This window comes from Meles meles, chromosome 11 (assembly GCF_922984935.1).
Source record: "Meles meles chromosome 11, mMelMel3.1 paternal haplotype, whole genome shotgun sequence".
In the NCBI taxonomy this organism is placed as follows: Eukaryota; Metazoa; Chordata; class Mammalia; order Carnivora; family Mustelidae; genus Meles; species Meles meles.
Window position 1 is genome coordinate 1,875,984 of NC_060076.1, and position 67,707 is coordinate 1,943,690.

General features: G+C 62.3%; 3 protein-coding genes across 4 annotated transcripts; 1 reads left to right on the top strand and 2 right to left on the bottom strand.

The window, feature by feature from the left end:
* Nucleotides 1-11,920: 11,920 nt before the first annotated feature.
* Nucleotides 11,921-14,706, bottom strand: MRPS2 (mitochondrial ribosomal protein S2). The gene is made up of 4 exons (XM_046023849.1): nucleotides 14,559-14,706; nucleotides 14,295-14,420; nucleotides 13,620-13,749; nucleotides 11,921-12,954 (listed from the first exon to the last, which is right to left on the bottom strand). The coding sequence occupies exons 1-4, from the start codon at nucleotides 14,590-14,592 to the stop codon at nucleotides 12,369-12,371; spliced, it is 876 nt and encodes a 291-aa protein (XP_045879805.1). The 5' UTR covers nucleotides 14,593-14,706; the 3' UTR covers nucleotides 11,921-12,368.
* A 249-nt stretch (nucleotides 14,707-14,955) lies between these two features.
* On the top strand, nucleotides 14,956-17,740 carry PIERCE1 (piercer of microtubule wall 1). Of its 2 annotated transcripts, none has more exons than XM_046023850.1 (3): nucleotides 14,956-15,330; nucleotides 16,098-16,176; nucleotides 17,332-17,740. In XM_046023850.1, exons 1-3 carry the CDS (start codon nucleotides 15,089-15,091, stop codon nucleotides 17,530-17,532), a joined length of 522 nt encoding a protein of 173 aa, XP_045879806.1. In that variant the 5' UTR covers nucleotides 14,956-15,088; the 3' UTR covers nucleotides 17,533-17,740. The 2 variants fall into 2 exon arrangements, with proteins under 2 accessions (XP_045879806.1, XP_045879807.1); XM_046023851.1 differs by having other exon boundaries at nucleotides 14,956-15,297.
* A 2,150-nt stretch (nucleotides 17,741-19,890) lies between these two features.
* PPP1R26 (protein phosphatase 1 regulatory subunit 26) lies at nucleotides 19,891-25,074 on the bottom strand. The gene has a single exon (XM_046023561.1). It carries the CDS (start codon nucleotides 24,952-24,954, stop codon nucleotides 21,436-21,438), a length of 3,519 nt encoding a protein of 1,172 aa, XP_045879517.1. The 5' UTR covers nucleotides 24,955-25,074; the 3' UTR covers nucleotides 19,891-21,435.
* Between the last annotated feature and the right edge of the window lie 42,633 nt (nucleotides 25,075-67,707).

The following is a 67,707-nucleotide window of genomic DNA, read 5'->3' on the forward strand; positions in this document are numbered from 1 at the left end:
ACAACACTGCTCGGAGCATCACTGGGAAGGACTCGGCATGCTCATCCATCCTCGGTTCTCCTGTGGTCGTGCCGAGTGAGGAACGGGCTCTTGGGTCCTCCAGTGACTCTTCAATTATTGGGAAAACTTCCGGGGTGTTTCTGTGGCGCCCGTACTGTTTCACATTCCTGCTCACAACATACGGTGGTCTCGCTTCCCCCCCTCCTTGATAACACCTGTTAGTGCCCAGTCTCTGACTGGTGCCATCCTGTAGGTGTGAGGAGGGTCTCACCGTGATTTGGATTTGTTTCCCTGATGACTAATGATGTCAAGTCATTTTTCAGGTGCTTTCGGCCACTCATGGATCTTCCTGGATGAAATGCGCATCACATCTTTTACCCATTTTTGGGGGTGAGTTGTTCATTTTTATGGCTTCTCCTTCTTCATTATTATTATTGTTATTACTCAAGAGTTTTTTTATTTTTTAATAGTTCAACCTTTTTAGAAAGTTTCTTAGGTATTGTGGATACAATGGTGTTTTTTGAAACACAAAAGTTTTTAACTTTGATCGTCCAATTTGTCGTATTTTAAATGGATCATGCTTTTGGTGTATATCTAAGAAATCTGGTCAACCGAAGATCATGAAGAATTTCTCCTGTGGTTTTTTTTTTTTTTTTTTTTCTCCAGGTTTTATAGCTTTAACTCTCGCCTTCAGCTTTAGGCTCTATCTTGGGTTACTTTTTCATATGCTGTGAGGTGCAGACCTAAATTAATCTTTTTGCCGGTGGTTACGCAACTATCCCAGGAGAATTAGTAGGAAATGTTCCTCTTTCACTGTTGAATTGTCTTGGCACCTTGTCAAAATCAATGAGCCGTAAATACCTGGACTTCTTACTGGGAGCTCCAACTTACTCCATGGACCTACATGCCAATCCTTATGGCAGTGTCCCATCGCCCCTGATTGCTGTGGTTTCAAAGAAGGCTCTAAAATGAGAAGTATGGGATCTCCAACACTGTTCTTTTTCAAGAATGTTTTGCCTACTCAGGTCCCTTGCAATCCCATGTATATTTCAAGATCAGTTTGTATACTAAAGGAAAGAAAACACACAAGAACCCCCAAACCCCACTTGGATTTTCTCAGTGATTGAATTGAATCCATCTGTTGGTTTTGGGAGGTTGGCCATCCTGACAGTCCTGAGTCTTCTGATCCACGAGCCCAGAACATCTCCCCATCTTCTTATACCATTTGAGCTCTTGGCACTGTTTTATAGGTCAGTGCACAAGTCTTGGGCTTCTTTTGTTGAAGTTACTTCTAAGCATGTTATTCTTTTGGGGGATGTTGCAATTGGAATTGTCGTCTTGCTTTCATTTGCAGATTGTTGATTACTGGTCAGTGCAAACACAACGGAAGCCTGCGTGTTGATCTTGTATCCCAAGACCGTGCAAACTCCTTCATTGATTTGTACAGGTTCTTGTTGATTCCCGGGAATCCTCTACCCAGAATCATGCTGTATATGAGAAAACTGTTTCACTCCTTCCTTTCCAAATGGGAACTTTGATCTCTTTCTTTTCTCATTTTGGTTTTGGCTTTGCAGCTTGTTTTTTGTAGTTTTCTTTTGTTTTTGTTTTTGTTTTTTATCATAGTGTACTGGCTAGAACCTTCATGAATTTGGAAGACCCTGTTGTTGAAGGCATGGACATCTATAATTATTTTATCTTCCTGAAGACTCATGATTCATTTGTGATGGAATATCTCTCTTTGTCTCCAGTAAAATTTCTGTTCTCTTAAAGTCTATTTTTCTGATTTTAATATAACTTCTTCAGCTCTCATGTTCACTCTTTGCATGGTGTCTCTTTTCCCATCATGTTGTTTTAACCTCCTTGTGACTTGAATCTGTAGCATTTCTCTTGTAGATCATGGAGCTGGATGGTAGTTTCCATCCAGTCTAACAGCATCTGCCTTTTGATTGAAGCATTTAACCTGTTTACATTTAGTGGAATGAATTAAAATTTTTTTTTGTTTTTGCTGCTAAAATAACTGGCAGTTTTATTTTATTTGAATTCAATTAATTAACTGATAGCGTGTTATTAGTTTCAGAGATAGAGTTCAGTGATTCATCAGTGGCGTGTAACACCCAGTGGCTGGGATTGTGTCTGCCCTCCCGCTATCTGTTTACTGTGTGTCTCCTGTCTTTTTAGTCTTCCATTCCTCTCTACTGTCTTCTTTTGTGTTAAATAGAGAGTTGGCTCGGTAATTTCTGCTTCCTCTCGACCCCCTCTGCTCTCGGACTGGGAGTGTTGCTATGCCGGAGGGTATTCTGCAGCCTGGATGCTCTGCTCTTTTCATTTTGTTCTGCTTTTCAGATCAGAGGGTTTCTCTATCGGTTTGCTCTGAATTTGCAGATTCCTTTCTCGGCCTCTCAGACGTCCTCTTGCTCTCTCCCAGTAAATCTTCCAAAGATGCTACAGTACATTTCAATGTCAAACTTCCCATTAGGTTCTTTTTGATAATTCCTGGGCCTTTATTTTCTTAATACATGAGTCCTTATCAACTTACTTTCCTTTAGTTCTTTAAACATGGTTTACATTAATTCTGTTTTTGTTTTGGATTCTGGCTTCCTGGTGATCAGAGAGAGCTTATGTAGATGTTGGGCTCAAACACCTTCAGGCAGGAAGGCATCTGTTACTCGCCAATGGATCTGGGTGTAGGTATGGGAGCACGTTCAAAGTGGTCACCATTTACCAAGCTGCGCTGGATGGACCTCTTTCCCAACCTTCCCGTGTCTCCTCTGCATGTGTGTGAGGCCTCACACTGAGCCAGGAGTATGCAGAGAGCTGGGGCCCTCTCTGGTCTTCCGTGAGGACGTGGCTCTGGGGCTCTGTCCGCCCTCAGGCAGCTGGAATATGGACCTCCCAGGAGAGCTGCCACTGAGATGCCTCCTGTTTCCAGGAATTCTTCACGATGTGGCCCAGGTCTCTGCAGCTGTGCAGATCGGGTTGGCGATCTCTGACAGTAGAGCCACGGTTGTTCAGGCCTGTCCCCCGGCCTAGTAGAGACATTAGACTGAGGGTTCAGGGGGACAGGAGCTGCCCCAGGCAAAAACACAGGATGGTCTCACTGACCCTCCAAGACCTGCAGATCCACTTCACTGACTGGTGGCACTCCGGTCTCTTCCTGAGACCTGGATGAAGAAGGGATGTGGGTAATTGGCCACGGGGCACGGGGAGGCCTGGTGAGGGCGGCCTTGGCGGGGGAGGGCCCTGAAGTGTCCCAGAAGAGGCAGGAGACAAGGAAGACGACGGGACAGAGCTTCCCAAGGGGGATGACGTAAGGCTCAGAGGACCTCCGAGGCCCTTGGGAAAACTCGGAGGCCCTGGGGACGGTGGCTGCGATGCTGTCCCTGGGGCTGCACAGTTGTGTCCCCAACCCCCAGCCAACACTGCCCGAGGCACTCTTTGTTGCATCGAGGAATTCAGGGCCGGTGGGCCAGGAGGACTCCCAGGGCGTCAAGTCGAGGATATCCTGACTCTGCCTCCCTTTTCAGGACTCGCTGTGTCTCGAGGCGGTGTGAAGCATCATTCGGTCCTTTCTTGGTGCAGCCGCCCCCCCCCTCCCCCGTGTTCCGGAGCAGATTGCTGGTGCCCATCCCACTGCTCAGCCTGAGGACTGTCCCCCGTCAGCTCCCACAGTGACCGGGAGTGCCATGGGGACAGGGACCACGTGGGTGGGGGTGCTCCCGGATGAAGCTCCAGTGCTCGGTTCCCATCTGGGGGCCCAGATCCTCTGCTGGATGAGGGAGGAGGGGAAGGAGTCAGGCTGGGGGAGAGGGAGGAAAGGAGGGAGGGAAAGAAAGAAGAGGAAGGTGCAGAGGGAGGGAAGGACGGAGGGAGGGAAGGACGGAGGGAGGGACGGAAGGCATGAGGGAGGGAGGCCGTGAAAGCACAGGAGTGCGGCCCATCCATCAGGAGTCCTTGGGTGGAGGGAGGTCCGAGGGCGTCCCAGCCCAGACCCTGGATGGTGGCTCAGGGCACATGCAACCAGCCTCCCCGTCCTGCCCTTCCTTCTCCTGGGCCCTGTGTCATCCTGGATCCCGTCCACCTCCTCCTCCAACCATTCTGAATGTTCCCAGGAGGAGGGGGACAGGGGGGCGTCTCAGGAGGGGCTTCCCGCATCCCGTGCCCCGGACGACACTGGGACAGGAGCCCCAGGACACTGTCTCCTGAGGACTGGGACCGAGCATGGCGTCCATCTCCTTGGGCACGAGCACTGTTCCATTCCCAGCTGTCCCCGCTGTCTCTCCCTGCTCTCTCCCTTCTGGCGAGAAAAACGGCGCCAGAGTTTCCGGGCTGAGTCCCAGGACGAGCACTGCTAGGTGCTGGGTGCCCCTGCGGCCTGGGATGGGCGCTGCCCACTGTTGTCCCAGACAGGGGTGCCCGTCCCCCTGCTCTCTGGGGGACCTTCACTGGACCTCCGTGTCCGCGCATTCTCCCTGGGGCTGCTGGTCCCCAGGCTAGACACCTGCCGGTCTAAGGGGGACCCGCGCTGCCTCCCCAGGGTTTGCTTGGCCAGAGGCCTTTCCCGGGAGCTCCCGCATTGCTGACGCAGGCTCCCCGCGTGCCTATCCGCCGCCCCCCCGACTTGCATGCTTTCGGTCTGTGTCGTTGGGGGCCCCGGTGACTTGAAGCCTGGTTGGGACCCGAGGTCGGGGAAAGCTTTCTCTGGCCTTGCATTGTGAGCGATGCGTTGGCCGTGTGTGGTGTGTCTCCCAGCTTCTGCCTCGCCCTGGTGTGTGTGCGGGCCCCGGGAGGAAGCAGCCGTGTGGTGTCGGGGGTCAGGCTGTGGCGTCCCAGCGGGAACAGGGGTCTCGGCCCCGACGTCGGGCCCCTTATCCACTCAAGGGGCCTCCATGATCCCGTCTCCTCTGGAGTCCATCCGGGGTTTCGGTATGGCAGAAGGGAAGTTCTATGTCCCGGACACCCAGGACAAAACCCAGTCCCCTTTGGAAAGAGGTGGGCAGACTCTAGGGCACCTCCGGGGTGATTCCCCTCCCAGAAGCATCCCGAAGTGGTGAAGGAAGGGAGAGAGAAAGCAGCTGAGGCGTGGCGAGGGGCCGGGCTGGGGGAGCCATGGGCAGGGAGGGCTTGGACTCAGGATCCCCTTTGGGGAAGGAGACGTTCCCCAGCGATGTTCTGGGCGGTGGGGGGAGGGCGCCGGGGATGGACTGAGTGCTCGGCACGAGATCCACGGAACACGATTCATTTTATGTACAAGAGGTCGTAGAGAGCGTAGAGGACGTGGACAGCGACGAGGACAGTGACACTGTAGCAGAGGGAAAGGACACAGGGGCAGGGGATGAAACACGGTGCCGGGGCGTCAGGGTCGGGGCATGGACCTGAGGGGAACCGTCCGGGGAGCTCTCCCCGCAGAGCGGGGGGCTGTCTAGGGGGCTCTGGGAGCCCCGCAGGGGCAGGTGAAGGGGCTGGGGTTGGGACAGGGGCCGGGCCAGGAGCACGGCCAGATGCAAGAGCGGGGACAGGGGCAGGAGCGGGAGCAAGGGGAGGGACAGGGGCAGCAGGAGCGGCCGGTGCAGGACACAGGGCTGGAGCTGGGTCAGGGCTGGGAACAGGAGTGCAGGCGGGGGCAGGGGAAGGGGCAGTGGCCCTGCGAGGGGCAAGGGAAGGGGCAGCGGTCCTTGATGGGGCGGGGGGAGGGGCAGGGGGAGGGGCTGGGGGAGGGGCTGGGGCTGGGGCAGGAACAGGGACCCAGGGAGCAACATGGGAAGGGGCGGTGGTCCTGGCAGGGGAAGGGGCAGGACATGGGTGTGGGGCAGGAATAGGGGCAGAGGCAGGCGAAGGGGTAGGGGTCCTGGTAGGAGCAAGGGAAGGGGCAGGAGGTGGGGCAGGGCAAGGGGCAAGGGCCGTGGCAGGCTCAGGGGAAGGTGCAGTGGTCCTGGACAGTGCAAGGGGAAGGGAAGGGACAGGATCCAGGGTAGGGACTGGGTCTGGGGCAGGAACAAGAGCACAGGCAGGGGCAGGGGCAGGGGCAATGGAAGGGGAAGGGACAGGATCAGGGACAGGAGCTGGGTCTGGGGCAAGAACAGGGGCACAGGCATGGGCAGGGGAAGGGGCAGTGGCCCTCGCAGGGGCAGGGGCAGTGGTAGGGGCTGGAGCTGGGTCAGGTGCCCTGGCGCTGGCTGGGGCAGGACCCAGGGCAGGAGCTGGGCCTGTGGCGGGAGGAGGGGCCCAGGCAGGGGCCGGGGAAGGGGCAGGATCTGGAGAGGAGCTGGAGCTGGAGCAGGAGCAGGGCCTGGGGCAGGAGCAGGCACCAGCTCTTCCTGGGCAGCGTCGGGCTCTCCGGGGCCCGGTTCCTGGTCACCTGCCGGCGGCTGGTCCCCGGCTGAGGTGGCGGCAGGCACCGTCCCCCAATGCCCAGCTCCTGCTGACGTCAGGGCCGGCCCGGACTCCTGGGATGGAGCAGCTGTGAGGAGAGAAGGTCACCCACGTGCCTGCCTCTGCGTGTGCCTTGGCGCAGATGGGACCCAGGCGGGGCCTCCCAGAGAAGCCGCAGCCGGGAAGGAAGCCTCAGCGGGACGGCTCCCCGGGAGCGGTGCAGCCGCGGGTGCTCTGAGCCCAGTCCTTGCTCCTGGCCCTGCAGCAGCCCTTGGGCTCGTCCCTGTGGGCCCAGCACCGACCCATCCCCACACTCCCCCAGGCACCCAGCCCGGCCTTCTCACCCTTGGGCTCGGCTTCCGCAGGTGGCCTGGGAGGTTCGGAAGCCTTTCCTGGGACTGCGGACTCCTGGGTCAGAGAGGAGGTTGTGTCCGCCTGCCTCATCTCCTCATCCGTGGCCTTCTGCAAAGACAGGGACCAGTCGCCGGCCTGGACGCATCCCAGTCCCGCCCGGCCGACCTCACTGTCCTCTTGCCCAGGCCCCCTGCTGCTCCCACATCAGACACGGACCTGTGTGTGCACGGCCCTGCCCCCGGCACCGGGCCCCACACCTGCAGGGCTCTCGGGATCCACCCTGGCCGGGAGCTCGCATCCCCCACGCCCCGTCCCACCCAGCTAGCCTTGACCTTGAACGGGACCTGCCCACTGGGCATCTGACCCCTCATCCACCTGCCGCTGCTCAGGAAGGCCCCAGCCCATGTGAGCCCTCCTTCCCTCCACGTGCGTGCACACTCACGCTCCCACGCACACGCACACTGGCACACAGTCGCACGTGCACATACACACACACGCAAACGCAGGGGTTGGGGGACCCGGGGCTGCGCCCGTCGATCAGAGTGTGTGGGGTTGGGTGGCCGGCTCTGGCCTCCCGGGGTCACCTTTCTCTGCTTTCGGCCGAATGGCCAGAGGCGTCGGGCAGCCCCGCCACGATATCCCGAGCGAGGGGAAGGGTCTGGCGGGCGCGCTGTCCTCTGCCTCCAGCGTCCCGCGTTGGGGAGGCAACACGCGAACATGGTGCTGGTTGGACGACGTCCGAAGCAACGAGCTGCGCAGGGCGGCGTCCCTGGAATGTGGGTGCCTGGCAACGCGGGTTCCAATTCCGTTGGGCTCTGGGGTCAGGGAAGTGAGGTCACCACTTCCTGGGGACCCCTTCCCCGACTTCCTCCTCCCAGCAGAGCCCCCGAGGGCCCCCTACCCCAGCTGCTCGGTGCTCACCCTCCACCCCATGCCCCATCCACACCGCGGCACCCACACAGCCCACCCACAGCCCCGCAAGGCCTGGTGCAACCATTGTCCTCGCTTTGAGGACAGAGTGCTGGCTTCGGTCCGGGTTCCTGCTTCTGCCCGGGACTGTGACCCCGGACAGACCCTGTATCTCCCAGGGCCTCCCCAGGCTCTCAATCTGTGCAGTGGGGTCTTCTGGTTTCTACTTCTCGGGACGCCATCCGGGGAAGGACTGTGCAGACGTTCCGTCCCTGCTGTCACAGGAGGCTGGTGCACACACTTGGCAATGCGAGGGGTGGCGGGGGCTGGGCGGGGCACGCAACACAGCTCAGAGGGGCCCGGGTCTGCTCTGGGGTCCAGGCAAAGCCACTCCCCTGCTGCCCGTGTCCCGGACCCTGTAGGAAGGCTGCCATTTACTTTCTGACCTTGTCCCCTGGTGTGTCTCTGTGTCTTTCCCGGGAGCAGAATTGGGAGCTCTTGGGGTGATGTGGCAAACCTGAGGCCTGCCTTGTCCCCGTTTCCCTCTCCTGTCCTGGTTGGCTCCCGGCTTGGCTCCCTCCTAAGGCCTCCTCACCCTGAGCAGAGCACAGAGTCTGGAACCCCTTCCAAATGGGGCCTCTGAGGCTGTAACTTCGAGGGCTGACCTTGGTTCCCAGACCAGTGGGCTAAGTGCTTTGCTATTTTCTAGAAGCCCACGTCCTCAGCCCCCCAAGCCCCCTGGCCGCCCTCTGGTCAGAAGCACGTTGAGGGAGTACCAAGCATTTTCCCAGGCCCGGCAGCGCGGTGGGTCCGGGAGTACCAAGCATTTTCCCAGGCCCGGCAGCGCGGTGGGTCCGGGAGTACCAAGCATTTTCCCAGGCCCGGCAGCCTGGTGGGTCCGGGAGTACCAAGCATTTTCCCAGGCCCGGCAGCGCGGTGGGTCCGGGAGTACCAAGCATTTTCCCAGGTCCGGCAGCGCGGTGGGTCCGGGAGTACCAAGCATTTTCCCAGGCCCGGGAGCGCGGTGGGTCCGGGAGTACCAAGCATTTTCCCAGGCCCGGCAGCGCGGTGGGTCCGGGATGAAGATCCAAAGCCAACAGGCTCTTCCACAAGCCCGTGGGTCCCGAGGGACACCCCGTCTCCTCAGCCCACTTGACAGATGAGCGAGCTGAATCCCTTTGGGGCTCGCCCCATCCGGACTGGGGGTGCCTCTTCCTACTTCCAGGTGCCCAGAATGGACACCAGGCCCCAGACCCTGTTCCCCCACCCCAGTGCCCTGGCAAAGACCCTGGGCCCCTGGGGAGCCCCTGACCATCAGCCTGGCCTGACTCTGCTCCCCATGCTATGGATCCAGGTTCTTGCAGGGGTTCTGATGCCCCTGCCCCCATGGCCCAGCTGTCTCTGACCTCTTCCTTCTTTCCCCCTCGTCACCCACCCCCCTCCAGGGTGTCCTCTACTTTTGACCCCCAGCTGGGCAGTCAGAGTGGGGTGTGTGTGTGTGTGTGTGTGTGTGTGTGTGTGTGTGTGTTTGCGCGTGCACAGGTGAACATGTCAGGGGATGCCCAAGGTCATGTCCCCACATGGGACAGGGTGGGGAGCTACCCCGAGGATCTGAGGGGCTCTCACCTCCAAAGGGACCCTCATGGGAGGGTTGGGGCTGGCCTAGGACTGGAGAGCTTCCCCACTCCTTGGACCCTGTACCCCTCATTTGTCCTGGGCCAGCCCCTGCCTCTCTAGACCCCAGGTTCCCAACTGTCCCTGAGGTTTTTGCATGGGAATGCTTGAACTTGGCCGCTCCTCCGGGGGTAGGTGGAGGACAGGTGCACCAGGCACACAGGCCTCCCTCCCGAGAGGGCCCGGTGTGCACAGGGGACCTGCCCACTGCACCTGTCCCATGACCCAGCCCCAGTTCCGCACCCGACCTGTCCTCCATGTTCCCTCCCCACCTGGGAGACAGGGGCTCTCCTCCGTCCCAGGGTCCTTCATCCTTCAGACAATGAGAGCACAGAGACCCCTATCCAGAGAAGGCCAGCTGTGCGTCCCACGGAGTGTCCTGTCCCCACCGCTGCTCTTTAGTCTAGGGTTCCCGGTGGACCCCCACCTGGAACCGAGGCCCGCGGGGCAGGGAGACTAGTCCGCCCTCTTCCCTGACTTAGGCAGGCTGTCTAGACGGGGCTTCCTGTCCATGTGCGGAGCGAACGAAGCCCCACAGCATCTACAGGTCTCTGAGTGGGTCCGGGGCCCCTCTGCCAGCCCCCAGGGACCCCTGCTCTGGCTACAGCCAGGATGGGACCCCCAGATGGAATGTGAAACCCCCTCACAGCGGGGAAAGCGGCTTTCGCCGAGACACAGGATACCGAGGCTTGGGGCAGAGAGCTTGTTCATGGTGGAGAGAAGCCCTCTCCACGGGCTGGCCACGGGGTCGGGAACCTGTCCCAGCAGGCCCGACAGCAACCCCATGTGTGGGGTCGGTCCTCGGGGCACACGGGGTCCACACGGGACACCCGAGGCTCAGAGAGGGGAAGTGCCCCGCCCGAGACACACAGCCTGCAGGTGAGGGGGAGCCGCTGTGCGGGGCGGGAGGCCCTGCTCACCTTTTGGGAGTAGCAGGTGCGGGAGCGGCGGCGGGGGTCGCTCCGGTGGGAGGTGCAGGTGCACCGGGAGAGGGCACAAGGACAGGGCGCCGCCCTGGCTCCACCGGCTTCCTCGGGGTGTCAGCACGGGCCGTCCGCATCTCCGGCTCCCGTCCATAGTCAGGACACACTCATTTTCACAACGGGGCTAAGCTTTGGACAAAGGCGGGACGGTCCCACGACAGAAATTGCACACATGTTCCCGTCCCATCCCGAGGGGCAACAGAGTACGAACGATGGCCGTGTCGTTTACACGTAGGTGAAGGACGACCGCGCACCTGCCGAGGCCGGGGTTGGAGCTGGGGCGGGGGGTGAGGGGAGCAGCCCAGACTCCTAGGGTTGACACTACGGCCACTTACGGGGCAAAGCCCTTGTGAACCCCCGGGTGGTGAGGCTCCTGGATGGCTTGGGGGCAGAAGCCCCTCCGGCCCTCCCCACGCCGGGTCCTGGAGACCCCAGTACCCACACTCCCCGTTCTTCCCGTCCCTCATTGGTAACACGGCACTCAACCGCACTGCGGTCACGAATCCACGAGCTTCGCTCTCCCAGGCCCTTGCTCTGGGGGCCTTCACCAGCACCAAGATCGCCGCTGCTCACGGCAGCGCCCTGCCAGGGCCCAGGGAGGTCCCGTCTAGGGGCAAGTCAGACACAGCCGCAGCCTGGGGGGTGGAGGCCCCCCTTTCTCTACTTACGGGGAGGCCCGTCCCCTGCCTCTCCCAGGCCTTGCACACACTCACCGACTCCTTCGGGCTCTCCTGGGGTTCCTTTCCAGGGTAGCCGGCTTGGAGGTCCCCTGCCACCAGGGTCACCCTTCTAGGTCAGTTTAGAAGTGGCCCAGGGGCCTCCCTGATCTTCCTAGGGTGGCCGCACTGTCTGTCCCAGAAGCCTGCTCCGCGCCTTTGCGTCCCCAACGCCCTGAAGGTGTCTCGCTCACTTGTGTCTCCCTGTCCCCGTAGGTCTTCACTCAGCAGGGGGTCCCCCGTCTGCCCCCTGTGCCCCCAGTGCTCCAGGAGCGGCGCACAGCGGTGACCAGTAACAACCGGCGTCACCCTGCTGGTGTCCACCAGCCTTCAGTGTGCGGCTTCCGGGACCCTCAGAGGACAGAGGAGGGCCGGGGCCAGGCCAGCCGTTAGCGTGCTCCCCTGGTGGTACGGGGTACGGGCCATCGCACCGACCGCAGCCCCTGAACCAGGACGGCACGGGGGCCGAGCCACGTCCCGTATGTGCTTCGCCTCCCGCTGTGTGGCTCACCGTCCTACCCAGATCTGAGCCGCTCGGGGCCAGCCCGGGACACCCCTCCTTCCACAGCCTGCTCCTGAAGCCTGGCATGGCTCTCTTCCCCTATGGGCTCGCGGGGGTCCTGCACAGGCCCCAGAACTGCCGTTCACAGGATGGTTTCACATCACGTTTGGGTTTCAAGGGGTTTGGGCTCTTTAGAACCAGTCTCTCGGGAGCTCGGAGGGACGGGGACCGAGCACCTCATTCCAGGAACGGCAGGTGGTGCAGCGAACACCCCAGACATCCCTGGGCGTCGCCAAGTGCCGAGCGGCCTGTACACACGAAGCTTGAGAGTCCCGTGGGCGTTGTGGGCCCTGCGGGGGGGGTCACAAATGCCACATCCAGAGCAAAAGCGTGGAAGCCACAGGCCGCAGAGGCACGTTTGTCCAAACATAAACTTTATTTCTGTGACTCTCTTGCCTGCTTGGCCTGGCCTGTCCCAGCCCAGAGGGGACCGTCTGGGGGTCTTGCCCTGAGGCCTCACATGACAAAGCAGCCCGGCCCTGGCATTCACTGGTGGGGAACGGAAAGCGAAGACGACCAAATTCAAGGTGCGAGCGAGGCTTTTCAGACTCCAGGACAAGCACGTTTCTTGACAGGTCCTCTTGGGACTGGTTGCCTGCTCTCTGGGTCTCCGCCGGGCCCCGCAGGTCTGGAGCGGGGCCCTGGGGTGGGGGCAGCTGCCAGGAACGGTCACCAACAGCAGGGACCCAAGCGATGCCTTGAGCCACAGGGAACCTGCTAGAGACCAGGGCCAGGGAAGGGGCTCCCAGCTCTCCCTCGGGTGAGGAGTGGGCGTGTGGAGGGACCCAGGCCCAGCCCGGCCTAGGCTCCCAGGGAAGGAGGGGCAGCCGGGCCCTGGCCCCCGGCCCTCTGCTCCACTGGGCCCTGCAGACGATACAGGGCCTCCATCTGCCTCCGCTTCTCCTTGGCCCGGAGGATTGTGGTCTGGAAGAGCCCGCAGAAGAGCCGGATGGCCGGGGGCGAGTCGTCGTTGCCGGGGACGGGGTAGGTGATGAGGCAGGGGTTACAGTTGGTGTCCACGATGCCCACCGTGGGGATGTGCATCTTGGCCGCGTCTCTCACAGCGACGTGCGGCTCAAAGACGTTGTTGAGCGTGTGCAGGAAGATGATGAGGTCCGGCAGGCGGACCCCGGGGCCCAGGAGGAGCGGGGCGTTGGTCAGCAGGCCGCCCTTGAAGTAGCGCGTGTGCGCGTACTCGCCGCAGTCCCGGGCCGTGGTCTCGATCAGGTGCGAGAACTGCCGGTTGCGGCCCACGAACAAGATGATGCCCTTGCGATAGGCCACGTGGGCCGTGAAGTTCAAGGCCAGCTGCAGGTGCACGGCCGTCTGCTCCAGGTCGATGATGTCCTGGCCGAGGCGGCTCCCAAAGATGTAGGGCTCCATAAACCTGCCGGAGACCCCACCCACGCAAGAGTGGGCAACGTGGGCACGGCCAACCCCGGCCAGCGGTCCCAGGGGCCCTCCGTGGCCAACCCTGGGGCCGCGAGGCCCGTGCCCTCCGGGGTCCGCTAACCCCGGAACTGGCACCATCTGCAAGCCCGCCACCTTGCCAGCGGTGCAGACCCCTGTCCAGGGTCAGCCGAGAGGCAGTGCGGGTGGGATGGGGGTTGCGTCCAGCTCCTCTGCCCCGGGGAACTGGGTCCCATCACCGTCCCCCAGATGTCTCCGAGCACCTCCCTCCCTGGCCTCCCCGAACCTCCAAAACATCCTCAACGCGTCCATTCCAGGGAGACTCCTCTCTGCAACCCTGGAGCCCCCGTCTCCTGCCCCTGCTCCCAGGAGCTGCCAGCAACGGGTCTGCCCCGCTAGGGCCGGGAGCCTCAGAGGTACGAAGTCTGGCACGGGGACCAGGGTGCAGTCCAAGGATGAGGGCCTGCTTCTCCCTGGGGCTCAGCGGCCCCATCAACGGGACGGCGCTCAGCCCGCTCCATGCCACCGGAACAGGGGCTGTGGACCCCAAGGATCCCGAGGCAGGAGGGCCTCCTGCTGGGCCGCTCACTGTCCTGCCCAGATCTGTGGGCTCCGCCATGCCCCGCCCGGGGCGTCTGCTACCTGTGCCGACAGCCTGCTTTGTGGCCCAGGTGCACGCGGGCGTCGAAGAGACTTCTCAGGGAAAACAGCTCCTTGACGTTGAAGAAGTCCGAGTGCTTGAGGGGCTCACTGAGGATCCTGTCGCTGACATCTGGGGTGGGGGGGGAGAGGATGCCATGGCCTTTGCTCCCCCAGCTCCCAGCGGCCGAGGGGAGCAACACGAGGGTGGGGAGGGGCAGTGAAGCCGGGCAGATGGGTCCTCTCCCGGAGACCCGCCTGGAGTCAGGGGCCGACCCCGCTTTGCTCCTGGGGAATCCCCGTCCCGTCTTCACGCAGAAAGGAGGGGCCGGCTGGTTTCCGAGGCCCTTCCGGCTCCCCCAGCCGCCAGCGGACGGTCCCCCCATCAGGAGTCAGGGAGGACTCAGCGGTCACCTCCCAAGGAGCCAAGCCACGTGGTAACGTCTCCCTCCTCCTGCCCACCCCAGGGGCGCCACCCAGCAGGGTGCGGGGGGCAGGGCAGCGCCGCTTCGGTGCGGGTGACCCCGCGCGGACCACGCGGGGCTGCCGGGCCGAGAGCGGGAGGCCGGCCGCCCCTTCCTCAGGCCCGCACCCTCCCGGGGCGTCAGGACGAAAGCCGGGCCCGGGCCTCCGCTGGCGGACGGGCTCAGCCCGAGCTCGGGGAGGGGCCGGCATTACCGTTGCTGTCCTCGGGCGCGCTGACGGCCGAGGTCGCGGCGCTCGCCAGGGTCCTGCCGCCCGGCCGGGGTGGCCCCGGGGTCGCGCTCGGCAGCAGGCGGGGTCGCAGCGGCCGGGACCGGACACCTGGGGAGAGAGCGGGCTGGAGGCGCGCCGGCCGGGGTCCCCGCGGGTCCCGCCGCCCCCCTGCTGCGGGGACGCCCGCGCCGCCCCGGGACCCCGCCCGGCCTCCCGCCCGCGCCCGCCGGGCCCGCGCGCACTCACCCGCGCCGAGCAGCCGGGGCACGGCGGGCGCCATGGCGCGGAGGGCAGGACGGGCCGGGACGCGCCTCCGCCGCCGCCGCCGCTCCCCGGCTGCTCCGCGCAGCGCCGCCTGCCGTCCCGGAGGAGCCCCTGCAGCTGGGCCGCGCGCCGGCCCCCGCGCCCTCCGCACCGCCGGACACTCCGGCGCGGCCGGCCGCTGCCCCAGGGAGCGTCGCCTGGGACGGGGCGCGCCCGGAGTCCGCACGAAGACTCGGGGCCGGGGACACGACGTCCGGGCCCGCGGCGCCCAGGCGCGCAGTGAGCGGCCGCGCGGAGCCGGCGCTGGGCCTTTCGCGGGTGAAGCGCGAGGCCCGGGGCCCCCCTGCAGGGAGGGGACGGCAGGGAACGCGGGCGTCGCCCCCAGCCCCCACCGCCTGCCGGCGCGGCGCCTTTAAGGCCGGGCCGCCGGGGTCACGTGGCCCGCCGTCGCCTGGCAACGGGACGCCGCAGCGCTTCCCGCGGTCTCCAGCCGCAGGCGCGAGCGCAGGCGCATGGCCCAGGCGAACCCGCGAGCGTGCGCGGCGGCGGCGGAGCCCCCGGCCCCGGCCCCCGCGGTCTCCCCGGCCCCCGCGGTCTCCGCGGCCCCCCTGGCCCCGGTCCCCGCGGTCTCCCCGGCCCCCGCGGCCCCCCCGGCCCCGGCCCCCGCGCCCCCGCAGAGGACCAGCGACTGCTACCGCGTGGACGAGGACCTGCCGGCCAGGTTCAACAACCCGGCGTGGTTTCGGGGCTACGGGTGAGGACGGGGTCCCGTCAGGGGCCGCCTGACCTCGCAGGGGCTCGGGCGGAGGCTCCGCTCGCCAGGCCGGGACGCGGGCGTCCCCAGGTCCCCAGCCTGTCCTGGAGCCCAGGTCAAAGGGGGGTCAGCTGTTAGCACCCGGTGAGCGAGCAAGTGCCCGAAGCTGCGGGCGCCCCAGCGGGGTCGGGGTGGGGGCTCCCGAGGGCAAGGGTGGCCAGGAAGCCCCGCCCCCCGCGACTGGGCCCAGCCCGCGCTTTCGTGCGGGGATAAGCCTCTGCGGAACGGGAAAGGGCGACCCCCGCTGTCCCCGGCAGACCTCAGGCCGCACAGCGGTGAACCCGTCACCGCACCAGCCCTGCCCTCCCGCACCCGGGCCCCTCCGCATCCTTGTTTTCCGAGAGAGGCCTCTGGGGCGCGGAGGGACAGCTTCTCGCCCCAGGTCCGGTGGCCTAAGGCAGAGCTGACCTGGGACTCACAGCTCCTCCGTTAAACTGTCGGCATGAGAGACCGAGGGCGAGTTTCCCCCAGACGCTCAGAGGTGGAGGGTCGGGGGCTGCGCTTTCCTTTCGGGAGGTCTTTGGGGCTTTGCGCCCCTTGGGGAAGACCTGGGGTGGCATGGAGCAGGGGAGGCTGAGCCGAGCCGCGCGTTCGCCCATGTGCACAGCCGCAGGGCCTCCCTGTGGCCTTCCCAGCAGAGCTCTGGCAACCAGACGTTCTAAGGCTGCCGTCTGGGCGTCCTTAGAGTAACTGGTCTCTCCCGGCAGGACCAAGAAGGCGGTCTCGGTGTACAGGACCAGTAACGACACCTACGGGAGCAGAGCCCCCACTGTGCACGAGATGCCCGTACGTGGGAAGCCTGTGGGTCGCGGAGCCTGTCTGGGAGCAGGCTGACTCCCTCCCCACCCCGGATTTCTGGGGAGGGCAACGCACCATGGAGTGGTGGGGAGGGGCCCCAAGTCCCAGCATCCCAAAGCAGGAGGGGGCACATCCAATCCTTTCCAAACAGGGCAGGGAGAAATAAGTGAGCAAGCAACTCCCACAGTGAAAGCTTTTAAGGATCAAAAAGGTGTGTGCGGACTGGTCAAGCCGTCCCAGGAGACTGGCCCCGGTCACACGCGGACTGGTCAAGCCGTCCCAGGAGACTGGCCCCGGTCACACGCGGACTGGTCAAGCCGTCCCAGGAGACTGGCCCCGGTCACACTCAGGCACCACGACCTCTGGCACCTTAGGGCAGTGAGTTCTGAGGCCAAGAAGAGAACAGCTGCTTTCTTTCTGGAATAATATTTGATCTTAATTAACCTGTGACCTTAAGAGGCAGTACTGGCCCATATCCCTGGTTGTACAAGCCCAAGGCACACGGGTGGACGCGGGGACCTGTGCACCTTTGCAGACTCCCCACCCCCTTTTTTGAGGTCGACTTCACAGTCTGGAGGTCTAGAACCCCTTTCTAAAATCCTCCTGATGCCCCTCCTGGGCCAGGTGGAGGGCCAGCGGACGGGCATAGGCATCCCCTGGATACCCAGGACAGCAGCGACTCCCATTTTGGGGCCTCACTCCACAAGGGCAGTGCCTCCCCACGCCCCTGGGCTGGTGGGGTAGGGGCATCAGAGGCGTTTTAAAGCCCTAAAGGGATTCGACCCTGCAGTCAGGGTTGAGACTCAGGGATGGCTCTTACAGAAGAGAACACGGAAGTTCAGAGAGGTCCAGTCACTTCTCCGGTTGGTAGGAGCAGGACCCCGGGGGTCACGTGGGGCAGGCCATCCTTCTGTCCACCCAGGGAGAACACAAGCAGAGTCAGTGATTATTCCCAGACCTCGGGTATAAACCAGGATGGTCCGGGGCGAACTAGGCCACCCCCCAACCCTGGCGTCTCTGCTTCCTAGGAATAGAGACAACATTTTCTTGCAGATTCTTACTTTTTTCCAGAGATGCCTGTTGGCTGACTGCTCAGGGGCGCTCTAACACCCCATTAATCCGAGTGTCCCTTTTCACTTCCAGAAAGTATTTTATCCAAATTCGAATAAATTTTCCAGACAACTTGCAGCTGGTGGAATGTTCCGGAACAATACCTTCAACGTCTACATGGAGAAGAGCATTGTGACGGGTCCCGACAACTACATCACCCCCTACGACCGGTTCAATTTCCACCCCAGTTACAACGTCAGCCAGCCGTCCATCTGCGACTGGCCGGCCTCCTGACCCCGGCGGCGGTCTGAGGGGTCAGCCCTGCTCTCTCACCATCTGCCCAGCTGTAGAAGGACAGACTTCCCTGCTTTCCCTGAAAACGGTTTTTAGATTAGAAAAACACGCAGACGGGGCTGTCAGGCCGTGTGTGCCCTGTTTGATGTCTAAGATGGAAAGGATGCTAACGGCTTGACTCGTCATTAAAAATGTTGCCACAGCCCGAGTTCCTGACTCACCGGTGATCTGGGGCGGGACCGTCGGCGTCCTGGGCCCTGCGTCGTGGCCTGAAGCCGGGAATGCCTGGGTAGCCCCCCCCGTGTCTTTCCTGGGAGCCGTTTGATACTCGTGACAAACGATGGAGGGCTTTCGGTTCCGAGGCTCCCTGGCAGAAATCCGCAGCAGCTCTGGGAGGCCACAGTGGGAGGGTCGGGTGCCCCGCTTGAGGGCCTGGGGCGAGGACAGGGACTGCGTGGGGAAGACCCACAGGAGCACCGTCACTGTCCCTGACCCGGGCTGGCCAGCTTGGAGTCCCGGCGAACGCCCCGCAGCCACCGAGGGGCAGGCCTGGGAGGCCGGATCTGTGGAGGCGGTGGTGGGTACGTGGGACTTCTCTCTGGGGGTTTGCTCGCAGTTTTCAGTACAAAGTGAAAAACCAGCGGGCAGGGAATGACACACTTCCCTCTGTAGTTCCTGATCCACGTTCGCTAGCATGCAGGGAGCGGGTTCTCCAGGAGGAGAGTTTTTCTGGGCTGGTGTCTTTTTCGGACGCCAGTCCCCACCTTCCTGAGAGCAGGGTGTGTTCGTCCTGGGAAGCCTGGGAAGCATGGGCTCCTGGCGATGTCATTGTTCCCTACCACGGGTGACAACCCATCCACGGAAATTTTAGTCCCATGAAAGTGGGGAGAGATTAAACCTCGTGCCTGCTGATTTTTTCATTAAAACCTTTTTTTTTATTAATACGCAAAGCTAAACATTTTGGCAATACTCTTCATGTCCAATTTGGGATGGAAATGGTTTCCACAGGAAATCAAACACTCTTTTTTTAAAAAACATTTTATCTATTTTTTTGACAGAGACACAGCGAGAGAGGGAACACAAGCAGGGGGAGTGGGAGAGGGAGAAGCAGGCTTCCCGCCGAGCAGGGAGCCCGATGCAGGACTCGATCCCAGCACCCCTGCTATGGAGGTAAAGCCCAATTCTCCTGGCGCGGCCAGGAGAGGTGGTCTTCACCCCTGAGGAGGCCTGGCCGTGTGGGGCCGATTCTTCCCACCTCGAGATGAAACCCCAGAGACAGGGCTTCTGAAGACCTCACTGACTGGTCCAGCGACTCAGGACGCTGGACGCGTGTTCACACGGATGCTATAGACTTGTCCCCAGCGGCTTCCCGCCCTACAGTTAAAGTCACTCGGAATAAACGGTTTCAGATAGGAAATTTGTCAACACCGGGGAGCACCACTCTGTTGAGAGCACGGAGAAGCTGAAGCCCCAGGGATCCTGCAAATAAACTGGTCCCCGCTCCTGGTCGGCCTCGCCCAGAGCAGCCGCGGCTGTGGTCTGCAGACGTCGACGGTGGGGCCCTTCGGCACGCCCTTCAATTCATTTGGAGGGACGGGGATCGAGGTGCAGTGACTTTCCTGTCTTTACAGGGGCACGAACGGGGCCAGCAGCTTAAACGCCTGGCTCCCCAGTGCAGGTGTGTCTCCGCTTGGGAAAACCTGCTGTCAGATTGGGCGCCTTGTCTGTGGAAGACCCTCCCCCTGCGGGGGCCGGCACGCGGGCATCCCACCCTAACCGCCAGGGCCCCCTCCCCTCCCGCCTCCACGCCACCTGTGCCCATTCTTTCTGGAAAGATGCAGTGAGTCCCAGGATGCCCTATGGGAAAATCAGGCTTTTCCCCTTCTTTGCATTGAATGAAGGAACCTGTAGCCCGGGACTCACAGACGACTCCTTCCCAGCGACGGGAGGGGGTGGCTTCCTAGGGATCAGTTTGACTTGGTAACGCCTCAGCCCTCCGACTGCGCGGGAGGCCGAGCCGCTGGGGTCGCGAGCTGTAGCTCCCCGGACTGCTAGTTCACTCTCCCCCGCGCAGCCCTCCTTCCAGACAGGCTGCAGGGGCACCTCCGGGCTGGCCCCAGCATGCGCCACGGGGGATCTGGGGTGGAGGCGCAGAAGGAGGAGGGTGCCGGGGGTCCCGGGGATGGGCCCGCAGTGCCCAGGAACTACGTAGCATGGGGGTCGGCCCCGTGGGGGTCCCAGAAACCCGGGAGGCAGGAAGGAGGCAACTGCAAAGGGGGCCGGTTCTGGGGGAGGCCCAGCAGGGGCGAGGGGCCCCCTTGACATCACCCCACAAAGGCCAGTCCAGGGAAGACAAGCTTCGAAAGCCGATTCGTGAGCAGTGTTTATTAGCGTTTTAAAAACCCGGTTCTTATGTACAAAACAAGCTGATTTTTGTTTTCAGGTGTGAAGAGCACTCTTTAAAAATTAAATTTAAAGCTTGGATTACACGAATTGAACCGTTTCCCCCTGGAAGCACCTGAGTGAGAACCGGACGGGCGCTGGCAAAGGCGCCCGCGTGCGTCCCGGGCAGGCTGCGGCGCGGGTGCGGGGGTGCCGTGCGGCTAAACCCCGGGAAATTCACTCGCGTGTTCAACGCCGGCTAAACCGAGCTGCAAAGGTTGACTTTGCTCCGAGTCCATCACAGCCAAACGGCAGTGGAGAGCCGTGAAGACCGGGGTCACTGCTGGAATCTGCCAGACGGCCGCACGGCACCGCCGTGACCACTGAGCGCCCGCCCCGTGGGTTGCCTCTGAGCAGAAGGCACGGGGAGCCCTGCTCCTCTCCACCCGCAAGACGCCGCAGCTCGGCTCTAACACACCGCGAGGCCGGGCGCCCCGCCCGTGACCACGCACCGCGCAGGGCCAGGCCCTGGTCGTCCCCCCCGCCCCCCCCCCCCCCCCCCCGGGGAAGGCAGGCCCTGGGGAAGCCACCAGGTGTGTCTGCTGGGTGGTGTGACTCCACCTTGATGAGGCCCCGGTCCCGGGAGGGTGCAGGGCCTTGTGCCAGGTGCTTGCAGCATTGGGCACCAGAACCGGCCAAGTGGCTCGAGCCTTGTGTGTTCCAGCGCCCAGGCCAAGAGGAGGACATTGAGAACACACGTCGTCTGTTACCCTTCGGATCTGTGACTAAGACTGGAGAACAGTGGCTCCCACAGAAAAGAGCTTTATTGAGCTGCTGGAATCACGCAGGGATCGCACAGGGCTGGGCCTGAAACACCACGGGCTCAGGTGTGGACCGCGTGGGCCACTGAGGCCTCACGTGGCATTTCCATGTGCAACAGGGGACGGCCAGTCGTGCGCTCCCTGGCCTTTGTGCTCGGAGATGTTTCCAATCGAGGCCACAAGTGTAGAGTGCAGAGGCCTCACTCTGGCCTCGTGGGCCCAGGGGCCTTTATATGACAAATGCTGTCGGGCAGCTTCCCAGCGGAGACTTCTGCGGGCGCCTTTGTGACTCTCAGGGCGGGCCGGTGGCGACTGCTACCTTCCCGGGCGCAGCCAGCCCTTCCCAGCCGCACCTGCCCTGAACTATCAGAGTCAGGCCACGTCACCCCTGGCTACGATGGTCCCACGCTCGCCCGGACGCCACGGAAAGCTGCGGCGAGGCCCGCCCTACAAAATCGAACAATGGTTATTTTCCAAAAATATTTTTTACAGCACTTTAAATAATTTACAAAAAAGCTACAAAAATCATATATTCCAGGACACATCCGTTAAATAACACCATCGCTCCCAGTGGACGGGGTATGTACAGCGCGGCGCAGAGCGGCCTCTGGGTTCCGTCCGGGGGTGGGGACTGTCACACACACGCACGGGCACAAGCGGGTCTGTCTGCTTCCCAGGAAGATGGAGCCTGCGAGTGGCCTCACGGCTGGAGGGCTTTGCCCTTGGCCCCCGGGCCGCCGCCCTCCTCCACGGAGGTGTCACTGAGCTCGCTGGAGTCACTCCCCAAGGCCTCCTGGACCTCGCTGTCACCACCGATGGCCCCCCGCCTGCACCTCAGGTCTAGAACGTCCTCCTCGGAGCCCGAGTTCCTCCTGGCGTGCAGACCGCACGCCGCCTGGGACTTCCGGCCGGGCCAGTGTCCCCCCTCTTTCTTCGTGAGCAGGGGCGCGCTTCCAAACACGGGGCTGTGGCCGGCCCGGGTCTCTCTGAAGGCCGAGAAGGACGGGCCCTGCCGGGGCAGACCAAGGGCCGGGCTGAAGACGCCGGCCTGCGTGCCGCCCCAGGAGATGCTCTTTCCAAAGTGGAACAGCTGTGTGGACAGCAGTGAGGAGAAGCCCGTGAAGGGCAGGCCTTTCTTGGGGTCCTGGCCCTCCGGCCCCTGCTCTCTCTGGCCCCCGAGGCCCCCTCTCCACATGACCTCTCTGCCTTCTGGGCTCAGCGCCCACGTGCTCTGCAGCCGACTCTGGTGGGCGAAGTTGGCCCACGGGAGGGCGAGGCTGGCCCGCGGGCTCCCCAGCCCATGCGCTCCCGGTTTCCGAGTCCGTGGGCTCTGGCCCTGGGTCGTCACAGCAAAGGCCACACCGGGGCTTTCTGCCCGGGTGCCCGCTTCAGCTCGAGCAGGCAGTGAGCCGAGAGCACGTTCCCTGGCATGCTCGGTCCCTCTCGGGCTCTGATCTTTGTGGGTGCAAACCAGTCGCTGACCAGCAGCCGACCCTTTGGCAGACAGGGCCCTCGCCGTGCTGGTGTGCCTGGCCATGGCTCTGGGGAGGCAGGCCTGCTCTGTACGGGGACCGCTCCTCCCGCCTGGAAGGAAGGCTCTCCCCGTACCCCCTGGGCCTCCGGACTGTTGAGGGCCGCCCCTGCCCCGCTGGCTCCGCGTGCACACACCGGGATGAGGAGCCAGGGCGGGCGCCGGCCCCTTCCGGCACGGCAGCTCTGGCCTGGGCATGCTCCCCGTCCTTGGGGCAGCTGGACCCCCTCCCGGGGCTTCTGAGCCGCTCCCGGACTCCTTGGCCTTTTCGGCCAAGAACTTCCTGATCTCCAGCTCGATGCTGTCGTCACTGTCCACGGAGCTGCTGTCCTCGGGCGGAGGCTGGGGGCCAGGGGCTGCGCCTTGAGGTTCGCAGGTGGCGGCTTCACGGAAGAACAGATTCCCTTCAGACGCTCTCCTCCGGAGCGCGAGGGCCGGGGGCACGTCGCCGGGGCCCGCGCTGTCCGCCCCGGTTCTCTCCGGGTCTCTGCAGGAGACGCTCAGTGCCTTTTCCCCCAGGTTCTCCCTGCTGCCTTTTTTGGGCTTCGAGGGGCAGCTTTTCAACAGATGGGGGCTTCTGTCCGTCCAGTCTCTCCGGAAGCCACCGAGTTTGTGCAAGAACTGGGGCTCGGTGGTGCTGAACCTGACCTTCTTCTTGCGTGTGGCCCTGGGGTCCCTCCACCTCTTCTTGAGCCTCCGCCTGGACCGCAGGAGGTCCTTGATGGCCGAGTCCAGGTCCTCGTCACTGTCCAGAGAACTGCTCTTGTCGTCAGAGCTGCCCCGCTCACCAGTGCTCTGCGCTGGGGCTGGGTTCCCGTGGCCGGGCCACATGCTGCCCCCGGCGTCAGGGCCACTGTGCCGGTCGCCCAGCTCATGTGGCCTGCAGGGGAGGGGCTGGCCCTTGGTCTGGCCTTCTGCCCTGGGGGCCTGGCCGGGCTGTGCGCTCGCTGGGCTGTGGTCAGGATCCCGGGCGCCCTCTGGCGCCGTCTCTCTTGCTTTCTTGGGTGTGGACAGTGTCCCGGCATGGCTGCCTCCTCTGCACTTCCTTTTGCAGCTCAGCGACAGGCCCAGCGTTTTAGAGCTGGGGATCCTAGGGCCTGGGGGCGGTGCTGGGCTCGAGGTGGTCTGTGGGCAGCTCTCCGTCCGGGCCAGCCAAGCTCCTGACTGTGCCTTCAGAGCCAGGAACGTCCGGATCTCCTGCTCGATGCTGTCACTGCTGTCCGCAGAGCTGCTGTCCCCGTCACAGCGGGAAGGCACGGTCAGGGGGCCGGAGACTGGGCTGGCGGGCAGGGGTCTCTCGCTGCCCCCCGCGGGGGCCGGCAGGATGGTTTTGGAAATGTCCAAGATTGCTTCGGCGCACATCAGCTCAGCGGACGTGTCTGCCCGGCATGGCGGCTGTTCCGTAAGCTCGTTTTCAGCAGCCCTGGGATCTCTGGGTGGCTTGGAGAGGTGGGCAGGGTCAGGGCCACCTGGGCTGAGGTCCACGGTGGGCTTCTTCCTGCCTGGTGCTTTCCTGCGGGTTCCAGGCAAGGCACCTTTTGTGGTACGGCCTGTGCTGCGCGTGGGAGGGTCCGGCTCCCTCCCGTCCCCAACCAGCGTTCCCTGCGGCGGGTCTCCGCCCGCCTCCTTCCTCTTCTCCAGCTGGTACAGCTGGATGGCCTCCTCGATGCCGTCATCGCTGCTAGAGCCAGACGCCTTGGACACCAGGGCTGCGCTCCGGGCTTGCCGGGCCCTCCGCCCAGGGCCAGTGCTCCTCCTGACCGCGCCTTTATTCTGGGCTGCTTCTGCAGGGCGGGGGCCCGCGCTCTCTGGCTCGGCAGTGGCCTTGGACCTGAGGCCCCGGGGCCGAGCGCTCACCTTGGCGGGCCTGGGAGGTTTCCGGAAGAGAAAGTCCTTGCAGACCCCCATCACCTCCTGCCGATGTGTCTTGACCGTCGGCTCTCTGCCGGGTCTAAACGCGGATCTGACCGCATTATCGCTGGGGTCTGGTTTTGTGTCCACAGAAACATCACACCTTGGGGTCTCGTGTTGCCTTTTCTCGTGCAGAAACTGTTCGATCTCTGCCTGGATGCTCTGCTCGAAGGAGTCGTCGCTGCTAACACTAACCGGGGAGGCGGAGCCCCGGTCTTGGCCGGCGGCCGCGCGGCTGCCAGCAGGGCCTCCTGGGCTGGGTGCCAACTTTGGGGGACACGGGGCAATCAGGCTGCTACTCAGAGGAACTTCTGGTTTGGACCGCCTGCCCCCCTCCGTGGCCCCGGGCGGTGGGGCGGCCCCGCTCTTGGCCTTCAGGTACTCCTGGATCGCTTCCTCAATGTCCCGGTCCACGGAGTCGTCGCTGTCCGAATCCAGCACCAAGGGGCCAAAGTCTCCGGCTTCCTCCTCCCTCGAAGGGACAAAATCAGTGCCGAGACCACAGGCAGCAAATGCGGGGGTGGCGGCCAGCCTGGCGTCCTGGCCTCTCTCTGCCCTCTGGCTCCTGTGCACGGCAAGCTCATCGCTCATGCCCAGAGCAGCCTGGTCGCCCTGGAGCGTGCTGATGACCATTTGCACTTGGGCACTCACCGAAGCTCTTGAGACACCCTCCTTCGGCTCCGAGAAGCACCCAGGAAACCTACAGCTTCCCGGTGTGCCGAAGGCCTCCCATTTGGACTGGAGAGCGACCACAGGAGGGGCATTCATGAGAAACATTCTAGCAGACGGGGAGGGGCGTGCGGCGTGGTGGGTCTCTATTTTTCTGCCCCTTTCACATTCTGGACGGAAAGAGAGGACACGGGTAGGATGCCATTCTGCTGGGCCACGTGGCCACGGGGGAACCGCCCACCGGGCCAGAGTCCAGAGGGCCGCGTCAGAGGCGGACGCCAGGTGAGCTGGGGGCGCCGGGCGGGTCACTCATGCTTCCTGGCCTTGATGTGCTCTGCGGCAGGGGGAGGCCGGCTATAGAGACTGAGTGCGGGACCGCTCCGAGCCACGGGCCCCGTGTTCACGCAGGACCGCAGGCCAGTGTCCTCTCCAGGCCCACGCTCCTGCTCGGGCTGTCCATCTTCTCTGTCAGGGAAATGGGGTCTGGCCGCAGCCGAGGCCGTCGGAGGCGCTGCGCGATCGGGTCCGCACGCGCTTCTCCGCCGGTCACAAAGAAGGGCTCCGAGACACGTAAGCGTAGCGAGACTTCGCGCGGTCGTTGCACGCTCGACGAGACAAACAAGCTCCTGAAACAAAAAGGGACGTGAGGTGAGCCACCATAAAGCGATTTCCCCGAACATCCCGAGTCACTCCTGTTAAAGCCTTTTTATTTACAAATGCTGGATGTGCGTCTGTCAGGCAGTCTCACGGCTCGGACTGCTGTGTCCAGCTAATGAGCAGAGAAGTGGCCCCGGACACTATCCTGTGCCCTTTTCCATCCTGTCTGGGTACTCCGGGCCCCGCATCTCAGGCCAAAGGTGGCTTCGGGCTGGTCTTGGGACCAATGCCAAGGCCTGCTCGCACACAGCCTTTCCGTTGGAGGTCAGGGACCGCCGCTGCAGAGGGGAGCGCTGCGTGCTCGGTGAAGGGTCACTTAGAAAGTACGACGCGTCACATAACCATGCCTTCCTAACCTGTTGCTCCTGCCTCTCCTGACCACCCACACCCCCTCCCCCAAATGGGAACGCGGAGCAGGCGGGATGCAGGAGACCAGCTCTGAAGCACCTGCAGGCACAGGGAAACGATCGCCACCCCATAACGGTGCCACGCTGGGCTGGCGCTGCCCTTGCAACCTCACTGGGTGGGCTGGAGCGGGCCTGCCTATCGGCTTCTTGGCACGGGTCCTCCTCCGCCGGGAGCTTCTGTCCCGACAAGCACATCATCCTCTATCTATGCGCTCGGTCCTTTCCGAGACAGCGTGGCCGGCCACCTGGGCACAGACATGCCCACGCAGGTGCCACGGGCGATTAACCAGAGGGCACCGTGAATCCAGAAGCTCTTTGGTACTGTGGATTCAGGCCCAAAGGGTGAAACTGTCACGTAAAAGCATTTATTGTAATTCCTTGAAATTCTCATGGCCACTTTTAGGGGAACGACACAGCAGCCAACGTTTGCAAAGCATTTCAGGGATTTTGTCGTCTTCATTCTTCCTACCCCCCAGCATCCTCTGCCCACTTTTGAAATAGACTTTGGACGGCCACGGTACAGAAAACCAGAATCATCTGCTTCAGAGGCTGAAGGTTCAGCTAGTAAAGATTTTTTTTTTCCCCGAAAGAAAGAGCATGAATTTAAGGGTTTGAAATTCAAATTTGGAAAAACTTAATCCTCAGACCGAAGACCGTTCACCGCCGCGAATTCACAGCCATCCGGGGCCACAGCTCGGGTGCCGGAGGAAGCACGTGAAGGTTGCCCGCCCGCTGTCAGACTTGGTCCCACCGGGGCCCACGGCCTCTCCCGGGACAGCAACCTCCAGGGAGGTTCCCTAGTCACAGAGCAGTGGGGACAAGGGTCAGGAGAGGGTCTCTGCACTGGCCCGGGGGGACCTGTGCCACCCTGCTGCGCTCATTGTTCAAGCTGCCATGGCAGAATGACGGAGATTCGGAGACGTTCGTGTCGGCCTCGGTCTGTGAAATCTAAACCGAGAATGTTCACTCCTTAAGTAGCAATAATACGATTTTAAAAGAACGGGCCCAGGGATGACCCGAAAGGTGCTGGGCTGCTCCAAGTTCTATACTAGGCAGCAAAGCTGCGGGGTGGGAGGGGGGAGAAGGCTGGTCTCTACTAACCATGTTCCCCGCACTCCCCTGGGGCTCCCGGTGAGCAAAGTTCTGAATTGTCAAATCCCCTCGCGCAAGACTGAGGTGAAAATTCAGAGGGAATCTCCAGCGACAGCTTGTGGCTTTAAAACAATCAACTACGTAAGATGAATCATTCTGAAAAACTCCCCAAAACTATACTTGGAGAGAACTGTGAGCTGCCGCTCCGGGCTCTGGCTTTGTCAAAGGGCATCCCTGTACCCCCAGAGCCCCTGGCCAGGTGTGCACGGAGGCTGTGGGGGCACCCAGCCCTGCACCCCAAAGCCTGGTGGTGCCGACATTGAGAAAGCAGTGGAGGGCACCCGGACACCTTCTGAGTCTCCACACCGAACCTCAGGGAGGACCGACTCCTGCTTGGGCTCGTCACCCGCACAGGCTGGATCCCGGCACCGAATGTCCCCAGATGCATCTCTCGGCTCACCAAAAAGCGGTTCAGCTCCTGGTCTTCCCTCTCGGGTGGCAGCTTCCCCAGCCCGGGTGCGGGAGAGGACGGGCAGGGTACCAGGCCCCAAGTGGGCGTGGGCCTGCCGGGAGGTGAGGCTCTACCCCCTCCCCGGGCGGAGCCGCCCGACCTCCGCTGGTGACTGGGGGCGCGGGGCCGGGGGCCGGACACCTCCCTGCCGGCCCGGCCCTCTCACCCCCGCCCCCGGGGCGCCCGGCCAGGTGCGCTCGAGCACCTCCCGCGGGGCGGGGCCGGCCTGCGCCCGGGTCTGCGCCGGGGATGCGCGGGGACCCGGGCGCCGGGGGCCGCAGGGGCCAGGGGCCGGCCGGGGCCCCGCGACCCTCCCGGAAGCTGCGGCCGGGCGCGGGGCGGAGCCGCCTTTCCGCCGGAGGGCCGGGCCCGGGGCCGCGCTCGGGGCGGGGAGCCGGGCCAGGCCGGAAGCGCCGGCCGCCGGGCCGCACCTGCGCGCACCTGGGCTCGCCCGCCCCGCGCCGCGGCCTCCGACGGACGCGGGGCCGCCTCGGGGGCGCTCCCCCCGCCCCGGCCAGGCGGCGGCCCCGGCGCGCCCGCCCCCCGGCCCGGCCACGCTCGCCCCGCCCCGGCCCGCCGCCGCCCCCGGCCCTCCGCTCGCGCGCGCGCGCCCCGGGGAGGGCGGGGAGGGCGGAGTGGGGAGGGGAGGGCAGGGGAGGGGAGGGCCGGGCAGGCGGGCCCGCGCGGGGCCGGGGGGCGGGGCGGGCGGGCGCGGGCGGCGGCGGCGCCCCCTCCCCGGACCTACCGGCGGCCGCGCTCCGGAAGCCGTGCCCGGTGGCTGGGCATCATGGGAATGGCACGGCCGAGTTCCGGGGGAGGCGCGCGGCCCGCCGGACCCCCGCCCGCGAGCGCGCGCCCACCTGCCGGCCGGCTGCGGGGCGCCCCCGCCCCCGCCCCGCCCCCGCCCGGCGGCCGGCCCCGCGCGCCCCTCGCTCCCCCCACGGCGTCCCGCCCCGCGCGCCCACGCTCGCTCGGGCCGGGACGCCCCCGCGCCGGGGAGTTGGGGTGGCTGACGTGTGACCCCCCGCCCGCCCTGCCGGAGGCGGGGCCGGCGCTGGGGGCCGCCCTGTCCCTGGGGTGCCGGCGCGGCGCGGCGCGGGGCGGGGGGTGCGCGCGCCCAGTGAGTGCTGGAAGGTGGGGACCCGGAGGGGCGGTGGGTCCTGACGTCGGTGCTGCGATGACCCCTGCAGTGTCACTAGGAGGTCCTCCACGAGTGGCCACTGTGTGCCTGCCCCGGGCCCGCGGCGCGGTCCTCCTGCCCCCGCGCCGGAGTGTGCGCTGAGCCTGCCCGGGGCCCTGAAGCCGCCGCACCTCGGCCCCCCCAAGCCCACGTCGCCCAGGCTGCCGGCTCCAGGGCCGGCTTTCTCTCCAGCAAAGCTGCCCAGGCCGCGAGGCCGCCAGCCGCCTGTGCCCTTAGCGGTGGCGCTTGCTCTCACCCGAAAGAGATCGGGAACCCCAGAAAGCTGAGGCTGGGCCAGTAACCTGCCCAGGGAAGCGGGGCTGGTAGGAGTCCCCAAGGCGAGCGCGGCTCCCCCGCTCCAGAGCCGGTCTCTGAGCACCCGGGAGTGCCGGCCCTGGGCCTGGCCTGTGGGGCTGGGGTTCTGGCCTTGGGGGCGTGGGCAGTGCGTGGCTGGGTTTGTGCACAGACCCGCAGCTGTTTCTAAGGGCTGAGGCATGTGGAAGAGACATGGCTGCTGGCCCGTTTGCAGAGGGGAGGGGAGCTGGTCTTCAGAAGCGCCCCCGGGGTAGGTCAGGTTGTCTCTGCTCTCTTCCCAGGCCATGGGACCTCCTGGCTCAGAGGCCCCTGCTCATAGCCTGTGTGTTGCGGGGGCTGCTGGGGGTCCCAGGGCCCGAGCGGTGGGAGCCTGGCTGGTAACAGAAGCAGATGAAAAGAAGGCATGGTGACTGTCTGTCTGGATGTCCCCGCTGGCCTGCTTGGCCTCCGCCCAGATGCCTGGGTTGGGGGGGGGTGCTGGGGTTCCTTTCTTGTCTAGTGAGTTCCAGAGGTTTGACAGGATGAGAACCAGAGGCTTTTTCTCACAGGGAGTAAGAAGGGGGGGGGGGCAGTTCTAATCTTGCAGGTCTGGGGAGTTTGGGGACCAAGTGTCAAGAAACCCATGAAAGCATTGTTGTAATGCTTCCGTGAGTTCCTTCAGTTAACCCTAGTTTTCACTGTGAGAGTAATAGGCGTTCATTACAAGGAGTCTGAGAAGACGGACCTCGTTAATAACTTAGCTTCGCAGAGAGACGGACCGTAACTACGGTGGCATGTTTCTTCACGGTTTTTAAACGGCGCTGTGGTGAACATCTCTGATGATCAGGCCCTGCCCTCCACCCCTTATCCAAGACCCGCAGCGGCCGCCTGGAACCACGGGGAGTGCCGAGCCCTATACGGACTCCGTCCTCTCCCGCAGGGCCGGAGCGGCGGTCCAGGTCAGCTTGAGCACGAGGCACAGCAAGGGGATGACAACGCAGCTGATAGTAAAATAGGGCCACGGTATCCGCGCCGCGATAGAGTCCCGTGGCTGCCGTCTCGCTCTGCAGATGCCACATCACCCTGGGCTCACCCTTCTTGGACGCCACGCGAGGACGACAGGCCCACGTGGCGGGCGGAGGGAGGTGCGGGGCGCAGGTCTGGGGCACAGCGGGAGGCCGCTGTGGGGGGGGGGCGGGCATCCGTCCCAGGAGGGTCACCTGCACCCGGACCGGGGCCTCCACGGGAACTTAGGTGGGGGCTGCTGTGTGTCATTGGAAGTTGCCTGAGTACATCCTCGGGGTAAATTCCAGAAACAGACACTGGGGTGACTACCATGCATTTTGCCAAGGTGCCCTCCGGAGGCGCCATCTGGTGCCGTGTCCCCTAAGGTGTCCCCCAAGGTGTCCCCGCAGCCCCTGGTCTCCTCCTGGCCGCACTGCACGTTCTGTCTGGGCTCGGAGAGCAGGACTTTTGTTGATTTGATTCCGTGCCTTTGGCCGCTGGAGATATTGAGCATCTCGACTTCGCTCGTGGCCGTGGGGAAGCTTGCCCATACACGTCCCTGCGCGCGTTTTTTCCTCCTGGGCTCTGTGTCTTCCTCCCACCCCAGAGCTCTGTCCGTGAAGGGCTTTAGCCCATCTCTCCCGGGCACTTGCGTGCATCACACCGATGTTTCGGTTCATCTTTTAACTTTGGAATTCAGCTTCTGCTTGTGACGCCCCAGATGTGAATGTGCGTGCGGCCAGATCCATTGGGTCTCCCGATATGAGCTCTGGCTCTGGGACGAGGCCTCGGGCAGCTTTCACCACGCCAAGATTTCATCAGCGTTCACCTGTTGATGGCTAAGTTTCAAAATACGAGAGCTGTGTAAGGCACGAGGGGGACGGGAGTCCACTGGAGGAAATCAGAAGCCAAACCTGTGGTGGGAAGAGACGGTCTCTTCAAAGGGAGAGCGTTTCTCCGTGTCGTCTGGAGCACAGCCTTCAAATATGCAGGGACCCTCCCCACGCGTGCAAGCCCGGCAGGCACACACCCAGCCACACACGCATGCCTGCACGCTCCTGCACCCCCACGCACGCACACATGCACACCAGCCACACAGGCACGCACACACAGGCACGCACACATGCACACACGCATGGACGAACCGACACGTGCCCCGCACGCACATACGCAGGCACTTGCGGGCACCTCGCGTGTCTTCAGCTTCTGGAAGCTGTACCTGCTGTGCACGGCCAAGTCTTCGCAGGAAGGACGAGAAGACGCGTCTGTTTTTTCTCGAGACTGTCCCAGTGGGGCGCCCAGGGGGCTGAGTCAGTTCAACAACCAACTCCTGTTTCAGCTCAGGTCCTGAGGTTCGGGCGGGATCCGGCGCCACGTCGGGCTCCGCGGCAGCATGGAGGCTGCTGGAGCTTCTCTCTTCCTCTCTAGCCGCCCCTCCTCCCCTCGCACCCACTCTCTCACATCGGTCCGTCTTTAAACATGAACAAACAAACAAAATCCTCTCCCGTCCTGAGAGGTGTCGGCTTTGGTGTTGGGAACTCGGGGTTCCCCTCTACATAGGCTCCCGACCTCAGGTTCGGGTCTCCCAGAGCCCACGGGCCGCCTCCCCAGTGTTCTTGCAACAACAGGATCCCCCTTGCTCCCCCCGAGGGGCGTCGGCTCCGCCCAGGCCCGGTGCTTCTGGAAGGACAGTCTGTGGCTGTGTTGTCCTCTTGAGGGGCCGCCATGGGAACGGGAAGCCGTGGCGGGGTACCTGGTCAGGCCCTGGGGTCCACACCGTGGCGGGGTACCTGGTCAGGCCCTCGGGTCCACGCCGGCCGCTGGCCCCTCTGGTCTTCCGTCTGTCCTTCCGTCGCGGGAACAGAGGATCCTGAGGGAACTTCTTGTTACTCTCCATACATCTCCAGAAGCTGGCCCCAGGGACCAGAGTCCATGCGGTAGAGATGCGGGGACCCTGCAGTTGATCTGTTTCCTTTCATGGAGTTCTGATGCTCTCGTAAGCACAAATGAGAGGCGCCCCCGACTCAAGGAAGCTGGATGTCGCCGGAGCCCCCGGAGACCCCGTCATCCTGCTGCGTCCCCGTCTGTGCGAAGTTGAGAATCTGGCCCGAGGTCGTGCACACAACGCCTCCGGGGGCATCTCTACCAAGACTGTTCCTGGCTCATCAACACAAAGGACCCTTCAGGACCGCCAGCAGGGTCCGTGACGTCGCTGTGGGCACATGGCTTGCCAGGAAAGAATGAGGTCACCCATGTGCCCCGTGGGGAGCGGGTTGGGGTGGCAGCAGGTGCCGGACGGACTCCCGTTCTCAGGCTGTGGGGAGCAAGCCGTGGTGGGGACCGTGCCCGGCTGTCTTACCATTTCTGCTGACCTCTCTCATGCCCTTCTCATTCCGAGGTCACAGGCGTTTTGGCTTTCCTATGCACAGAACTTAGGCGACGTATGTAATGTGCAGGGTGACGGACGTGGTGCACGGGTCCCTCCCCAAGCCAGGGGTGGGGGCTCGGCCCTTTGCAGCCCATCTTTGGAAATTCTCTTGCGACTGTAAGAAGCCGTTGCGTCGCGTCGCGTCAGGCTTTTACTGGCTTCGTTTAGTTTTACTTCTTGAGCGTCAGGTTCTTAGAATCGGCACGAATTTTTCCTGGCGTGTCCCTTGCCATTTCAGGGGCCGGCGTGACGCTGGGATGGCCTGTTGACAAGGTGGCCTCCGACCCGAGAGCCCAGTGGAAGCCCCCTGAGATGACGAGGTTCTGGAGGACCCCGTGCGTCCATCCTATGTTGTGAGACGAGAACACGTCACCTCACATTTATTCGAGAGGGACCGGGATAATTTCCAAATCAAGAGTGGAGGGAACGTGATTTTCTCGCTCCGATTCCCGGCAGAAGACGGGTGGCTGAAGCCCCTTAGTGGGTGCTGTTGCAAGTTGGCTCCTGTCCTCTGCCCGGGAGGCCTGCTGGCAGCTGGGGGTGGCGCTGGGCCATGGCGGGACTGGGGGTGCGGGGCTGGGATAAGTGGGGGGGCCCTTCCAAGGCGGGAAAAATGTTGAGAAAAGGCAAAAGGGACAAAGGCCAGTAGCAGTCAGACGCCCCTGACCCAAGGAGCCCGGGGACAGGAGGTGTCCCTCCACACATGAAGGGTGTGTGGGGGCTTTGTGCGGGCCCCCCGAGATGCAGGGCTGGTTGGGGAGGGTGTGCTGTGGACGCAATGGGGATTGGCCCAGGGGAGGTGAGTGGCCCAGCTTCCGCAGCCCTGCCCAGGGGCCGCTTCGCATGGGCTGCCCCCATGCAGGGCATGACTGCGGCCCGGGAATGTCCTTCGGGCTGGGGCTCGGCCCATGGGCGTCCGGCCAGCTGCCGGTGTCTGCTGCGGCGTCTCTGGGACTTCATCTTGGGAAGCAGCTACTGGATGTTGTGGGGCTGCTCGCCGCTGTGTCCACGGCCCAGGCCTGGGCTGTCCACCCGCGGTCTTCCTCACATGTCTTATCCAAAGCACACTCAGTGGAAGAGGCCGCAGAAAATGGGTCAAGAAATTTGAAGATTTGTGTAGATCTAGCTTCGCGATAAAGGCCTGAAATGGGATTTTAACAGTCCGGATTCTCACGTGACGGCAAATGTGACGTGAAACAAATTCTGGCGAAACTCGTCCCGAGGGGGCTCCGTGCTCCTGGCCACCAGCAAGTGGAGAACGTGAGACAGTCGTCACTCGGGGCTCAAAATATTTCCCCCGTCTGCAGAAAACACTATTTCGCTTATCCTTTGGCAGAAGGGAGAGGTGATCTGCCGCATGCTCTCTGCGGTTTGGAAAGGCAATGTGGAGAGTGTTAGATCTAAAGTTTATGTATCTTTTATGTTTTGTATGCTTTTAAAATCTTATGTCTGTGAAGAAGTCTACTTATATCCCTAAACGCATATTCCCTTTCTGAGACGTGGGATGCTCAGGAGTATCCTGCAGGCTTGGTAAAGGACTCTGGGTCCGGCGTAGAGACCCGTGGGGGCCGCTGGGGGGCAGGAGGGTCCGCGAGGGGAGCTCTACCTTCCATGTCCCCAGAGGCCCGTCCAGGACCTGAAGCTTGTGGAAGGGTGGCCATCCAGGAGAGAGAAGGGAGGGGCGCCCAGGGGGCTCAGTCATTAAGTGTCTGCCTTCGGCTTGGGTCATGATCCCAGGGTCCTGGGATTGAACCCAACATCGGGTTCCCCGCTCAGTGGGACGCCGCTTCTCCCTCTGCCTCTGCTGTTCCTCCTGCTTGTACTTTCTCTCTCTCAAGTAAATAAATATAATCTAAAAAAAAAAAAAAAAGAGAGAGAGAGAGAAGAGAGCCCAGGCCCCTCCTGATTCCCAAAGGCCCCAACTTCAAACTCACACCACATCCAGCAGTGTTTCCGCCATGGCCCGTTTTGGGACAACGTGGGAATATTCCTACTCCAAGAACTGTCATTCACGTGCAGACACGGGCTCAGGAGGTCTGCGCTGCGGGTGGGCGGTGCGGTTAGGAGCGGGCACGGCAGGAGTGCTCAGCGTGCGGGTGGAGACGGAGCTCCGGGGGGGCTGACTAGCACGCTCCCCAGCCCGGACCCCGTCTTCCCCACCGTGGGACGCGTGTCACATTTCTGCTGCTCATGCCCGGCAGACGGGAGAGAGATTGCCCCGCACCCCGGGAAGCTTTGCCCCCCCACACCCCAGGAAACCCTCAGGGGGCCAAGCACCGAGCAGGTGAGAAGCTGAGGGTGAGGAGGAGCGGGGTGGGTGCAGAGCCAGGGGCAGTGTGGGGCAGCATGGGGCAGAGCTGGGGGCAGCGTGGGGCAGCTCTGGGGGCGGTGTGGGGCAGCGTGGGGCAGGGCTCCTCTCGCGGGGTTGCTCTGGGCGTCGTGGTCCCTTCCAGGCGTGGCAACGTTCCACCTGCTTGCGTGTGACCAGAGAGCGCGGTGGTTCTTCACACCTGGCAACCCGGGCTCTGGTGTGCTCGTCCGTCTGCCCGCCGCCCCTCGATGCCGGGACAGGGACGAAGCTGCAGGAGGCAGGCCTCGGAGACGGCGCGGGCGTGATCACACACGGCTGGCACCTTCTGCTCGGTGTCCGTAGTGGACAAGCCCCGTTATGAGAGCCAAGTGCAGAGCTGGACATTCCAGAACCGTGGTCTGTGGGCTCCTTGGAGGAGGGGTTCTGCCCCCGTATGACCCGACGGCCAGGGAGCCCGACGGAGAGGAGCTCCAGCCTGGCCGTGCACGACCAGCAGCTGAGTGACGCGCTGTTTGCTCGGCGACTTGGGCCCAGGTGACTTTCGCACGCCCCCCCCCCCCAAGTGCTGCCACCTGCCCACGGCCCAGCGGGCTACCCCCTTCTATCCCCGACACCCCGTGCCCCAGGAAGTCACTCTGGGACAGGGGCTCACCACGGACGCAGGCTCGGGCAGGTCACCTGGCTGGGGGGAGGCGGCAGCGCCTGGTGGGGCCCTGTTGGATCCCAGGCCACTGCTGTCCCCAAGGACGAAAGGGGAGGGGAGGGCTGGGCAACCTTCGTGGCTAAGAAGCTACTCCCGGTTGGAGGGTGGGAACCACCGCACTCCCCGAGGTCCTCGCGACTGAGGGGGCCGCTGGGAGAGCTGCCGTCACAGCTGGACGCTCCCCCACGCGTGGTCCTGCTCCGGCATCCGCCCCGACGCTGGCCTCATGCAGACGAGACTCTACCCAGCACCTCACGGAAGCCCAGGGTCCCGAAAGCTGGGACGACACGGAGAAGGGCAGCTGGACAGTCGGCTTCTGCTTCCCCCAGCGCTTTGGTCGAAGGGCTGGACTTCAGACCCGAGAACAGGTGGACCGCCTGTCCACTGGGCCTTCCCGCGGTGTCCATGCTCCTATTCACGTACCGCCGCGGTCACCTCCAACGCCCTCGGAGACCCCGCCTCGGCCCCCAGGACTGAGGAAGCCAAGGAACCGGGAATGGAGTGTTTGTGACGCCAGGAGAGACCGGCTTCTTGGACCGTCCCCCAGGGATCCAGTGCGGCCCGAGGCCCTTCCCGAGAAACATCTGGGCCCACCTGCCCTTGCTGGAGACAGAGCTGGTGCTGGGCTCCCCGTCCTCGGGGGCCCGGAGACCCCGGGCTTTAAGGGCAGGCTGACGGCAGCCAGAGCTCCGTTCTGTGTGTCCTGCTGTGACCAGGATTCTCATCCTGTCCAGAGAAGAAGGTAGAAACTTAGTGTACGGCCATGTCTGCCCCGACGGAAGCTTCTGGCTGCTGAGGCAGGTCCCCCTCCCTGGAGAGGAGCCGCAGCCGCGCCCTGCTGGCCGAGGAGGCCCGCGCAAGCCAGAGACCAGACGACCTGAGCTGCGGTAGAGACCGTTGCAAGAGACCAAAGCGCACAAGGAGTTTAAAGCTATGAATTCACCGTAATATCTTTTTTAAAAAGCCGACTCGGTCAGTCCCGGGGGATAACAGGATTGGGGTCCTCCTCTGGAAGACAGGCGAGCCACGAGAAGAGTCCCGCGTTTTTCCTGCCTTTCCCGTGTGAACGGGGCTGGGGTGCGGGGTCGCTGGCATCGCGGGCTGGGCTCTCTTTCCGCAGGAGCCCAACTACCAAGTGTGAGTGGGACGATGGCATGAGACCATCGCCGTCTTGTCACTCGCGGGTTACTGAGTGCAGGGAACCGCAGCCCCCGGCCCAGAGAAAAGGGATCATCAGATTTTCTGTGTCCCTGATGGAGAACGTGGCAGTCCCAAGGGGTGGCCAAGGGATGGGCTGGAAGGTGACAGAGCCCCTGGCCCCAACTGCCACCTTGGGGGAAGGCCACCGGCCAGGCCATGGGGAGCTGCACACTGAGGGGGCGGCTAGCGGCACCCATCCCAGCGCGTGGGGACTTGGAAGACCGGCCGGGTCCCCGCTGGAGCAGCCGCAGTGGAAGGGAGGGCTGGAGAAGGCTCGGGGGTCCCCTCCTCACAGCCAGGGATGCGGGGGTCCTCCATGCCTTGCACCTGCAGGGGCTCCTGGAGGTTAAGCCCTTGGAACTTTGGGTCCCCAGACGGCAGCCCAGGATGTCCCGGCTCACTGCCCCCACAGGCAGCCTGCAGCCTTCAGAATTCCCATCTTCATCGTGCTCTTGGTTTGCGTGTGGGGACCCCGTGGGTCCCCCTCTGCCCCTTCTGGATTGGGTCTCTCTGCTTTTCCTGTTTCTCTCCTGCTTTCCGTCTCCGTGTCACGTCCTCTCTTCCACCCCCTCGGGTCGCCGCCCTTCCTTGCTTGCTTGTAAGAACGAGTGGGGCTCCGACCCCGTGCACGGCCCACCCTGCCCGTTGCCCGGACTCCGTGCTGGGAGGAGTCGGGAAGGAGGGAGCAGCCGGGAGTGCCGTCAGGCCCATCGAGGTGTGGGGTGGGTCTTGCCGACGTGTGAAGGGGAGTCTCAAATGCTGGCAAGGGTTTTGCAGGCCGTCTGGAAGCCCCTCCCCTTACAAGGCAGGATCTTAGCTGTGCAGTCGGTGTCCCAAGTCAGGCCCGAGCTCATCACCACGGTCACCATGCACAACATTCGGACTGACAGCAAGTGCAGGTTTACGGAGCTGGGACCTATTTGGGTTTCCTTTAAAGGCGGTAAAAGTAGCAGCAGCAGAGGAGATCTGACGTCTAGTGGGGCGGATGCTCTTACGCGAGAGCTCTCTCATGCCGGCCCGGGTGCGCGACCCGGAGCAGCGGGCTACCCGCAGACAGGAGCTCCCTGCCGGTCCCTCCCGAGCCCACGGTGCCAGCCCCGGCCTCCCTGCCCGGCCCGTTGGCACCGTCGGCCTCCGTCAGACGGTGATTTGTCCTGTCTCAGCTCTGGCTGGGGTGTCGGCCGTCTCGCTACAGAAGCTCCTGAGATGGGATCAGTGTGTCCCCGGGGGCCAGGCTGGCGCAGGCTCCCATGGCCCGTTGCCCTCCACTCTCCCCTGACCTGACTTCCAAGGCCGGGTTGACAGACAATAGTCAGGAGTCTTGGAAGGACACACCCAGCAGGCGTCGACCCCCCTTTGCCCTCCACTGGGATCTGGAACGGAAACCTGCCGCTCTGCGCAGGACCACAGGGAGCGGGTCTGTGGGCTCTTCGGGGCCGGCCTCCACCTGCACCCGGGAGGCTGCAGGGTGAGCGGGGCCGAGCCCGGGCGCTCATTCCGGCAAGCAGCCCGTCATCTTCAGGGATGTCTCAGAGCCCGAGTGCAGAGTCGTTGTCACCAGGGGCTGGGGTGGGTGGCGGAGGACTCAGGGCCGCTGGCCGGGGGTGGGGTCTCTCTGCGGGGAGGAAACTGTTCCGGATGGGTCTGTGTGGTGGGCTTGCTCCTGCGGTGAACACGCTAGAAGTCACGGGCCTGCTGGCGCTCAGGGAGGTGACGGGCCGCTGTCCGTGTCAGATCACACCCGATAAAGCTGTTAGACAAACAGTTCCCGTCCACCCTGCACGTTGCCCAGGGGCCCGCGGCCTCAGAAAGGGCTGGGCAAGATCTCCACGCCTTCCCCGCCGGCCTGCCGCACAACGTGCTGGGGAGCAGGGGTGGCGGGGAGGCCTGAGCGGTGGCAGGCGCTCCTGAGGCCGAGATGTGCGGCTCCAGTTTCTCCTCGGTTCAGGGGTTCGTCCCGGGCGAGGGCTTCCCGCAGCCTGGCGCCTCCCTTCCCCGCAAGCACTACAACTGGTGCTCGGCTGTGCGCGGGGTTCTCCAGGTCCCGGGGGAGGCCCGTGAAGGCGCAGCGTGGTCTCCGAGCCTTGCGCAGGCTAGATACTAACAGAAAGTCAAAGTGGACTCGGGAGACATTTGTTTCGTGCCTTCTGGGTGCCAGACCACGGCCATACGGAGGAAGCAGGAGTCCAGCCCTGCCCCCCAAGAGCCACAGTGGACGGGCGATCAGGGTGGTGAGCATCGGCCAGTGCAGTGTGAAATGAGGCTGGGGAACTTGGGCCAGGCACACTCAGGCTTGAGTCAGAATGCGGTGAGGGGCCGCTGAAGAGCTTCAAGCAGTAGAGGCGCAGGATCAGAGCCCCTCCTGGGCTGCTGAATGGGGCAGGGTGGCCATGTTCAGTTATGTAGGTTGCTCACTGCACAAGGAAGGCTGAGTCACACAAAGGTCCTATATGGGCAAATGGTGGCCCTGCTGGTTAGAAGGAAGGAGAGGCACAGGCTAGCAGAGAGATTGGCCCCTCATGAGATAATGGCAGGGTAGGGGGGTTCCCAGAGGGAAAGTGCAGGGGGAGGGCAACACACAAGGGTGGCCTAGGAGGGAGGAGATGGGGATGACGAGGAATGAATAAATACGATCTGGGGAGAGATCACGTTCTGCTGAGGGGAAGCAGGCTATGAAGTCAAACAGGGCAGCAAAGCCAGGGAGTCAAGGCGGGAGGGACGGAGCTGCCCAGGGAGGGTGACATCAGAATGGGGACCAGAACGATTCCTGGGACTGAGCAATTCTGACGTGTGAAGGAAAGCTTTCCCTGCAGGGGAACAGTAAGTGCAAAGGCACTGAGGCAGGAATGGGTTTGGAGGCTTTGGGACACAGAAAGGAGGCCAGGGCAAGTTGCACGTAAGGAGAGAGTGAGGAGGTAGAGCCAGGAGGCTGGAGGCAGGAGGCAGGTGGCAGAGGGCAAGAGTCTGGAGGCAGGAAGGACGGCCAGTGCCCGAATCGAGCAGGCCTTGATAGTCTTCTACGAGCCATATGTTGCTGTTTGAAGGTTTTATTTTAATAAGTGATTTTATTTTGAAATGATTTTAGATATAGAGAGAAGTTACAAAAATAGCACACATATGTCCTAACCTAGACTTCCCCCGTATTAACCTCGTAGCACACCTGTGTTTCTGCCTCTCGTCCTCTCTTACCACGGTTTTCACGCACAGTTGAGAGTAAGCTGCAGACCTCGACGCTCACATGCCTGCACGAGTCCTCCCTGAACACAAGCACTGTCTCGGCCCAACGCAGCCCAGTGACGGGAATCGGCAAATTCATACCGAGGCAGAACGTTTATCCAGCTCGCAGACGGCGCTCAGATCGCACCAGCTGCCCCAGCCGCGTCCTCTGGGGCGAGCAGGAGCCGACGGTGTGGCCCAGGACTGGGGCCGCGGGTCTCCTTTAGTCCGCGCGGCTTCCCCCCGACTCTGACTTCAGTCATTTCCTGGTCTTCGTCTTCATGACCTTGATGGTGCTGGAGAGTTCTGCTAGAGCGAGCTCTCCCTCTCGAGAGACGGTCTGTTTTTCTCTCTCTGAAGTTCCCTTGTGATGGGAAGCATCGTGGAAGTGAGCTTGCGTCCTCGTCCGTGTGTCCCACCAGCAGGCCCAGGCGTTCATCGGTCCAGTTCCTGGGGTGAAGGTCGACCCGTTGGCCAGGGTGGTGTCAGGCAGAATTCTTCTGCGTGTCACGCGTTCACCCGCTGGCGTTGGCGCCCACTGATGATTCTTGCCGGGGGGGGGGGAGACGGTGATGATTGTCAGACGGTGGTTTTCCCGTTTCCGCCATCTGTCTTTATCCGCCGTCGCCCTGGACAAGACAGGCTTCCCCTCCCCCTCCCACGTGTCTCTGCAAGCGCGGACTCATGACCGTTGTTTTACGTCATACTTTGTTACTATCACCGTTGCTGTTGTTCAAATCGTCCCGGCCTTGGCCAGGAGGCTTCTGGAGAGTTTTGATGAGGGCATCACAACCAGGTGCGGTTTTAAAAGGTTCCCTGTGGACATTCGGGCTCAACTGCGCTGGGGAGCAGGGGTGACGACAGGGACGGCCACGGCTGGAGCAGGTGCAGCCCTCAGACGCCGCCGTGGGAACGGTGGGGACGCGCGAGGCTGCTGCAGCCACTCTGGAGAACGGGGGCCCTTCCTCATGGAGTCACACAGCCCCCGACGGCTTCCGTCATTCCGCAGCTTCGAGAAGCTTGTATAAATAGGCTCGCGCAGTGCTGTTCTCCGACGCTGGCTCCTTTGCCTTGGCGTGATGTTTCCGAGACCCGCCCACGCTGCGTGTGTCAGACGTGGGTTCCTCTCTGTCCCCAGCATATTCCAGTGCACGGAAATATCCGAGTTTTATAACCTACCGGCTGCCCAGAGACAGGCTCTTTCCCACTTGGGACTCTCCCCCACGCTGTGGCCCCAAGGGCAGCGGAGTCACAGGAACAGTGAGGAAGGGGCTGAGGCCGAAGGCCTGGAAAGGGCTAGAAAAGCCCCTCCCCGCCTTGAACTCTGACTCCGGCACCCTGCTGGGACCCCTGTCCAGACCGCCCTAGAGGGACAGGTACACTCAGGCTTGGGGGACTGTGATTCTCAGATGTCCCTGCTGTCCCTAGGGTTCCGGTCTGTTTGAGAATCTCTCCCAGGGTCAGCTCTGTCCCCAGCCAACCTTGCCCGTGAGAGCAAGGACGTCGGACGCTCTGAGGGCAGGTCTCGGGGCTTCCTGGCAGTTCGAAGGCTCAGACAGCTGGACACCCACCCGGTTTGGCGCTGCAGCTAGGAGCTGGCCCCAGGAGATGCGGCTCCTCTGAGCCAGACCCCGAGAGGCTGCTCTACCGGCATGTTCCAGAGTGCCTGCTGACCTCTGGGAGGGCAAGGGGCTGGCTTTCCTGAGAATTTAGGTTGTGGGCTGGTGAAGGCCGTGGGCAGAAAGGGGGTTGTTATCATTCAAGCGACGTCAGTACCCTTTCCGCTGTGGGGTGACAGGCTAGGTTGGATTTCTTTTCTTTCTTCCTTTTTTTTTTTTTTTAAAAAAAAGAGTTTATTTATTTATTTGACACAGTGAGAGAGGGAACACAAGCAGGGGGAGAGGGAGAGAGAGAAGCAGGCTTCCTACTCAGCACGGAGCCCGATGTGGGCTCAATTCTAGGACCCTGGGATCATGACCTGAGCTGAAGGCGGACGCTTAATGACTGAGCCAGCCAGGCGCCCCGAGGTTTCTAATATGGAAGGTAGCCAGGTTAAGGTGCGAGCTTCCCTGTAGGTGGTCTTCCAGAACGGCCCTGGGGGTCGGATGCAGGGAGCAGAGCCGCCCACCCTCTCCGATAGCTGTCCGAGTCATTCGTTCTTTTGCATGCTTGTCAGATAAGCAATGGGAACCTGCAGGGGCTCCCTCTTAGCTCCAGGACACCGAGGTAGACACACCGGCAGGATGGTGCAGCCCACGTCCCGTACGCTCAGCCCGCCCTCCCCTCCCCACCTCCGGTGCAACAACTCGATGTCGACCGTACTCCATTATGAGTCTGTGGGCTCCCGCCGCTCCCTGCAGACCAGACCCTGCGTACGCAGCCCCCGACTCCTGTTCCCACGGTGGAGAACAGCCATCACGGCCCACTCCAGGAAACGAGTCCTGGGGTGATTTTGTCAAGCCCCACAACCAACCAGACACCCACAACCTGCCTGGTGACTCACACCGTTCTCCTGAATTCTCCTTGGATGACATTTCCTATTTGCAGAGGTGCCGTCCAGCCGGACAGCATGGTCGTGTGCTGTCCTACCGGTCGGAGGACCGTCCTCCAGAGGGGGCCTCTTTCTCTGGGGAAGACGACTTAATCTCCAGTCCGCTACAACATCTGAGTTGCGTTCCTCAGCTAGTAAAAGTCATAGTGTTTGTTTGTGTTCTAGGAAGGTCAGCGGCTGGCTGTTTGGAGATTATACCCGGGTGTCGGGAGCGAGGACCTGGACAGTCGGAGGCCACCAGCATCATTCAGGACGGTGATGTAGCACAATGTCGTTCCAGCAGGCTCCGAGGACAGGGAGTTTGTGTCTTCAGGGGGCAAGGCTCTCTCCTGAAGGGAGCCTGCAGGCCGGCTGTGCAGGTGTGGGGGGCTGAGGTCTGCAGGAGCGCGGGGCTCTATCCCGAGGCGGCTCTGTGGCCTCTCTGGGCCAGTGTCCCAGGTCAGGACTCCTCTTGAGCAGCTTCTCTCGAGGACACCTGTCCAGCATGGCTGTACCAGCCTTTGCTGTACCCCAGACGCTTGGCGCCCGGCTCCCCCGCAGCCAGCAGCTCTGTCCCTGGTGCTGCAGGACGGTTCCGAGGGAAGGAGTCGGGCTGGCAGGGCTCATCTTTCCAAACCAGACTTCCGGTCACGGGTCACAGACCACTCTGTGGGTTGCTTGTCCCTGGGGCAGGTGTCGGCTCCAATCAGTTGTGCTTAGAGGGTGAATGGCCTTGTGGGGGGGAGGCTGATCCCCAGAAGGAATTCCGGGTAAAGCAGGGTCAGCCGCTTGGGAAATGGGAGTCATATGTTGGGCATTAGATGCCCAGGAGGCACCCGGGACTGAAAATGACCCCGAAAGGACCAGCTCCTTGTCCACCATTCTTGGTTCTCATTGCAGTATGGCCGTCCACGCTGTCCCCTTCGCCAGCCCCCTGGGATGCTGGATTGCAAGCAGGGGCGGAAGTTGCTTCTACCCCACACAGCTGCCCCTTCCAAGGTGACTTTGCTGCTCCTCCTGCCCTGAGCTGGAGTCGATTTCCACCCCTTAGTCCTGCGTTCGGGCACGTGGCTTGCTTGGGCTGGTGGGGCTCCGCAAAGGCGATGTGCGCGGGGCCTGAATGACCTTGCATACTGGGGGTCGCTGACTGTGCTGATGTGGGAGCCCCCAGACCCCAGTGGGAAGAAGCCCAGGCTGGCAGAATGAAGCGTTCTGACCCCAGAGCAGGAAGGAGCTTTCCTGGCTGAGGACAGGGCGATCATCCGGCGTCGGCCAACCCACCACAGCCGCGGAGGCATGAAAGCAGCTGAGACCAGGGGAAAAGCAGCAGCTGAGCGCGGATGAGACCAGTGGAAAAGCACCAGCTGAGCGCGGAGTGCTGACCCACCAACTCGAGCACGGAGCATGGCGGCTGTCCGGCAGACAGCGAAAGCTGGCTGAAACGGGAGCCGGGACCCAGAAGTGGGGGGCCAAAAGCCTGTGGGTCCAGGCGGCAGGCAGAGAGGGGAAGGAGGCAAGCAGACGGTCAGCAAAGGCTGGGAAATGGCAGGCCACTGGTGCAGTCCAGAAAGGCGCAGAAGGGCCTCGACGGGAGGGAAGACGGCGGCACGGGGCTCAGCAGCCAGCCCGACGCTGTCTGCTGCAATGCGGAGGATGGGACGTGTACCTGGCCGACTCGCGGATCTGGCTCGCAAGATGTCAGGGAGCTCCCGCCAGCCGCGTGAGAGCCGGGCAGAGACACGAGCCAAAATGAGAGCTGCTGGTCTGCACGCAGAACGTGGGGGACACAGAGAGCAGCCAGGACGGCGGGACTGAAAGTAGCACCGCTTTCCGTCTCCCGTCTCTCCCTCTGGCAGAAGACGGCAACGGTAAGACATGGCCGCGTGAAGATCAGAAGCAACAGGGAGCTTCAGCTCCCGGAAAGACGGCCGGCGGTGACCAGTCGACCCTCCGTGGCAGACCAGAGAGTTTCTGAGTCTTTAGGGCCCCTGCCCAAGCTGGAGAGGCCCGTCTAGAAAGGAATTGATGGTGGGACCTCAGTTGAATGAGCTGGAGTTTTATTCGTAGGAAATCCATACAGTTTTTCTGTTAAAAATTTTTAACTTTAGGGGCGCCTGGGTGGCTCAGTGGTTTAAGCTGCTGCCTTCAGCTCAGGTCATGATCTCGGGGTCCTGGGATCGAGTCCCGCGTTGGGCTCTCTGCTTGGCGGGGAGCCTGCTTCCTCCTCTCTCTCTCTGCCTGCTTCTCTCCCTACTTGTGATCTCTATCTGTCAAATAAATAAATAAAATTTAAAAAAAAAATTTTTTTAACTTTATAATTTTTTAAAAGATTTTATTGATTTATTTGACAGAGACATAGAGATCACAAGTAGGCAGAGAGGCAGGCAGAGGGAGAGGGGAAGCAGGCTCCCTGCTGAGCAGAGAGGGCGACGCGGGACACGATCCCAGGCCCCTGGGATCATGACCTGAGCTGAGGGCAGAGGCTTAATTGACTGAGCCACCCAGGCATCCTGAAATCCACAGTTTTAAAGGTGGTTCAACTGCTGGAGACCCCAGAGTGGGACCCGAGATGGCTCGAGCTGCAGGAAGTCTTCTCGGGGTGCAGCTTTCTCTGAGCAGAAACCCGAGTGAGGAAGCCGGTCATCGGCCAAGGGACCCCTGCTTGTGGAAGTAAGGACCTCTCAGAGGGCAGAGCTCTGAGCACGGTGGTTGCAGCCTGTCCTGTGTAAGGAAGCACACTGTCCTCGCTTCCCCCTCCCTCCCTCCCTGCCCCGTTCCCCCACTGGTGCTTCCTGAGATGACCGTTGAGGAAATGCCCACCTCCAAGGCGTTTCTCCCTGAGTATGATGCTGGGTGACTTCTCCCCAGGGTGAAGTGCCCACACTGCTGACCAGAGGAGACGTGCACAGGGAGACGCCGAGGAGGATGGGGGTCCCGGTGAGCAGGGTAGGTTGTGGGGGGCCGTGGATGTCATGGCCAGGGAGAGGGTCCGCGTAGGAAATAGCACTGTTTCAGGACAGCGATGTCTGATGGTGAGCCTCTAGTTTCCGTCTTGCGTGGTCATCGGCTGTCCGCAAGAAGAAAGTGCACGTTAGAAGGTACGCGCGCTGCATTTCGCTATTTTTAATCAGGTCGTTTACGGGTTGGTTGGTGAATTCTGTCCAGTCCCATTGTACACGCGTCATAATCATCCACTCTCCTCCCGCCGGATGAGTATGAATGTTCCGGCTCCCGACCCCACCAGGCGTGCTCGCACACTTTGGGGGGCAAGCGCAGCCCGTGCCTCTTCACCGTGAGCAGCCCCACCCGTTCCAAAGGGGCCACCCGCTCCTGCTCCTGCGGGCGGCGGGGGTCCCAGCCCCCACAGTCCTTGCCGGCATGTGTTGCTTCGGTGCCTCTCGTGGACAGGCGGGCTCCCCGCAGCCGCAGTGTCCCCTTCGGCGCCCCCCAAACATGTCCCGCACGGCCTCAGGTGGGTCCGTGGTCATCGCGAGCGCTCCTCCCCGTTGGAGTCTCTTGTCCGAGCTTTCATTGTGTTACTGATCCTTTTCTCATTAATTTACAATGTTTCTTTAAATAATCCAGGAGGCTGTGTTTGGCGACACACACTGTAACTACTCCTGCCTCTCCCGCTTGCCGCTTCTTCCCCAAGGGCAGCTTTCCGGGAATAGAAGCTCTTAGTTTTAATGTCGTTGAAATTGTCAGTATTTCCCCGTACGACAGACTCCCTTTGCCTTTCCCCACTCGGGGGTGAAAAGTTGTTTTTTCCAAAGATCCTTTAAAATCTTTGTATTTTTATCTTTCGCGTTTAATGCTACAAGCCAGGTGGGACAGGTTTTGCGCACACTGTGTGAGCTTCGGATTACGTACATTCGGAACTGGGAGTATTTCTTTTTTTAAATTTTTTTTTTTTTTTTTTTTTATTTGAGAGAGAGAGACTGACAGAGGGAGAGGGAGACCAGCAGACTCCCGCCTAGCGGAGAGCCGGATGCGGGGCTCGGTCCCAGGACACTGAGATCATGACCTGAGCCGAAATCAAGGGTCAGATGCTAACTGGCTGAGCCACCCAGGCACCCCCCAAAATATGAATATTTCTCTGCCCAGAACCACTACTGGAAGAAGCACTTCCCTCCCCGGTGCCCTGCCGTGACACCTTTGTCATAAATCAACTACCCGCTTTCGCCAAGAGCCGTTTCTGGGATCCGCAGCCGATTGCCAAACCACGCTCTCCCAGTTACTTAATTGCTGTCTTAATTACTCATTCAGCAGCTGACGGACGGTCTAATTTGGGGCAATTACGTGGTCATTTGAGTACGGCGTCTTTGGCTCAGCACAATACATCAGAAATTCATCCGTGACTCTGCATGCCACGAGACCGCTCCGTGGAAGTGCTGGGTGAAAACTTGTCCACGTTCCCTGGTTCGTTTGTCCTTCGCCGGCTGGAGGACATTGGGGTTGTTTCAGTTTGAGGCTATTACAAGTAACACACCCATATTTCCCCTTTTCTTGGGTGGATATCAGAGAGTGAAATTATTGGGTCATACGGTGCATTTTCACGAGATCGCCAAATTGTCAGCTAGCGTAGCTGCCTTCCTCCCGCAGCGAGGGAGAGCTCCAGTCGCTCCACGCCCTCCTCCCACCTCCGTGTGCGTGGTCTCGGTGACTCGCGGTGGCGTGCCGTAGCCTCTCGCCGTGGTTTCGCTCTGTGCCTGCTAATGACAAAAGCCGGCGAGTCTCATTTCGTGTGCTTTTTTGTCCTCCGCGTATCTTCCTCAGTGAGTCTCCCCCCGGTGTTAAGGTTAACAGATTGTTCTGTTTTCATTCTTACTTTGAAGGTCTTCTATGTTCTGGATACGGGTTGTTCATCGGCTACGCATTTTACAAAAAACGTCCCCCCAGCCTCTGGCTTCTCTTTTCACTTGCTTAACGGTGTGTTTAGAAGAGCTGACATTTTTCATTTTTTAAAAAAAGATTTTATTTATTTATTTAACAAAGAGGCAGTGAGAGTAGGAACACCAGCAGGGGGAGCGGGAGAGAGGGAAGCAGGCTCCTTGCAGAGCAGAGAGCCGGATGCAGGGCTCGATCCTAGGACCCTGGGATCATGATCTGAGCTGAAGGGAGATGCTTAAAGGCTGAGCCACCCAGGCACCCTGACATTTTTCAGTTTTGGTGATGTATAATTTGCAATATTTTTCTTTTATGACGTATACTTTTGATGTCACACCTGAGAAATCCATTAAGAGCCATTAAGATTGTCCCCTATGTTTTCTTAAGGAAATTGGAGCTTAAAGTTGGATGTTAGGCTTACGATCCGTTCCAAGTTAGCATCCGGGCACGGTTCAAGATACGGGGCAGGATTCTTTCTTCCAGCATGTGGGTAGAGCTAACGGTCCTAGCACCACGGAGCACCCGCCTCTGTGAAACTGCCTTGACGCCTCGGCTGGAGACCAGTTGATCGCGCGTGTTTTACGCCTGTGTCTGGATTCTCTACGTCGTTCCACGGCGGCTGTGTCCGCCCTTCCGCCGGTCGCCTTGTTTGCTGTCCTGACATCAGGGAGGAGCAGTTCTCCCCTTTGTGTTCCTCGTCTGTCTTCGAAACAGCTTGTGGATTTTTTAAACTTTTTTTCTTTTTAAAGGAATTTTAGGAATATGTAGAATGTATATTTGTAGCAGTTTTGGTAAGTTACATTTTTCTTAGAATCTGCCCATGTAATGTGGTTTTCGAACCTTTCGACTACAGCTGGGTGTGAGATCCCTGTAAGCCTTTGGCTCGTGCACGAGATTTGAAGCGATGACCCCTTTCCGTTTTCGGTGTTGGTTGCCTGCGCCTGGTGCCTTCTCTCTGTTTGCAATATTGACCCCACCACCCATGTGTCACTTACATTCCTTTTTTGGAAGAACCAAGTGTTGGACCTTGTCCACTTTCTAGTTTTTTTTTTTTTAATTTAAGGATTCCTTATTTATTTATTTGAGAGAGAGAGAGAGCAAGAGAGAGTGAGTGAGAGAGAGCGCACAAGCAGGGGGAGTGGCAGAAGCAGGCTCCCCGCTGAGCAGCGAGTCCAACTTGGGGCTTGAGCCCAGGACCCTGGGATCATGACCTGAGCAGAAGGCAGGTGCTTAACCCACTGAGCCACCCAGGCGCCACTGCATCTCAAGTTTTGATATATTAGGTCTTTATTATCATTCAGTTAAAAATATTTTTCTAGTAATTTTATAGTAATTTCTGAGCATGGGTCTTTCTGAAATTAAAAAAAAAAATAAAAGGATTCCATCTTAATTTCACTGTTTTGGTTACATGTCGCTTTTGACAAATTATCCCAAAACATTGATTTAAAATGACAATAGCAAATTGCATTGACTTTGCTCAGGACTAGAAGTTTGGGGGCAACTCAGTGGGTGGGACTGAGAGGCCGGGGTGCATCCTCTCATGGGTCCATCCTGTCCCCCGTCTAGCCATTGATGGACCGCTGCTGGGGGACCCCAGCAGAACATCTTCAAAGGTGTTCTCAAGTGTCCTCATGAGTCCTTAGCTTCCTCACGGAACCAGGCTGGTTTGACAGGAAGATCGTTCTGAGAAAGAGCCAGCAGGAAGTGGGGTCACCTCGGGTGTCCCCTAGCATCTGTTCCCCGGAAGTCTGTCCTCGAGGCAGCTGCAATGACCCATCAGGTTCAAAACCAGGGAATTAGGCTCCTCTCTTAATAGGAAGTGCCAAGGTTCTGGAAAACTCTGGAAAAGGAGTAGCGTTGCAGCCAGTTTTGGAAAATACGATCTGTTGCACTCACTGTAGTCAGAGAACGTACTCTGCACGATCTCAATCACATTTTTTTGGAGACTTTATGATTCATTTTTGGAAGCATTTGAGAGGCATGTGGACTCTGTAGTCATGAGAAGTCATAAAGCGTCAATTTTGTTTGCACGTAGATCCATGTCCACACTGACTTCCTGTCTGATTGTTCTGTTTACTGAGAGAATATGTTAAAATCTCCTGTTATGATTGCAGATTTGTCTGTTTTTCTTTGTTTATTTAGACGTTTTTGCTGTATGTATTTTGAAGCTATTTTATTAGGAACATAAAAATTTAGAATTGTTCCATATCCCTGATCGATGGATTGTCTCGTCAGTTCGAAGGGCTTCTGCTTATCTCTAGGGAAGCTTTTGGCTTTTTTAGAGTTTATTTTCCTAATGTCACTAGAGCTGCACAGATTTCCTTCGGTCAGCATCCTGTGCTACCCTTTCCCGCCCCTGTAACTTCGTCCTTCCAGATGCTTGTGTCTGGGGTTACTTCCTGCCCAGACTCTGTGCTTCCCCAGCCCTGCTCCGGCCCCGTCCCCCGCCCTCCCTGTACCCCCGGCCCCACCCTAGCCACCCCCGCCAGCCCCGTAGGTAATTCCAGGTCGACTCTTACTTACTTGGAGCACCTTATTAAGTTTATTAAGTGCAAATACTTTAAACAAATCCATCCGGTACTGTGCACGGAGAGGACACTTTTTATTAGATTTTTATTTTTAAAAAGAAAAAGAACCAGGCCGCCTCCTCCTTCCTGGCTGCTTTGGTATTAACACTCGTTCCTCAGGAACGAGGCAGGGTCCTGGGGCGTCGCTGCCCGCACAGCCCGGCTTCCCCAAGCTGTCTGCTCCTCCGTTTCCGGGAGCCTCTCCAACGGGAGCGCTCCTTCGGGGTCCACTGGACACGGAAGGCCCCAGCTTCAGATCCGCCCTCCCCCCAACGGGCCACTTTACCCAAACCTGCCGAGTGGAAGAGGCTGTCGAAAATGTGTCAGGAATGACAAAGCTTGGCCCAAAATGGGAACCCGAGAGACTTCTGTGCCGATGGAGAAAATGAGGGAAAATGAGGGAAATGCGATGGGGAGATGCCGGTCCAACTTGCGCTCACTCGGGTCTGTCCCGTGGGACCCCTCCCTGTGGGACATGCGCTTTGTAAAGTTGGTTTACAAACACCTGCCCCAGACTGAGCACGTAGGTCCCTCCAACCAGGCTCAGAAAAGATCCACCATCTAAGAAAAGAATTCCCGCCAAACCAGCAGTTCTCACTGGAGGCCCCCCGGGGACCCCAACAGGAATCCACGCAGCCCCCAGGGTGAGGAGGGCCACGGCTGGGACCCTGCTTTCTGTGACTCTCTCAGGAAAAGCAGAGCGGCCATCTTAATTTTGGCAGGAAAACATAGGTTTTATAGTTTTGTGCAAAAATATGTTTATTACGGAGAGAAGAGCTCCCCTCGCCCCGAACTCCCGCCTCGCAGAGCCTCCTGGAATCGGGAAGGGTGGCTGCTCGTCTATCCTGATTGATTTATGGCAACAGGAGAATTAATTGGTTTAAATGTTCCAACCCGAAGGCGCGTTTTGGCTGATGGATGCGATCTGCCATAGAGAAGGTGGTCCACGACTCTCTGTAGGATAAACGAGGGTGCGCAGGCCTGGCGGGCACGGGGAGGAGGCAAGGCATGAGCCCCGACTCCCAGCGGGGGACTGGCGACCCTGTTCTCACAGCTGGACCGCTGGGGCGTGGACCCTCAGGGGCACTCTCTCAGGAGGACGGGCTGGCGAGGAAAATGCTCTCTAACCCCACACCTCCCAACAGCAGGGCAGCAAGTGAAAACCGTCTGCAGTAAGGCTTTGTGTGTTTTGGTGCAAATGCTTCCCTGTGTTAAGTGTCTTTTTTTGTTTTTGTTTTTTTTAAAGATTTTATTTATTTGACAGACAGAGATCACAAGTAGGCAGAGCAGTAGGCCGGGCGGGGGGGGGGGGCGGGGGCGCTGGGGAAGCAGGCTCCCCGCTGAGCAGAGAGCCCGATGCAGGGCTCCATCCCAGGACCCTGAGACCATGACCTGAGCAGAAGGTGGAGGCTTTAACCCACTGAGCCACCCAGGTGCCCCACTGTTAAGTGTCTTTTAAAAAGGCATGTCATCCTTCCTCCTAGAGGCTGTCCTGAGAACCCAGGCGCTAGCCGTCTGCCTGGGCTTGTAAGACCTCACCGGCCAGCCGGGACCCAGTGCCCTGGCAGGGAGAGGAGGCCGAGAGGCGAGTGTGGTTAATGCACGTGTGCGTGCCTGTGCACGTGTGAAGGGGAGGGCTCCCCCTTCCAGGTGGTGACGTGTGACAGTGTCATCCTGGAACCCTGTGGCCACCTGGAGAAGGTCCATTTGCAGAGGAAGGGAAGAGAGAAGGAGGGAGGCAGAAGCGCCCAGAGCCTCTGCTTGGTCTCCAGACCCCGGCCGAGGCTGCCTCCAGGCTGCTGGAAGCTTCCTTCCGGGTGAGCTGGCGAGCCTGCGTCTCTGCCTCTTGCGGAGGACAGAGCTTTTCCAGCAGGCTCTGCACTTCCTGTGGATATCGCTGTTCATGAGGTCTTTGCATGGGGCAGCTCAGACATTTGCAAGACGTGAGTGTCTAGATGGGAAGTGAACCAGTTTTGGGTTGTTCAAAAGGGAAGCGATGGGACAGCCATTGGTCACGAAGAGCTGATGTGACCGTCTCCCAGCCTCTGTGTGGGAGATGGTTTTACCGTGACATCCGGGGCCCTGCAGGGAGCCGTCCAGAGGTGGGGGAGCACTTGCTCTCCGCTGCTCCCCTGGGCTGGGAGCTCTCCCGGCAGGGGCCAGGTTCAGGGAGAGACCATCCCCAGAGGGACCATCCCCAGAGCTGGTGATCCAGGAGCATCTGGTGAGGACTTCCCATGGCCTGTGGCTCCCCTGCCCGTCCTCTGTGGGAGGAAGCAGCCACGGCCCACTGCGCTCTGGGGAGAGGGACAGAGACCCTGCTGCTCAAAGGAAAGAGGGTCCCAGACTTCGGGGCCACGTTTTTTCGCCACCATGCGTGAGTCTCTAAGATGTCTTCAAGCCTGGAAGGTAGTTTCATGGGAAAATTCCTAGTGCGAGAACGCACGCTGTCCTTTGTGTCTGGGGGGTGGAAAGGACCATAGATCCAGAACACTGGGAATGAATGGTGACATCCAGAGCACACCCCAAAACCGGGAGCTCTCCGGATCTTTACATCACCCCAGCCTTCAAAGCTGGGTCCCTGTTGCCACTCAGAGCACCCTCCAAGGGCGAAAGCACTTAAAAAAAGTTTGAGGCGAAATTCATGAAACATAAAAGGCATCTTCGTAAAGAACACAATTCCGTGACAATTTACACCTCACACTTTCTGCAACTATGTTCTGTGTCTGGCTCTGGAGCATCCCCTCGTCCTCCTTCCCTCCCCGGGAGCACCCATGTACCTTCTCTGGGGACTGGCTTGTTCTGGACACACCTCAGGGGCAGGGGTCCTAGAACACGTGGCCTCTGTGTCCGCCTCGTGCCCCTAGCATGGTGTTTGAGGTCTGTCCATGGCCGAGTGACCCTCTGCTGTTTGGTTCATCCGTCTCCCCGCGGATGGACATTTGGGCGGTTTTCTTATTTTGGCTGTTGTGAATAGCGCTGCTCCGAAGGTTGGTGGGGAGGTTTTTGTCTGAATGTCTGACAGCACTTGAGAGAGAGAGAGAGACACACACACACAGAAGAGCTGGCAGGGCCCATGCTTCACCCACAACTCTGCCAAAGGGTGCTGGGTGCCAGGCCGCTGCTGGGCCGGCGGCTGCCTGCCTTCCCGGGTTGGAGCCCTAAGCCCCAGAGTGACTGTGGCTGGGCCTTGAGTGGGCACTTACGCTTAGATGAGGTCATGAGGGGGGCCTTGAGGCCACAGGGCTGGTGTCCTTATGAGAGAGAGACGGCAGACCCCGTGTCTGCGAGCCTGCTCCCAGGAAGGGCCACGGAGGCCACGGCCAGGAGTCGGCATCCCTACGCCCGCAGGCCAGGCTTCACCAGAAACCAAGTTCACCGGCCCCTGATCCGGGACTTCTGGCCTCTGGAACTGAGAAAATCAAGCTGTGCGTTTCGGGCGCCCGGTGTGTGGGATCTCCCCAGACGGACGCGCCCCTTCTTCTGGAAACACCTCTGGTGCCGGGCGAACCGGGTGATCTCCTGGGGCTGAGACGGGCCTCCCCCGCCCCTCCCCGGCCGGGCGCCCGTCCGTGTTTACTTAACGTTTGGTATTTTGCCCACTGTGATCCTTTTGCATTGACTTTGATTCTAAAATTACATTAAATATATTTACAAAATTCCGATTCGTGAGTTTTTTGGTGTTTTCACTTATCCTGTGCTCAAGACAAGTGCCTTGTTGGCCTTCCCTTCCCAGCCCCCTTCTGGCATTTCTGGGCCCTTCGGCTCCAGGAGCCTCCTTTTTTCTTCTTTTCTTTTCCCACAAGGTTAGAGCTGTAATTGGCATGTGACGGGAAGCTAATGTCAGGTGTCCGCACGCGATGGTTCCGTATCGCTGCAGACGGCCGCGTGACCGCCGCGCCGTCCAGTGACCACTGTCACTTCGCGTCGTCACAGGACACGCAGCGGCTTTCAAATACGCGGTGCGGCCCGATGACCGGTGACACCTCCGGACCTGCTTGCTGCAGGGCCACACCTCTGACCCCTGCCCCACCCCCCACGGGGGCCGAGGGCACCTGTCGGAGCCCCGGGAGCGGCCTTGGGCGGAAATGCCGGCTCTACCCACTGGGGCCCAGGGTGTCCGGCGGAAGAGGTCTGGGTGCAGGAGGTGCAGGGCTGTTGGCTTCAGAGCCTGAGAAATCCAGCTCTGGGACCGGGAGCAAGTCCTTCCCGCGTTGCCTGGCATCGACCAGGCGCTTCTCTTTTCAAAAAGGGCCTCTGTGGCTTTTCTGGTTCGTGTCCTCGCCCCTGGCAGGTGCGGGAGGAGGGGTCTTTGGTCCGTCCTGCCCCCTCCATGGGACGACGGAGCGGGGGCCGTGGCTGGAAGCGTCCCCACACCCCGGCCTTTCCGCTTAGGGAAAATGCGAAGTAGCTCACGGTGTGTTCCCACAGACGGGGGCGCGCTGGCGAGAACGGGGTGTCCTGGCTGAAGGGAATCTGTTCCTGGAACTCGTCTCCCTTGTCCTCGCCTTTTAAAATGCGGCACAGTACTGTCCCGGGAGCCGGCGCCGGGAAGACTGTTCTGTCTGCCTCGCGGAGGCCGTGCTGCGGCCAGCACCCCGGGAGGGCTGCACCCCGAGGCCCCACGGGTGCGGCCCACTCTCGACCTCTGGCAGGCCCCTCGCCCAACGCAGGAGGCCGTGGGGGCAGGACGCCTTGACGTGCTCCCTGCAGTGAAGGCAATGCCCAGAACCCACTCTCTGACCCCTGCTGCCCGAGGCAGCCCTCCCTCCAGGTCTGACGGCACCTGGCTGCCGGGCGCCCTGAGGACAGCCAGATGGAGCTGCAGACTCTGCGGGCCCGTGCCGGGCTCTGGGTGAGCGCCCAGTGCAGCAGGGGACCCGGTGAGCGGCAGGATGATGTGGCAACCGTGACTGCATGTCACCAGGGGGCATCGCGTGGGGCACCGGACAGCCTAGAGGCCGGTGAGCGGGACTCACAGGAGAGGTGATGCCCAAAGGGAGCTTTTAGGTGGGCAGAAAGGGCAGGAGGTGGGGCTTCCAGGTAGAAGGAGCCTTAGGGTGTCAGGCGTGCGGGGTGGGTGGGGGGATGGAGACCCACCACCTCAGCGGGCCTGGGGTGGGCGGGTCGGGGCGGAGGCCCACGAGGACTTCTCCCTCAGCTAACCTTGCTTCACGCGTCTGCCATGCCCGACCGGGTGGCCTCCACCCCCGCACCTCCATCAGCCCTAGCTTGGTGGCGGGTGGCAGCTGGACACTGGGGCTTGGGTGGCATGCGGAGGGAGGCCGGTAGGAGCCATGGAGGGAGGTCCCATGGGCAGCAGATGCCCACGCAGGACCTTTCAGCCGCGGGGACATGGCGCAGCGAACAGAAGAGGACCGGGATCTCCTGGCGTGGACCCAGACTCTGCCCCAGGACCCCGCAGAGCTCCCGCCGAGCTGACAGATAATGCTTACTCCCTCCCAGCTCTGCTGACCCGGCAGAAGCCCACGTGGGCAGGTTTGGGGAAAGGAAATCCTGGGGAGGAGGAGAGACAGGGACTGGAGACGGGGTGACCTGTAACACTGTCTTTGTGGCTTTCCAGGGGCTTGGGACAAGCTGGTCCCCGCTTGGCCGTGGGGGAACGGAGCACCGAGTCCTTGGAGTCCCCGTCAGGAGGGCGCAGTCGGAGGACGCAGTCAGAGGCCGCTCACGGCCAAAACGCTTCCATCAGCACCTGGGAGGGGAGAACCCAGTCCCCAGGGATCCACCTTGTCCGACCCCAGGCCCATTTCCAGAACTTTCTCAGCAATGGGAAGAAACGCCTGGGGCTTTGTGGAGACCTCTCAGGGCGCGGGGGTCCCTAGAAAGCAGCTGGTGGTGAGGCTGATTGGGATGGTCGTTTGTCTGCTGGGGCAGTGGTTACGTTGCCCCGCAGAGGGCGGCGCAGAGGGCACGAGGCTGGGCTCACCTCCCCGAGGCTGGAGTGCTAAGAGGTGCGGGCAGGGCTGGCTCCTCCTGAGGCCTCCCTCCTGGGCTTGCAGATGGCCGTGTCCTCCCTGTGCCCGCACGCGGTCATCCCTCTGCGCGTCTCTGTCCTAGTCTCTGTCCTAGCAGGCCCCCAGTCGGGCTGAATGTCACCCTCGTGACCTCATTTCACCCTGACCACCTCTGTAAAGACCGTGTCTCCACACGCAGTCGCGTCCTAACGTGCCGGGAGTCAGGACTCCCACAGAAATACGGGGCTGCACGGACGGGCCCACAGCAGGAGGTGTGGTGCCAGCAAGCCTGCAACAGAAGGACAGGGACGCAGGCCACGTGGGGTGCACGGCCACACGAGGTGTGGGGAGGAAGCCCCGCTTCGGAGCTGTCCATGGTGGGGGGGCGAAGGGAAGGATGCCGTCCCCTGGCTGGCTCCTGTGTCCTGTGTCTCGTTGGTCAAAGCCTGTCGCTCTTCCTGCTTGGCCTGGGTTGGCCCCGAGCCCCTGGAAGCCGATTCCGTGCCCTGCAGTGTGGCTCTTTGCCAGTCTGGGCAGGGCGGGAGGCTTGTGAGCGCGGCCCAGGGAGAGGTAGGCAGCTGCGGCCCTGGGTCCGGGTGTGACGGCGTCCTCGAGCCTCCCCTCCAGCAGCTGGGCTGGTTGCTGGGATCTGCCCAGGCCCGGGTATGAGCCTGGGGACACCAGCTCTGCCCTGGCGCCCGCTGTGTGCGGGGCGTGCACTCCGCCTCCTGTGGGTGGTTCCTTCCTGCCGCAGAGGGGGTAGCGGGCCCCGAGGGAGAGTGTCCCACACAGGCGTCCCAGCATGCCTGGCCTCGGACACTCGACAGGGACTCCTGGTGCACCCGCAGGAAGCCCCCCCACCTCCCGCGGCAGCATCAACAGCGGTGACAACAGGGGGGAGGACAGCGATCCCTTCCAGGCGCCACAGCCCGAAGCTGGAGCAGGGCCGCGCGTCAGCAGGGAGAGGGCGAACCTCTTGCCCTGTGAGCAGCCTGGGCTCCGAGGGTCCCATCCCCGCCCACGGTGCACGGTCACTGCGTCCCCTCAGGGCTTCCCCTGGCCCCTTTCAGGAGCCATCGGTGCCCTGTCTTCCATGTCACCCTTGTGCTTCTCCTGGGGCTCACAGGCTCTGGGGGCCCGGCGGCACCCAGGTCTCGGTAGTGGGCGAGGTCAGTCCTCAGCTGTCCCCCCGCCGGCCCTCTGCCAGAGTGCAGCCCGTCCGCTGTCCCCTCTGGCTCCGGGCACCTGCCAAGTGCTCCGTGGAGAGTATGTCCCTCGCGTCCGAGTGTGAGTCGGGACTGCACACGGACACGCGTACCATCCGCCCGGAACCGGATGCCTGCTTGGGGTTAAGACGTGGGACCAACCGTTAATGGGCTGCCCCACTGGGCATCCAAGCGTTCTGTGTGTCTTCTCCAGGTTTTCCCGGAGTCTAGCTCAGTGTCCGCGGGTGAGGACCAGGGCACGGTGGGGAGCCTGGCCCGAGGCCACAGGGTGACCCTGTAGCTGGTCCCTTCAGACACCCGTTCACAGGCGGACATGCCTTCACAGGCATCCCTCCACCTGGAGGGAAGGTCAGGGGACTTTGTGCTCTGTGTCCCCCTCCTGGCTTGTGGGAAGACTGTCTGCTGGTCTCTGTTTCTGGAAAGTCCATTTGGTGGCGCATCTGGTTCTGACCCACTTGGACACGGGTGTGAGCAGCTCCGCTCGGCTGAAGGTTCCCTGACCCCGCGTGGGCTGCCCAGAATGGAGGTCCCGCGGACCGACATGGCCCCACTCAGCTCTTGTGTTGAGCATGGGCCGGCGGGGGCCCCGGCGGGGACACCAGGATGGCAGAGGACAGCTCGGGGTGCAGACCAGCTCTGAGACCCCGTCTCAGAGTCTCCCGAGTGCCCTGCTCAGAGTGCTTGCAAGCCGTGGAGGAAAGGATCCAAGTCGGATCTGGGGATTGGTGTCCCCCCTGCTTCCTAGCCACGTCGGGACTTGCTGCGGGGGCCCAGCATGGACTTTCAGGTGTCTCTGCCCCAAGGGAGGTTTCCTGGGAAGACGCCAGAAGGATCCCAGTCTGGAAATGCCGTCCTTGGTGGAGCTTGCCCACCTCCGTCTCTAGAGGACGTAGTTCATCAGAATGGGACCCCGCCCCCCAGACGAAGGGGAGGGGCTTGGCCTAGGGGAGTGGGGTGGGTTACCCTAGGTCATGACCAGTGTTCTCAGAGAGTCCTGGCTGCCTTCCACGGGCACTCCTGCCCTGGGCTGTCCCCTCGGTCACCTCTTGGCCAGGGTTTGAGCACACACTGGGAATGTGGGGGACCTCACCACCCCGGTCCCCGGAGGGGGCACGCAGGCCCCGGCTGGGGCAGGCCTGGGCGAACGGAGTCTGTCCCAGTCACACAGGGAGTGGCCTAGGAAGGGGGTCGGTTCTATCCGCCTCCAAAGATCACACTTTTCCCTTCCGTCCAGGGTAGCTTGATGTGACGCAAGTCCGACCCCCAGAGTGGGGCCTGTTTGGGTCACGTGCGTCCCAGTGTGGAGGGACCTGGCCGCGGGCACGGGGAGCCCACAGGGCCGAAGGCTGGGGACGAGGCTGCGGTGTGCAGGGTTCGGGGGTCTGGGCCCTGGGGCTGGGGGAGAGCCATGCCCGACCCTCGGCCAAGCCCGGAGCAGGATCCACCGCATCCCGTTCCTGTGTGTCTGGTGGTGGCTGTGTGGTGGGCTGTGTGCAGCGCCGGTGGCTGGATACGGCTCCTCGGGGGATAGGGAGCGGGAGCCTGGGCAGTGACTTGTCTTGGGCTCAGGGCCGGCTGTCACCTGCGTGAGTCCTAGCAACGGTGGCTTTGGAGGGCCCTGGAGTGTCGCTGGGGTCACTCCTCCTGGACGGGTCAGGGTGGGCCGTGAGTTTGGGGACCGGTTTGTGGCCTGCCAAGGGGTTGGGTGAGGGGCCCTGCACCTGGTTGTCACGTGGGAGACTGTCTGCCCAGGTGCCGGCCACCGCCCCCCGCCCCCGGCTTGCCGTGAGGCTGCCTCCCTTCCAGCCTCTGCGCCCGCGTCCGGCCCAGAGCAGCCTGACCTGCTTGCCCGCACCTGGCCTCTGGAGAATGACTGATAGGCCGGGGAAGTCCCAGCATCGAGACCAAGTCCTCCGGGCCTGAGCTGGGCAGGCCTGATGGCGGACAGCGTCCCATCTAATGCCTGAGGGGGCGAGGCGGTCACAGGAGGCCAGAGCACCTAGGACCGCCCTGGAGAAGAGCCAGGACAGACGCCGGAGGAGGCGCTGGTGATAAAAGCAGGGATGTGCTCCGTCCTCAGTCCTGGGCCCTCTGGGTGCGGCTCTGGTGGAGGCTGAGGATGGGGCCCTCAGTGCAGGCGGGGAGGCTTGGCCTGATTCCCAGCTGCCCTGTGGCTTCTCCCCTTACCCTGTGGCTGCTCCCTTCCCCAGGTCTTTTCCCTTCCCTGTGACTGTCCCTTGCCAGTGCTGTCCCCTTCCCCATGGCTGCCCAGGGGCACAGGCTTTCCTTGCTCATGGTCCCGGCTTCCCCACCGCTTCGCAGAGGGACTCCTGCTCCTGCTCAGGGACTGAGGAAGGTCCCTTCTGTCCCTCCTCCTGGGCGAGGGAGCCCTGCCGCTGCTGTCCCTGTGGACACACGGAAACTGGGCAACAGAGTTTAGGGAAGCCACACCTCTGGGGGGTCCTCTACTGCCGCAGCAGCTGGACGTCCACGGGAACAGATCCGACCGGTCCAGGCAGCAGGGCCCCTCCCTGACGGTGTCCCGGCAGAACCCCGCTCCCACATGCCACCGGGCGCGCTCCCGGGGGCTGGCTCACGCCAACCACAGCTGCTCTCATGGTTTCGGTACGCGACGCCTCCTCCGCTTTCCTGCCGGGGTGCGGAGGCAGGTGCTGGGGCCGCAGCGTGTGGGCCGTAGGGCTGGGCCCTTACCCTCGGGGTCTCTGCTCAGAGTCCGAGAGTGACAACAGCAGGAGGGGGGGCTGTAAGGCCACACTGACCCCAAGCTGGTGCCGCAGGTTCCGGGTCTCTCCCCCAACCCTTCCTCCCTGAGAGCTTGCCTGTGGCTCCTGCCCTGGCCCGGGGTCCCCACTGCTGTCCCCCCATCCCTGCTCCCGCCCAGTCACAGCGTGCTATGCCCACCCTATTGGCCGGGTTGTACCCCACCTGGGTGCCATGACAGTCCCTCCCCCGCGGTGAGCCTCCCTGGGCCACCAGAGTCCCCTCCCTAACTCCTCAGTCTGGCCTCGTCTGTCTCTGCTCAGAACCCTGCAGCTCCCCACCCCCGAGCCTCCCGGAGTGAGTGTCCCTCCCTGCTCACTCCCGTGACGCTGACCACGTGTCCTGCCCCCAATCCCTGCAGCCCCCCCAGCCCCGTGTGTCCCCTCCCACCCCATGGACCTGGCTTGGACGGGATGGACTCCTCCCATGGGGGTTCCCGGGGGGCCCCGTGAGCCTCTCGACCAGGGCGACCACACAGCTCAGCTCACGCCTCTGTCTCCCCCAGACTGGTGTTCCATGAGCGAGGCCACCGAGCCTGGTCCCCGTGGAGGTCCTGGCACGGTGGGTTCTCAGTAAGATGCGGCTTGAATGAACATGTGACCGATGACCCTGGGGCCCCCGGGCCCTAAAATGCCAGAATCATGGCTGCCGTGGGAAGGAGCCTCGGGGGTCACCCCCCACTCAGGACTCACAGCCTCCAGCCCTGTGAGCTCCATCCCACCCCCGCCGCGACCGTCCCCTCCTTCCCTCCGTCTTCTGCGGGACGCACAGCCGGCCGCGGCCCAGGATGGCTGGCGACCGCCAGCCTGTGTTTGCCCACGAGGGGGCGCTGAGAGCCCACCCACGGACGCCGGGCGGCCTGGGGAGGGGGCGGGGGGAGCAGGTGGCCCGAGTGGGAGTGTGCAGGTGCGCCGTCCACACGGATGAGGGGGCCTGGGGGCCGTGGGCCAGGGCGGCCGACGCGGCCCCTGATGGGCGCAGGTCAGGAGTGGGGCGGGTCCAGGGCAGGCGGCCAGCTCTGCCCTGCCCTCCCCTTTTAGCCTGGGACCCCACCGGCCTCCACAGGCCTGGGTCCCCCAGGGCTCTGCCCTCTGCCCCGTGTCCCTCAGCCCCAGCTCTCGTGGGTGTGACCCAGATGCTCGGTGAAAACCCCCGTTCCTGGGCCCTCGGGAGCCTGCGTCTGTGTTTGTGGCTCACCCGGGAAGCCTTGGGGCCACTCCCAGAGGACCTGCCCGGCCCGTCGGCCATCTGTTTTCTTTGCAGGGGTCAGGGCGAGGGAGACGGGTGGGAACTGGGCCGAGGTTCACGGGGGGGGGGATGGTAGTTGAGGTGGGGCGCGGACAGCAGTGTCTGGAATGGTCCCAGCCAGGCAGCTGCGGTCGGGGTTGCTGGTGGGGACGGGATGGAGGAGGCGAGGTGGTCCCCAGCCCGGTCCTAAGTCCTCCGGGAGAAAAAGAAGCCCCAGGGGCCCAGAGGAGGCCGCTCCTCCCACCTGAGAGGGGCCCAAGGTGTGAGTGGGAGCAGGTCTGTGGGTGGGGCAGACAGTGGGGACCTCCTGGAAGCAGGTGGGGGGCACGCCGGGAGATGGGCCTGGGGTCACAGACCCTGGGGCAGCCCAGGGCTGTCCCGTGCAGAAGGAGGCCAATGGTGGACTGTGGGGGGGCACTCAGCGCGTGTGAGCCTGAGCAGCTCGGGCGGGACCCATCTTCTCCTGGGGGGATGGTGGTGCAGGGGTGGGTCCTCGTTCTCCTCCCCCAACCCACCCCCAGGGCGCACCCCAGCACATCTGCCCCCTTGTCTCTAGCCGCCTGCCAGGTCCCCTCCAGCTCAGGTCCAGGGTGTCTCTGTCCCACACTCCTGGTCCCTTCCCGATGCAGCAACCGCCGGGACTCCCCTTCCTGGCTGTGGGGACCTCTGAGACTCTGTCCTGGCTGTCACCGCCCGGCGTCCCCCTGCCCCATCTCCATGTCCCCCTGCCCTCCCCATGGCTGCTGGCCTCTCTGGCCTTCGGGGCTCCTGCGATCTATCCGCCGCTTCCCTAGGGCGGTTGCTCGGCCCAGGATGGGCTTAGATCCAGGCCCATCTGCTTTGCCCGCACCTGGCCTTACTCCCTGTGGCCTCGAGGTAAAAACAGAGCTGCGTGTGCGCGTCCCATGCTGCCTGCCCCCGATGCGGCCCACTGGGGTGGGGCCGTCTGCTCTACCCAGCCCCCGGCCCCCAGCCCGGACACGGCTCGCAGGCACAGAAAAAGGTCTGATGAAGAATGAGTGGAGAACCTCCCGGAGTGGTTCGGGCCTCTGAGCATCAGTGTCCCACCTGCGAAGCTGGCAGGAGCAGTGTTTGTTGTGAGGGTCACATGTGCCCTCCGCGTGGCCTCTGCCAAGGTCGGCTCATCCACCGCGGGCACAAGCTCAGACCACGGCCAGGACTCGTCATGCTGGCCCTGTGCCAGCAACTCACTGGGCTGCCCCGGTCGGCAGCAGGCACCTCGAGGAAGCGGGGAGCGCCATCCCCAAGCTTGGGTCACCACGGCCACGGGCAGAGCGTGGACAAGGCTCCCGAGAGGCACAGTGCCCAGGGCCTGGTCCGGGCTGCGGGCTCCCGCCTGGGGTCGGCCACAGCCCGCCCTGAGCGTCCGCGGCTCTGTCCTCCAGCCAGAAGGGTGTCGCTCCCTCTAAACTGACTTGGCGCCGGGCCTGCTGGAATAAGACAGCGCCCTGCTTCCCCGCTGGGCTGGATTCCTTCCGAATGGAAGACAAATGCGTTTTAATTTGTTCTAACTTGACACAACTCCCATCCCCACCCCCACCTTGAGAAACTGGGTCACCAAGCAGAGCAGTCCTTCGCTGCCTCAAACTCACAGTTTCTCCCCAGGAAGAGGCTCTTGTGCCTTTGATCGCACGGGAGGCTCCCGCGGAGCTGCCCCTCTGCACACCTGGTCCTGCGCTCGGAGAGTTCCAGCAACGGGCGGGCTTTGGGGAGCTGCATGGCAGCTCGAGGACGGAGCTGTCCACCCCCAGAGCTGGAAGAGGCCTCGGACAGGGTTTGGCCTCCAGCCTCTCCCTTCAGGGGAGCTGAGGTCGGGGTGCAGAGCTCAGGCTTGGCCCCGGGTCCCACGGGGCGTGGTGTGGCCCCGGGGCTGTGGGGAGACGGTGCGCCAGGCCACGGTACCAGAGCCCAGAGCGGCTCACACCTTGCTCCCTGTTCTCGGGAGATCTTGCTCATCACACTTTAATGAAGGCAGAGCTGCTGGGGCCTCGGGACTGAGCATGCAGGCTTAATTACTCCGGGCTCCCCGCCCTGCCTCCCCTGGCCTGCCGTCCTCCAGCCTCCGGCCTTGGCTCCGGGTCCGGGCCCTGCCCCTGTCCACCTCCCATTGGCGGCATCACCGTGGGCTCAGCTTGCAGGCTCATGCATCCGTCTGTCCGTGCGCCGGTTGGCCGATTACCTTCCCGCCCAGTTCCCCGCCCAGCCATCTATCCTTCTGTCCGTGGTTCCGTCTGTCGGTCTGCCCGCCCACGGCCCGTCCCGCCATGTGCTCGCACAGCCGTGCGCCCGCCCACTCACCCGCCCGTCCTCCGTCCGCCACTCCTCCGTGCAGCTGTCCTCCGTCCCCTCATGCTATAAATGTTCTCCTCGGGCGAGTCACGATGCCACTCCCGAGCCGCGAGTGGGGAGGGACAGACTGGAGGGAGACAACCAGGTACCTGTGCTCACAGAGCCAGAGGCTGGTGGCCACGGCGGAGCCAGCGGGCTGTCCCCGGGGCAGGGGGCCCGGCGGGGGGAGGGCAGTGCAGGGGCTGACGCAGCCTGATGGCGGAGGGCTTCCTGGAGGACCGATGGCTTCGCTGAGATCCGGGAGGCCCCTCTCCTGGGCCAAGCCGGTTCTCCCCGCGGCGTCTCCCGATACGTGCGGAGGAGGCAACACGGAGAAGTCTGCGTCGCCGCCCGCACGGTGGCGCGACCAGCCTGCCCACGAGCCATCTGCCTCTTTTCGTTCCCCGAGCGAGCGTGCTGGAGCCCGTGGGCTGCCCGGCTCCCTGCGCAGCTGTCAGCGGCACACGTGGGCCCCGACTCCTGCCCCGCGGAGCCTGGGAGTTGGGGGTGGGGAGCGTCTCCCGTCCTGATGGAGACGGGGCTGGGCCTGGAGAGCCCAAAGGCGCCGGAGGGAGGCTCCCCTGGGGACACCGCACTTGACAGTTTACAGGTTTGTGTCTGTGACTGTCCTGGGAGGCCACAAGGAGGCGACCACGGCTGCCTCACACAAGCGGAAACTGATCTAGGGAGGGGGCGGCTCGTCCCTGGCACAGAGGGCCCAGGGATAGGCCTCAGGCTTCTGCCCCGCGGCACCTGTGACCTGTGCAGCCCGGGCTGGGGGGTGGAAGGTCTGGCCGTGGGTGGGGCTCGGGGAGGGCGAGGGGTGCAGGGAGAGGTGGGAGAGTGCCCTGGCGTAGGGGCAGTGAGCCCTGCACCCCGGCAGGCTTCTTACACGCGTGCGTGTGTGTGCATGTGCCCGTGCTCCCGAGACGCACACGGGCCCTGCCTGCGGCTGGGTCGGGCTCCCTGGCGCTTGCTCGCTGTCTGCAGGACCCTTCAGCCGTTCACGGGTCGAGCTCCTGCTCGGGGCTTGACCTGTCCCAGTGGCCCGTCTCCAGCAGATTTCTCCCCCTGTGCGGCTGCGTTCTTGGTCGTGGGTCCTGTGTATTGTAGGCTGTGCGGCAGCAACGCTAGATGACAGGGACACGTCCCCCCTACACCACGCTGTCTGCAGACGTTGCTGAGTGTCCCCTAGAGGGACCCAATGCCCATTGAGAACGGCTGGTTTATGGCCGTGGACAGGGTCCCCCCTGCCTTCCTGGAGCTCACAGTCCTCGAGGGGGACAGTCTGCTTGAGTCACAGAGAGGCGGCGGGATGGGCAAGAGGAGGCCCCTTGGTGGTCAGGCCACGGGCTAGCTGGTGGGGGGGAAGGGAGACCGGGAGATGGGGTCCTGGGCATCTGGAGGAGGAGGGAGCCCCCGCTGAGCCGAGGAGGCCGGGAGAAGGGCCCAGGGACTCAGGCACACTGTCCCGCCCATGGAGGGACCCTGGGTCTGGAGGGGGAGGCTTTGCCTTTCCACCTCTTGCCGGATTTGCCTCTGCACTCACGTGCCCTTGCCCCATCTGTCGCAGGGCGGGGGCCACGGGGGAGGCTGACGACTGTCCCCAGATCACTGAAGGTGGTGATTAAAGGCTCAGACCCAGAGCGTCCTTAGAAAGGACACAGAGCAGAAAGGCCTTGGAATTAGCAGCTGCTTCCCTGCCCGGCCCAGGGGGAGGGGAGCTGCCACGGCAGGAGGGCAGTGGGCAGGCTAGTCTGCTGGGCTGGGGCCCGTCAGGCCTCAGTGGCACCTCGACACCTCGGGTGTCTCTGCTGGGGAGCATGGAGGGCTGCAGGGAGGCAGCGCCTCACCTCGCCGGGTGGAGACGTGCAGGGCAGGCCCCAGCTGAGGTTGGTGGCTGGGCCGCAGGTGCCGGAGATATTGCTGGGCTCTTCTGGTCCCTGGTGGTGCTGACGCCCCCTTCCGAGCCGTCCCATCCTTCAGGGCTGCCCAGGGGAGCTAGACTCCGGGGCACCACCGAGAATCGGTGTTGTCCGCCGCAGTGGGGAGCAGATCTCGTCCGGCCTCCCGTCTTCCCTCCCAGGAACGCACAGGGGTTTGCCCGGGAGGCCTGCTCCGGGTGTGACGGCCTGCGCCCTGCGTGGGGAGGTGGGGGTGGGACTGGGTTGGGGGCCTGAAGGACGAGGACAGGCGGGCAGGGGGCAGAGGAGCAAGACAGTGGGGTGATGCGGTCTAGGCACCAGGAGGGCGAGGGGCCCGCGGACTCCGGGAAGGGACGTGTTTGGGGCATCGCTCTCTGGAGCGCGGGGCAGGGCGGGGGTTGTGGGAGGAAACGGATTCAGGTCAGTTCAGTCTTTCACACAACGCATAAATAAAGGCCCGAATTTCCTTTATTAATTAACTTTGGCTGTTGGGCTGTGGGTCTTTGAACGTGGCTCTGGCCGATACCTGCCGCCTGGGTCTCCTAAGGAGTGCGGAGCGGAGAGAAAGCCCCGGAGGGAGAGGCCAGCCGGTCCCGCGTCTCCCTCTGCCAGGCGAGGGCCGGCTTCGTTCGGTGGGAGTGGGTGTCTCCTGGCCGGGGGCGGGCGTCTGCGGTCCCTGGGAGGCCCCTACATGTGGAAGGAGCTCAGAATCGGGGTCCCCCGAACTGGGCCCAGCACTGTACGTACTTGACCCCGAGGGGGAGCACTGTGCCCCCTGAGCCCCAGGTCAGAGGGGAGGGTCTCCCGCTAAGGCCGCCCTCTGCGCTCAGACGCACCTGCCACGTCTGCCGCAGGTGAGTCGGATCTGAAGCCGGAGCGGCCACACGTCCCTTGCCCTGACAGAGCTGGGGGCCGCCCCCCTGCCCACGGCTGCCCACCGGGAGTCCCGCTGTCTGCCTCTGCTAGAGCTCAGACTCCCCCTGTAGCAGCCACTGCTCCCCGTGCTTCCTGAACCCTCCGTGTCCCCGCATGGGTCACCCCTAGCCCCCCGCCTGCAACCTTTTCTCCAGCTGCCCTTGCGGCTGGGGAGGGGCTGAAACCCTTCTAGAGACCCTTCCGTGCCGCCCGCCGGGACGGGGCTCTGGGGCAGGAGGAAAGCAAGGCCTTTTGTCCAAAGTTGTTAAGGAGTTTGGCACACAAGAGCAGAACATGGATGCGAGTGTGGGGACACAGGGCCACCAGCCCCCAGAGCCCGCCCTGTCCTGGGCCCACGTCCTTAACTCACCTCCGGGGCCTCTTCCAGGGGCAGGAGGGCCGCAGCAGACCTGTCCGCGGGTGGCATGGGCCCCGCTGCTCTTGAAACCAAGCACAAGGGGTCCGGACCAACGGCCATGAGGGTGATGCTCGGTGGACACACGACGGGAAGACGGGTGGGGCCCCGCGTTTCCTCAGCCTCACTCACACCGCTGGGGGTCTCCGCGGTGTTGACACGGGCGTGGAGGCATGGGAGCCCTTCGGAACTCAGGCTCTTCATCAGAGAATCGGAGGCTTGACCGGTCCCTGTGTGGGGAGGGCTGAGGACAACACTCGGAGCCGGGGCGGGGATCCGGCTGGCTGTCCCGGGAGCAGAGTCTGCACTGGGAGGGGCCGAGGTCTAGGCTGGCTCTCCCTCAGGCCTATGCTCCCCTCATGGCCCCAGACCCACAGGAGCTCCAGCAGGGACAGGACCTCTCTCTCCTTACAGCTCGATGGTCGTATTTATTTTATTCTACGGCTTTGATCTATAAAATGCCTCTGTGTACCCAGGAAAATCCTCCAGAAGGGGTCGGCTCCTCTCAAGTTTTAGGAGTGAAATATGGCATTCACACCTTTCATGGGCCGGCGGTAACATTTTACTAGACAGACCCGTTGGCTAGAGGTCAGTGGCTCGCTGTGTCTCTCCTAGGACATGGAGAGAGGATACACTCCTAAGACACGGCCAGGGGCACATGGCGGCCCTGTGTCCAGAGACGGCTGCCAAAGGCTCCAGCCTGCAGACCTGGCCAGGGCAGGGACCGGTGGGGCAGGGCTGGGAAGGACCGGCCGGGGCAGGGGCCAGGTGGGCAGGGCTGGGAAGGACCGGCCGGGGCAGGGGCCAGGTGGGCAGGGCAGAGAAGGACCGGCTGGGGTAGTAGGGCTGCACGAGATGGTGCCCGTGATGGAAATAACACCACTCAGGCCCGGCTCTCTCAAGCATCCTATCCTCTCTGCGCCAGGGCAGACATCCACCTCCCTTCTCTTCGGGGCTTCCAGACCCTCCTCCCGGCCCCTGGTCTGGCAGGTGCTGGGCATGGGATGGATGTCCAGCTCCACCATGGGCCTCTGTC

Coding starts and splice junctions, on each gene's coding strand:
- PPP1R26 (XM_046023561.1), bottom strand. CDS start 24,954: ATGTTTCTCATGAATGCCCCTCCTGTGGTCGCTCTCCAGTCCAAATGG.
- MRPS2 (XM_046023849.1), bottom strand. CDS start 14,592: ATGGCGCCCGCCGTGCCCCGGCTGCTCGGCGCGG. Junction 14,421..14,558: donor GCCCCGGCTGCTCGGCGCGG/GTGAGTGCGCGC, acceptor CTCTCTCCCCAG/GTGTCCGGTCCCGGCCGCTG. Junction 13,750..14,294: donor CGCGCCCGAGGACAGCAACG/GTAATGCCGGCC, acceptor CCCCCACCCCAG/ATGTCAGCGACAGGATCCTC.
- PIERCE1 (XM_046023850.1), top strand. CDS start 15,089: ATGGCCCAGGCGAACCCGCGAGCGTGCGCGGCGGCGGCGGAGCCCCCG. Junction 15,331..16,097: donor GCGTGGTTTCGGGGCTACGG/GTGAGGACGGGG, acceptor CTCTCCCGGCAG/GACCAAGAAGGCGGTCTCGG. Junction 16,177..17,331: donor CCACTGTGCACGAGATGCCC/GTACGTGGGAAG, acceptor TTTCACTTCCAG/AAAGTATTTTATCCAAATTC.